Below are 72,089 nucleotides of genomic sequence, written 5' to 3' on the forward strand. Positions count from 1 at the left end.
ATGTTAACTCCAGTAACTCACTGCTAGCCTGGGAGTCTGGGCTGCATCATGCCTGCACCACTAACTCACTGCTAGCCTGTACTGGGAGTCTGGGCTGTATCATGTTAGCTCCACTAACTCACTGCTAGCCTGGGAGTCTGGGCTGCATCATGTTAGCTCCAGTAACTCACTGCTAGCCTGGGAGTCTGGGCTGCATCATGTTAGCTCCACTAACTCACTGCTAGCCTGTACTGGGAGTCTGGGCTGTATCATGTTATCTCCACTAACTACCTGCTAGCCTGGGAGTCTGGGCTGTACCATGTTAGCTCCACTAATTCACTGCTATCCTGGGAGTCTGGGCTGCATCATGCCTGCTCCACTAACTCACTGCTAGCCTGGGAGTCTGGGCTGCATCATGTTAACTCCACTAACTCACTGCTAGCCTGGGAGTCTGGGCTGCATCATGTTAGCTCCACTAACTCACTGCTAGTCTGGGAGTCTGAGCTGCATCATGCCTGCTCCACTAACTCACTGCTAGCCTGGGAGTCTGGGCTGCATCATGCCTGCACCACTAACTCACTGCTAGCCTGGGAGTCTGGGCTGCATCATGTTAGCTCCACTAACTCACTGCTAGTCTGGGAGTCTGGGCTGCATCATGCCTGCACCACTAACTCACTGCTAGCCTAGGAGTCTGGGCTGCATCATGTTAGCTCCACTAACTCACTGCTAGCCTGGGAGTCTGGGATGCATCATGTTAGCTCCACTAACTCACTGCTAGCCTGGGAGTCTGGGCTGTACCATGTTAGCTCCACTAACTCACTGCTAGCCTGTACTGGGAGTCTGGGCTGCATCATGTTAGCTCCACTAACTCACTGCTAGCCTGTACTGGGAGTCTGGGCTGCATCATGTTAGCTCCACTAACTCACTGCTAGCCTGTACTGGGAGTCTGGGCTGTACCATGTTAGCTCCACTAACTCACTGCTAGCCTGGGAGTCTGGGCTGCATCATGTTAGCTCCACTAACTCTCTGCTAGCCTGGGAGTCTGGGCTGCACCATGCCTGCTCCACTAACTCACTGCTAGCCTGGGAGTCTGGGCTGCACCATGCCTACTACAATAACTCTCTGCTAGCCTGGGAGTCTGGGCTGCACCATGCCTACTACAATAACTCACTGCTAGCCTGGGAGTCTGGGCTGCATCATGTTAACTCCAGTAACTCACTGCTAGCCTGGGAGTCTGGGCTGTATCATGTTAACTCCAGTAACTCACTGCTAGCCTGGGAGTCTGGGCTGCATCATGTTAACTCCAGTAACTCACTGCTAGCCTGGGAGTCTGGGCTGCATCATGTTAGCTCCACTAACTCACTGCTAGCCTGGGAGTCTGGGCTGCATCATGTTAGCTCCACTAACTCACTGCTAGCCTGGGAGTCTGGGCTGCATCATGTTAGCTCCACTAACTCACAGCTAGCCTGGGAGTCTGGGCTGCATCATGTTAGCTCCACTAACTCACTGCTAGCCTGGGAGTCTGGGCTGCATCATGTTAGCTCCACTAACTCACTGCTAGCCTGGGAGTCTGGGCTGCATCATGTTAGCTCCACTAACTCACTGCTAGCCTGGGAGTCTGGGCTGCATCATGTTAGATCCACTAACTCACTGCTAGCCTGGGAGTCTGGGCTGCATCATGTTAGCTCCACTAACTCACTGCTAGCCTGGGAGTCTGGGCTGCATCATGCCTGCTCCACTAACTCACTGCTAGCCTGGGAGTCTGGGCTGCATCATGTTAGCTCCACTAACTCACTGCTAGCCTGGGAGTCTGGGCTGCATCATGTTAGCTCCACTAACTCACTGCTAGCCTGGGAGTCTGGGCCGTATCATGTAAGCTCCACTAACTCACTGCTAGCCTGGGAGTCTGGGCCGTATCATGTTAGCTCCACTAACTCACTGCTAGCCTGGGAGTCTGGGCTGCACCATGTTAGCTCCACTGGAACAGAAGTCTGCTCCCCATTAGATCTATTACTGGTCTGGAACAGAAGTCTGCTCCCCCTGTAGATCTATTACTGGTCTGGAATAGAAGTCTGCTCCCCCTGTAGATCTATTACTGGTCTGGAACAGAAGTCTGCTCCCCCATTAGATCTATTACTAGTCTGGAATAGAAGTCTGCTCCCCCTGTAGATCTATTACTGGTCTGGAACAGAAGTCTGCTCCCCCTGTAGTTCTATTACTGGTCTGGAACAGAAGTCTGCTCCCCCTGTAGTTCTATTACTGGTCTGGAACAGAAGTCTGCTCCCCCTGTAGTTCTATTACTGGTCTGGAACAGAAGTCTGCTCCCCCCATTAGATCTATTACTGGTCTGGAACAGAAGTCTGCTCCCCCTGTAGTTCTATTACTGGTCTGGAACAGAAGCCTGCTCCCCCATTAGATCTATTACTGGTCTGGAACAGAAGTCTGCTCCCCATTAGTTCTATTACTGGTCTGGAACAGAAGTCTGCTCCCCATTAGATCTATTACTGGTCTGGAACAGAAGTCTGCTCCCCCTGTAGTTCTATTACTGGTCTGGAACAGAAGTCTGCTCCCCATTAGATCTATTACTGGTCTGGAACAGAAGTCTGCTCCCCATTAGATCTATTACTGGTCTAGAACAGAAGTCTGCTCCCCCATTAGATCTATTACTAGTCTGGAATAGAAGTCTGCTCCCCCTGTAGATCTATTACTGGTCTGGAACAGAAGTCTGCTCCCCCTGTAGATCTATTACTGGTCTGGAACAGAAGTCTGCTCCCCCTGTAGATCTATTACTGGTCTGGAACAGAAGTCTGCTCCCCATTAGATCTATTACTGGTCTAGAACAGAAGTCTGCTCCCCCATTAGATCTATTACTAGTCTGGAATAGAAGTCTGCTCCCCCTGTAGATCTATTACTGGTCTGGAACAGAAGTCCGCTCCCCCTGTAGATCTATTACTGGTCTGGAACAGAAGTCTGCTCCCCCTGTAGATATATTACTGGTTTGGAACAGAAGTCTGCTCCCCATTAGATCTATTACTAGTCTGGAACAGAAGTCTGCTCCCCCTGTAGATCTATTTCTGGTCTGGAATAGAAGTCTGCTCCCCCTGTAGATCTATTACTGGTCTGGAACAGAAGTCTGCTCCCCCATTAAGATCTATTACTAGTCTGGAACAGAAGTCTGCTCCCCCTGTAGTTCTATTACTGGTCTGGAACAGAAGTCTGCTCCCCCTGTAGATCTATTACTAGTCTGGAACAGAAGTCTGCTCCCCCATTAAGATCTATTACTAGTCTGGAACAGAAGTCTGCTCCCCCTGTAGTTCTATTACTGGTCTGGAACAGAAGTCTGCTCCCCCTGTAGATCTATTACTGGTCTGGAACAGAAGTCTGCTCCCCATTAGATCTATTACTGGTCTGGAACAGAAGTCTGCTCCCCCTGTAGATCTATTACTGGTCTGGAACAGAAGTCTGCTCCCCCTGTAGATCTATTACTGGTCTGGAACAGAAGTCTGCTCCCCATTAGATCTATTACTGGTCTGGAATAGAAGTCTGCTCCCCCTGTAGATCTATTACTGGTCTGGAACAGAAGTCTGCTCCCCCATTAAGATCTATTACTAGTCTGGAACAGAAGTCTGCTCCCCCTGTAGTTCTATTACTGGTCTGGAACAGAAGTCTGCTCCCTCATTAGATCTATTACTGGTCTGGAACAGAAGTCTGCTCCCCCTGTAGATATATTACTGGTCTGGAACAGAAGTCTGCTCCCCATTAGATCTATTACTGGTCTGGAATAGAAGTCTGCTCCCCCTGTAGATCTATTACTGGTCTGGAATAGAAGTCTGCTCCCCCTGTAGATCTATTACTGGTCTGGAATAGAAGTCTGCTCCCCCTGTAGATCTATTACTGGTCTGGAATAGAAGTCTGCTCCCCCTGTAGATATATTACTGGTCTGGAACAGAAGTCTGCTCCCCCAGTAGTTCTATTACTGGTCTGGAACAGAAGTCTGCTCCCCCTGTAGATCTATTACTGGTCTGGAACAGAAGTCTGCTCCCCCAGTAGTTCTATTACTGGTCTGGAACAGAAGTCTGCTCCCCCTGTAGATCTATTACTGGTCTGGAACAGAAGTCTGCTCCCCATTAGATCTATTACTGGTCTGGAATAGAAGTCTGCTCCCCAGTAGTTCTATTACTGGTCTGGAACAGAAGTCTGCTCCCCCTGTAGATCAGGGATAAGTGATTGGCCACCGCTGGTATGGAGTTTTATTTGTTCATCTGAAATGATGATGTAGTAATTACAGCCTACTCCATTATCTGTTGTTGTTTAGACAAACATATTTAAATCTTTACATACCAGTTAGCTTATTTGTACATCTTTGAAGTGTTTAAAACTTGTAATTTTTGTAGACTAATCAAAATGAACGAGTGTCAATGTTGAATAATCACATATCACAGTCTTGCAATAAAGAGAGGAAGAGATTTCATTTCCTCGTCGTCTAGTTGTAACAGCTCCAACACTCCGTCCAGAGTGTCGTCTGAGAGAGAGAGAGATACAGTACATGGCTGCTCTAGATCGGCCTATCACTGACCTGGAAAAACTATACCAGGATGGGCAACTTCAGTCTTCAGGGATCTTTATTGGTCACGCTACTACCCCCAGCTAACACATGACTTCAATAATCAACTAATCACGATCTTCAGTTTAGATTTGTAATTAGTTTAAATCAGCTGTGTTCGCTAGGAACGGGGTAAAGTGTTACGCCACCCCCAAATGAGTTAGTCAAATGAAAAATATGAATATATGGCCAGCATTGTATACAATTCCTCCCGTTGCTCCAGTTGATCTTCAAATAACAGAGAAGTGCTGTGAAAACCAGCGCAATGCAAACATTCCAAAATGTTTATTCAGCAGTGATTGTTTTGTTGACATTTAGTCCTCACTGTCGCTCCTACAGCACTAACCCGGTGAGCCATACGTAGCAAGGTATTTGATTGGTTTGACGTACTTTGAGTAGTCATTGATTTACACAGAGTTCCAACCCCTTCTTCAGCTGACTTCTGCAAGGGAACTTCCCTAGGTTTCCTCGTTTTAGGGAAGCCGGTTTCACGACGAGGCTATGACCAGACAGTGTCTCACACACACACACCTCTACCCCAGTCAGTCTGCTCTACATGCCTAGGGACGTTGCCAGACAGTGATTCAGTGTAACGTAGCTACTGTTGGGAGACAAGCTGGCATGGCAGGACTTGTTCTAACCGTGTAATGAAATAATTCATAGCTAGAACCTACTACTTCAGTCTTTCTACTGTCAGGGCTATATCAACTGATTGTGGTCTTTAGTCTGGACAACCATTAGCTGGATCAGATAAACATGACCAACTTTAACTATGACTTCATCACAGCGTTTATGGTCTGGTTAGAAACAACACTAGCTTAACCTACATCAGCCTTCTCCAACTGGTCCTGGACAACTACTAGATGTGCAGGTATTTCCTCCAGCCCGTCACTAAAACACCGGATTGAACTAGGCCTAATTGTTGTCTAACCTCGCCCCCCCCCCCCCCCCCCCCCCAGGCTAAATGCACATAAACTTGCAACGACTCAAATCTGGTCTACGGGGGTGTGAGGTAACGCCTAGTCAATAGTCAAAGGGATGGCCCGTCACGTTTGACCAAAATTTCTGTTGGGTTAACGAAGGCCACTTTTGACTTGTTGATTAACCAGACCTTCCGAGGATTTGTTAGAAGTGTCAAGGTGAGATTAGAGGATTTGTCAGAAGTGTCTGGTGAGATTAAGAGGATTTGTCAGAAGTGTCTGGTGAGATTAGAGGATTTGTCAGAAGTGTCTGGTAAGATTAAGAGGATTTGTCAGAAGTGTCTGGTGAGATTAGAGAGAGCTTGACCAGGGTGACACTCAGTGAGTCATCTGATGACGTCACACCACCGGTGCGTTCAGTTCGATTAAACGTTTGCGTGACGTTTGAACTGAACGACGTGTTGCCTTAAAATGTTCTGCAACATTCTCGAACAGACTTAAAATTTGCACTGTTTGTTGGATATGGCGTTGTGTGGCTTGAAACAATGAGTGACGTATTTTTAAAAAAAAGGGCCGTGGCCGTGGTGACAGCGGTCCCCAACCCCCTCCCCGATTTTCAACTTGTCATTCAGAACACCACTGTTCTCATTAAAATGTTGCACAACGTTTATTTCGTACTGAAGCCAGCCCAGTATAGTGATGACATCACAGCAGTATAGAGAGAGCAGAGTGATCAATAAGGATTATCAGATCTGCTGCCCATCATTCTGTCTGCTGATCAATCATTAGAATTTGTTCTTAACTGACTTGCCTAGTTAGATTAAAGGTGAACAGACAGGAGAGAATAATGAGAGGGAAAGCTGCCTTTGTTCTCAACACACCTATATTTTAAAAAATGTTGATTGTTTACCAACACTGTTTATTCCTAGTTACAACTGAGTACAACAAACATGTCAGTTAGTTACTATGTCGCAGTGTTTCAACAAAACTATAGCGGGACATTGAATCTGTAGCTTAAATAACTTCTTATCCAACAGACTACTAGATATGTATAACAAATTTCCCCGTTAATCTATGATATTACCTTGAGGGCGTATTTGTCTCCGCTCTTCTTGTGGAAGATCTCCAGTACCCTTCCATTAATGCCGTGCCCCAGTACCTGACTGGTCACTTTGTACTCTTCCGTTATTGCGTTCTTCTTGATCTGTAGGGTCGGTTTCACATGGAACTGTGGGAGGTGACCCGAAGGGAGCGGGTTAGGTTGGCCCACCGGGTTAGGTTGGCCCTGGGTCGGGGGGAACAGAGGCTGGGTCCCGGTGTTGGACAACATACTGGGTCAGTTCAACCAGACAATGACAGCACTTTCCTTCTCTCTGTCGGTCTCTCCTTCCTAGGTTACAGGTAGGTAGTTGGCCTCCGAAAGTGAAGTTGGATCCTCAACAAAAAGGGCAGCGAGTTTGAAAATAAGTCCACTAAAAACAAATAGTTTGATATGTTCACGATAACGTTATAGTCCAGGTTGAAGTGGCTAAATAAATTAGCCCGGTTAGTTAGCTGCTTTAGGCTAGGCTAACGTTAGCTAAAATACATCTCGGTGGTCCGTCCGCCTATTCCAGGTAGATTCAAACAGATTTCAAGCCGTTTCAAACTGTGTAGGTTAATAAACAACTATGGCACTAACTGCGAAATTATATTTCAACACGTTGCGGCGTAAAGTTAAAACACAAACTGACTTATAAAAAGAAAACACAAAAACTCAAGACACCAGAGTGCACACTCACAATCCCCGACTTTCCGATAATAGTCATGGTGCGTTCAAGACTACTGAGTTCTCGGGAAAAACGAGGTAACATCGTGACTTCAGTGATCTTTAGGTAGGAAAGTTGGAGCTCAATGAATGCCAGAGTTTCCGAGTTGGATGACCGTTAAAAAACTACTTTTCCCAGTCGTAACTCGTTTTTTTTTCTCCGAGTTCCCAGTTGTCATGAAAGCCGGATGTTGGGGATATCCGATTTCGAAGTTCCCAAGTTGTCATGAAAGCGGCACCACACACAGGGAGGGGCTCCTCTGATGACGTCATGGCACGAGATATGACGACGGCTGAAATTTTCTGCGTTCAAAACAACTGGGAACTCGGGAAAAAATTATGTCAAATCAAGACGTCAGTGATCTTTAGGACGGAGCTCTAGGAAGATGCCCGAGTTTCCGACTTGAAATCCCAATTTGGATGACCTTTCAAACTATTTTTCCCAGTTGGAGCTCGTTTTTTCCCCGAGTATCCAGTTGTTTTAAACGCTCTGAAATCGGAAGTGAGATTTTCGAGTTCCCAGGGGTTTTGAACGCGGCAATTCTCCTTCAAGTATGGTTAGCTGCAGCCCAATATGGCGACCGGAGTATGGCCGAGTGGGTGTGTCGAAAGGGTGGGTCTATGGAAAGCGAATCAGCTGATTGGGCAGATTTGTTGCCACTCAAGACCGTTTTGCGTGCCTGATTGGGGTGGCTTTTGTAGCGCTTCCTACTGTGTATCATCAAATCAAATTGTATTGGTCACATACACATGGTTAGCAGATGTTATTGGTCACATAGTTAGCAGATGTTATTGGTCACATGGTTAGCAGATGTTATTGGTCACATACACATGGTTAGCAGATATTATTGGTCACATACACACGGTTAGCAGATGTTATTGGTCACATACACACGGTTAGCAGATGTTATTGCAGGTGTAGCGAAATGCTTGTGTTTCTAGTTCCGATAATGCAGTAATATCTAACATGTCATCTAAAAATTACCAAACAACTACCTAATACACACAAATCTAAGTAAAGGAATGGAATAAGAATATATACATATAAATATATGGATGAGCGATGGCCGAGCGGCATAGGCAAGATGCAATAGATGGTATCAAATACAGTATATACATATGATATGAGTAATGCAAGATATGTAAACATTATTAAAGTGGCAAATGATTTCAAGTCTGTACGTAGGCAGCAGCCTCTCTGTGTTGGTGATGGCTGTTTAGCAGTCTGATGGACTTGAGATAGAAGCTGTTTTTCAGTCTCTCGGTCCCAGCTTTGATGCACCTGTACTGACCTCGCCTTCTGGATGATAGCGGGGTGAACAGGCAGTGGCTCGGGTGGTTGTTGTCCTTGATGAACTTTTTAGCCTTCCTGTGACATCGGGTGGTGTAGGTGTCCTAGGGGGCAGGTAGTTTGCCCCCGGTGATGCGTTGTGCAGACCTCACTACCCTCTGGAGAGCCTTACGGTTGTGGGCGGACCAGTTGCCGTACCAGGCGGTGATACAGCCCGACAGGATGCTCTCGATTGTGCATCTGTAGAAGTTTGTGAGTGCTTTTGGTGACAAGCCGAATTTCTTCAGCCTCCTGAGGTTGAAGAGGCGCTGCTGCGCCTTCTTCACAACGCTGTCTGTGTGGGTGGACTATTTCAGTTTGTCTGTGATGTGTACACCGAGGAACTTAAAACTTTCCACCTTCTCCACTACTGACCCATCGATGTGGATAGGGGGGTGCTCCCTCTGCTGTTTCCTGAAGTCCACAATCATCTCCTTTGTTTTGTTGACGTTGAGTGTGAGGTTATTTTCCTGACACCACACTCCGAGGGCCCTCACCTCCTCCCTGTAGGCCGTCTCGTCGTTGTTGGTAATCAAGCCACCACTGTAGTGTCATCCGCAAACTTGATGATTGAGTTGGAGGCGTGCATGGCCACGCAGTCGTGGGTGAACAGGGAGCAAAGGAGAGGGCTCAGAACGCACCCTTGTGGGGCCCCAGTGTTGAGGATCAGCGGGGTGGAGATGTTGTTTCCAGCACAACATTTCTTTTTACATTTTTTAATTTCACCTTTATTTAACCAGGTAGGCCAGTTGAGAACACCTTTATTTAACCAGGTAGGCCAGTTGAGAACACCTTTATTTAACCAGGTAACCTAGTTGAGAACACCTTTATTTAACCAGGTAACCTAGTTAAGAACACCTTTATTTAACCAGGTAGGCCAGTTCAGAACACCTTTATTTAACCAGGTAGGCTAGTTGAGAACAAGTTCTCATTTGCAACTGCGACCTGGCCAAGATAAAGCAAAGCAATTCGACACAAACAACAACACAGATTTACACATGGAACAAACAAAACATACAGTCAATAATACAGTAGAACAAAAGGTCTGTGTACAGTGTGTGCAAATGAGGTACGATAAGGAAGTTAAGGCAATAAAAAGGCCATGGTGGCAAAGTAATTACAATATAGCAATTAAACACTGGAATGGTAGATGTACAGAAGATGAATGTGCAAGTAGAGATACTGGGGTGCAAAGGAGCAAGACAAATAAATAAATACAGTATGGGGATGAGGTAGGTAGATAGATGGACTGTTTACAGATGAGCTATGTACAGGTGCAGTGATCTGTGAGCTGCTCTGACAGCTGGTGCTTAAAGTTAGTGAGGGAGATATGAGTCTCCAGCTTCAGGGATTTTTGCAGTTCGTTCCAGTCATTGGCAGCAGAGAACTGGAAGGAAAGACGACCAAAGGAAGAATTGGCTTTGGGGGTGACCAGTGAGATATACCTGCTGGAGCGCGTGCTACGAGTGGGTGCTGCTATGGTGACCAGTGAGCTGAGATAAGGCGGGGCTTTACCTAGCAAAGACTTATAGATGACCTGGAGCCAGTGGGTTTGGCTACGTATAAGTAGTGAGGGCCAGCCAACGAGAGCATACAGGTTGCAGTGGTGGGTAGTATATGGGGCTTTGATGACAAAACAGATGGCACTGTGATAGACTACATCCAGTTTGCTGAGTAGAGTGTTGGAGGCTATTTTGAAAATGACATCGCCAAAGAGGGCTTTAGAGGGCTCATAGGTGGCAGGGTTAAATAGTGAAATGGGTGGTGGGGTTATATTGTGGAATGGGTGGTAGGGTTAAATAGTGGAATGGGTGGTAGGGTTAAATAGTTGTCACGATCGTGTGGAGGATTGACGGACCAAAACGCAGCTTTAGGAAAATAAGCCATCTCCTTTTTATTTGACGAAGAAGGCAAACGAAACAAAAACACTTACACACTAACAAAACAAGAAAACGATCGTGAAGCTAAATAACGATGTGCACACACAGGCTACAAACGTATAACATAGACAACTACTCACAACAAATGAAAGCCTATGGCTACCCTAAATAAGGCTCCCAATCAGAGACAACCGAAATCAGCTGTCTCTAATTGGGAACTCATTCAGGCAACCATAGACTCTCCTAGACAACTAAACATACATAGACAACGCTAGACACATGTACTCAACACAAACCCATATACTACACCCAACAACCCCTTTACCATAGAATCACCCAAAAACAACAAAACACAAACATTCCCCATGTCACACCCTGACCTAACTAAAATAATAAAGAAAACAAAGAATACTAAGGCCAGGGCGTGACAATAGTGGAATGGGTGGTGGGGTTATATAGTGGAATGGGTGGTAGGGTTATATAGTGGAATGGGTGGTAGGGTTATATAGTGGAATGGGAGGTAGGGTTAAATAGTGGAATGGGTGGTAGGGTTAAATAGTGGAATGGGTGGTAGGGTTATATAGTGGAATGGGTGGTAGGGTTAAATAGTGGAATGGGTGGTAGGGTTAAATAGTGGAATGGGTGGTAGGGTTAAATAGTGGAATGGGTGGTAGGGTTAAATAGTGGAATGGGTGGTAGGGTTAAATGGTGGAATGGGTGGTAGGGTTATATAGTGGAATGGGTGGTAGGGTTATATAGTGGAATGGGTGGTAGGGTTAAATAGTGGAATGGGTGGTAGGGTTAAATAGTGGAATGGGTGGTAGGGTTAAATAGTGGAATGGGTGGTCGGATTATATAGTGGAATGGGTGGTATGGTCATATAGTGGAATGGGTGGTAGGGTTAAATAGTGGAATGGGTGGTAGGGTTAAATAGTGGAATGGGTGGTAGGGTTATATAGTGAAATGGGTGGTGGGTTAAATAGTGGAATGGGTGGTAGGGTTATATAGTGAAATGGGTGGTAGGGTTAAATAGTGGAATGGGTGGTAGGGTTATATAGTGGACTGGGTGGTGGGGTTATATAGTGGAATGGGTGGTAGGGTTAAATAGTGAAATGGGTGGTAGGGTTATATAGTGAAATGGATGGGAGGGTTATATAGTGGAATGGGTGGTGGGTTAAATAGTGGAATGGGTGGTAGGGTTAAATAGTGGAATGGGTGGTAGGGTTAAATAGTGGAATGGGTGGTAGGGTTAAATAGTGAAATGGGTGGTAGGGTTATATAGTGGAATGGGTGGTAGGGTTAAATAGTGGAATGGGTAGTAGGGTTAAATAGTGGAATGGGTGGTATGGTTAAATAGTGGAATGGGTGGTATGGTTATATGGTGGGATGGGTGGTGGGGTTATATAGTGGAATGGGTGGTGGGGTTATATAGTGGAATGGGTGGTAGGGTTATATAGTGGAATGGGTGGTGGGTTTTAGAGGGCTAATAGGTGGTAGGGCCATTTTATTTGTCCTTTTTCCCGATGTTGTATTATTGTATCTAAAAGTATAATGTAGGTAGGCTGTGAATGGCCTCACACACCAGTAGGCAGGGTATGTACCTAAAAGCTGGACCAACCAAATCTCAAAGAAGAAGTGAGTTTCAGAGTAGACAGAGAACAGACATTATCCACAGAAGTAATACGATTTTTAAAAAATGTATCCTGGTAAGTCAGTTAGGAACAACTTATTATTTACAATGACAGCCTACCGGGAAACAGTGGGTTAACTGCCTTGTTCAGGGGCAGAACGACAGATTTTTTCAGTCAACCGGGTACTGGAAACCCCGAGGTCGAACCTTCAGGAGACATCTTACCCTGTACGCCGGTTGGCCGTCGATGAGACGGGGGAGAAAGGTGGCCCTGGAAACAGGAGACAAAGGGCTGTGAGACGTGGGTTTACATCTAGACACATGAAAAGTAGGAAGTATACAGAGGGTGCTGGCCAACAGAGGACAAACAGTAGAGGGGCTACTGATCTTGGAGCAGGGGGGGGGGGGGAAGGTCTTGGCTTCCAGGGGTGTAACCGCGGGGCACATCAGGCTTAACATCCTTGGGTACCGGTCAGTGCTACGGAAGCGAAGTGGCATGGGCCTTACAGAACCACTCCGGAGGTCCTGGTGCTCCTGGTACTCCGCTGGAATGGCGGAGAGGGTCCAGGGCAATTTCCAAGCACCCAGGAAGATGTTCCGGGGCAGGCAGAGATGATTTCAGGCAATGAGTGTGGCAGAATGGGCTCCAGCTCTCACAATGGAACCAGTAGACCAGTCAATCGAGGGATTGTGTCACTGGAGCCAAGAGAGTCTCATTACCACAGGAACCTGCGGAGACTCAATTAGCAGGAATTGGATCGTCTCACTTTGGTTCCTCGACACTCGTAGGTTGATGGGGGTGGTATGGTGGGTGACCCGGCCTATAGAACGCCCGTCCAGCGCTCTAACATTCATGGGAATGGAGAGGGGTTGAGTGGTGATGCCCTGCTCGGACGCCAGGGTAACGTCCATCAGACTCATATCGGCACCCGAATCGATGAGTATCTGGAGAGACTTGGACTGGTCATAGCAGGGTGGCATGGAGAGGGGGGTGAGTAAGGGGAGAAGCTAAATTGTCCTTAAGACCCACCAGAGTACTCATTCCTACCAACGAGCTAGGGCTCATGAAGGGACAGGTAGACACATAATGACCGGCAGTATACAGACAACTCTGTTAAGTCTGCGTACGCGGCCGGCTGGAGACGGCCTAGCCCTGCCGAGCTGCATCAGCTCGAGAAGAGGTAAATCGGCAGTCTTCGGAAGGCTCTTGGAGGAACTCGGGTAAACTCGGATCCTCTCGGGGACGTAGACACCAGTCCATTAGATGCAAGGTGGGATCCTTGAGTGAGCGATTGGGCGCGCAATCAGACCGCTTCTCCCTCCTACGTTCCCGTAGCCGTCCATCGATCCGGATGGTCAAAGCGATGAGTGAGTCGAGATCCGTTAGTAGCTCCCAGGCTGCAAGCTCGTCCTTTACTTCCTCCGATACTGCGTGCAGGAATGTGTCGAACAGCGCTTCCGAGTTCCAGGAACCCTCCGCTGCTGGCGCACGGAAATCCACCGCATAGTCTGCCACACTGATGGAGTCCTGCCGAAGCTGGAGTAACCTCTGGGCAACCTCTCTCCCAGACACCGGAGCCTCAAACTTTTCTCACCTCATCCACGAACACCTCCAGACGGAGGCAGATGGCGGATTGTTGCTCCCACACAGCCGTGGCCCAGGCGAGTGCCCTCCCGGACATCAGCGTAATGATATACGCTATCCTCGAGCGGTCCGAGGGGAACGAAGAAGGCTGCAGCTCGAAAAAGAGTTAGCACTGGGAGAGAATGGCTCGGCAGGTTCTGGAATCTCCATCGTCGCGCTCCGGGGGAAGTAAGCAGGGTTCCCGGGAAACCGGGGTGACGCCGCTGCTACCCAGCCGGTTTACTGAGGGGCTGGGAGGTTACCTTCGTGGTAGGCTGCCTAGTAGGCAACCCACGGAATTGCTCCCGCAATGTGTCCAAAGCTAGGTCGTGACGTTCGGCCACGGCCTGGAACCCTTCCATCAGACCGCAAAGCAACTCCTCGTGCCTACCAATGGTGGCTCCTTGGGAGGAGATGGGGCAGGCAAACGACAGGTCAAGGCAGGCAGAGGTCGACCAGGAGGGCGAGAAAAAGAGAGACTGGGGAAAAGCAGGAGCTGAGACAAAACGCTGGTTGACTTGACAGACAAGACGAACTGGTAACAGACAAACAGAGAACACAGGTTTAAATACACAGGGGATAATGGGGAAGATGGGCAACACCTGGAGGTGGTGGAGAGAATCACAAGGACAGGTGAAATAGATCAGTACTGTCGCCAGGAAATGTCCCGCCATCACAGGATCCCTCTGAGCCTGTGTAGGGACCTGATTAAAATGGAAAAGCTGATTTAGTTTAATTAACATTTAGTTACTGGCAGTTTGTATGGATTTTTTAAATAACTTTTTACCCTAATTTTTCCCTTTTTGAATCATTATTATCCACCTGTACAGTAGATGACGGAATGCACATATAATTGTTGCGAAAGCCATTATACTAAAGAAGAAAAAGAAGAGTATGGAACTATTGAACATTCAGGGATGTGAGGGTAAGAGTCGAATCCTGTTGAAGGCACACTATTTTGAAAATGTTTTTTATGTGAAAGCACCAGTGGTGATTTTAGCTTGTGAATCTTGGTGGGGAAAAAAAAGTGAGATTCATGCCAGCAAATCCACAACAACACTAAACAATACATTAATTGCACTATAAAAGGTGACAAACGGTGCCCACAAACTGCCTACATAAAGCTGTCCCAACATCTTACCGCTGATACAACTGGCTATCAGCGGAGCCTTGTCTGGCAGCAAAACAGTTCATTCGGCCTCATTTACTGCCTTTAAAAAAAACATAGCTGATATGGCTGACTTGCTTAAATAAATGTGATTTCTAATGACAATTAATATGTACAAACTATTGCATTAGGGGACGACAAGCAGATAAGAGGCAATCCATAATTTCGATGAAGACATTAATGAGCGAGCTAGGACAGACATAGTCAATATAACTATTTGTTTAGCACTTTTGAAATGTACAGGGACAGAATTCGGAACATGGGCCGTTCTTACAGTGTTCTCCCTGTACACCAGGTCAGAACCGTAGGATAAATAAAGGGGACATATAAGCAGACAATGAAAGATCTTAGAATATTCAATCATTACATTTCTCTAAAACAGGTTATAGACTACATGTGCACCACCAAGTCAGAACAGTAGGTGAAGTTAAGAACAAATGATTAGGGTGAGGCACATGGGCTACTAACAGCTTACTACACAACATACACTTAGTATTACTTTCTTAGCTACAGTATACATATCTCCCTGGCATATTACACCATTTATGCAGCAGCAGACCATCTTTGGACTCACTTGAACAGGAAGGTGGCGTGGCGGTCCTTCGTGGGCAAATTTTGTCATCAAAGTCTGGCATTCTCTGGATTTATGGTGCTTTCAAAACAACTGGGAACTCTGAAAAAGTCTAATCATGATGACGTCATTGATCTTCAGGTCGTAGCTCTAGAAAGAGGCCGGATTTACAATTCTGAGTTCGATGACCATTCAAAACGTATTTTCCCAGTCGGAGCTCGTTTATTCCCGACTTCCCAGTTGTCTTGAACTCACTGTTGTCAAGTTTTTGCAGTTCCGAGTTAACAGTTGTTTTGGGCGCAGAACAAATCATGCTTCATTGACAGCATGGCCAATGTTGAATGTTTGTAATTTTAAACTTGAAAAAGAGCCCCTTAATCCCAGATTTGGGACCACACAGCCACTCCACTGAATAGCAGGCTAGTGATTGCTTTGCAATGCTTGCATTTAGCCACTGTCACTGCGTAACGGCGGTCCTCCTCCTCTTCGCCCGAAAAGGAGGAGTATTGATCGAGTATTGATCGAACCAAGGCGCAGTGGAGTTTGAACACATAATTTATTAAAGAAAACACGAACTTAACTAAACTAACAAAACAACAAACGGTGTAGACAGACCTAGACGACGAACTTACATAAAACAAGAAGAACGCACGAATAGGGAACAGACTACATAAACCGAACAAACCGTAAACAGTCCCGTATGGTGCAAACATATACACAGACACGGAAGACAATCACCCACAACAAACACTGTGACAACGCCTACCTAAATATGACTCTTAATTAGAGGAACGCCAAACACCTGCCTCTAATTAAGAGCCATACCAGGCAACCCAAAACCAACACAGAAACAGAAAACATAGAATGCCCACCCAAACTCACGTCCTGACCAACTAACACATATAACAAATTAACAGAAATAGGTCAGGAACGTGACATAACCCCCCCCATAAGGTGCGAACTCTGGGCGCACCAGCACAAAGTCTAGGGGAGGGTCTGGGTGGGCATCTGACCACGGTGGTGGCTCAGGCTCCGGGCGAGGTCCCCACCCCACCATAATCAATCCTAACCTCCCTCTCCCCCTAAAAATGTCCACCCTCAATTTACCCCCACAAAATCCTTTTAGTAACATCAATGACATGGACAGCACCGGGACAGAGAGATAAATCAACACAGAGGGATAGCACCAGACAGAGGGATAGATCAGAAAATAGAGGTAGATCAAGATAGAGAGGGAGATCACGATAGAGGGGCAACTCCGGACTGAAAGGCAGCTCCGGACAGAGAGACAGCTCTGGACTGAGGGGCAGTTCTGGGTATATAGCCGTTTCAGGCTGAAGGGCAGCTCATGGCTGACTGACGAATCTGGACGCTCATGGCAGGCTGACGGCTCTCGACGCTCATGGCTGGCTGACGGCTCTCGACGCTCATGGCTGGCTGACGGCTCTCGACGCTCATGGCTGGCTGACGGCTCTCGACGCTCATGGCTGGCTGACGGCTCTCGACGCTCATGGCTGGCTGACGGCTCTCGACGCTCATGGCTGGCTGACGGCTCTCGACGCTCATGGCTGGCTGACGGCTCTCGACGCTCATGGCTGGCTGACGGCTCTCGACGCTCATGGCTGGCTGGCGGCTCTGGCAGATCCTGTCTGGTTGGCGGCTCTGGCAGATCCTGTCTGGTTGGCGGCTCTGGCAGATCCTGTCTGGTTGGCGGCTCTGGCAGATCCTGTCTGGTTGGCGGCTCTGGCAGATCCTGTCTGACGGGCGGCTCTGGCAGATCCTGTCTGACGGGCGGCTCTGGCGGCTCCTGTCTGGCGGACGGCTCTAGCGGCTCCTGTCTGGCGGACAGCTCTAGCGGCTCCTGTCTGGCGGACGGCTCTAGCGGCTCCTGTCTGGCGGACGGCTCTAGCGGCTCCTGTCTGGCGGACGGCTCTGTAGGCTCATGGCAGACGGGCGGCTTTGCAGGCTCATGGCAGACGGGCGGCTTTGCAGGCTCATTGCAGACGGATGGCTCAGACGGCGCTGGGGAGACGGATGGCTCAGATGGCGCTGGGGAGACGGATGGCTCAGATGGCGCTGGGGAGACGGATGGCTCAGATGGCGCTGGTGAGACGGATGGCTCAGATGGCACTGGTGAGACGGATGGCTCTGGCCGGATAAGGCGCACTGTAGACCTGGTGCGTGGTGCCGGAACTGGAGGCACCGGGCTAAGGACACGCACCTTCATACTAGTGCGGGGAGCAGGGACAGGGCACACTGTACTCTCAAAGCCCACTCTATACCTGGTGCGTGGTACCGGCACTGGTGACACCGGGCTGAGGACAAGCACATCAGGATTAGTAAGGGGAGAAGAAACAGTGTGTACAGGGCTCTGGAGACGCACAGGAGGCTTAGTGCGTGGTGTAGGCACTGTAGGTACTAGGCTGGGGCGGGGAGGTGGCGCCGGAAATACCGGACCGTGGAGGCGTACTGGCACTCTTGAGCATTGAGCCTGCCCAACCTTACCTGGTTGAATGCTCCCGGTAGCCCGACCAGTGCGGGGAGGTGGAATAACCCGCACCGGCCTATGTAGGCGAACCGGGGAAACCATGCGTAAGGCAGGTGCCATGTATGCCGGCCCGAGGAGACGCACTGGAGACCAGATGGGTTGAGCCGGCCTCATGACACCTGGCTCAATACCCAATCTAGCCCTACCAGTGCGGGGAGGTGGAATAACCCGCACTGGGCTATGCACTCGTACAAGAGACACCGTGCGCTCTACTGCGTAACAAGGCGCCTGCCCGTACTCCCGCTCTCCACGGTAAGCCTGGGAAGTGGGCGCAGGTCTCCTACCTGCCCTTGGCCCACTACCTCTTAGCCCCCCCCAAGAAATTTTTGGGTGTTACTCACGAGCTTTTTGGGCTTCCGTGCAAGACGTGTTCCCTCATAACTCTGGTTCCTCTCTCCGGTAGCCTCTGCTCTCCTCAGTGCCTCCAGCTGTTCCCATGGAAGGCGATCCCTACCAGCCAGGATCTCCTCCCATTTGTAGCAACCTTTCCCGTCCAATATATCGTCCCAAGTCCATTCCTCCTTCTTTTCCTGTCCCTTACTCCGTTTACTCCACTGCTTGGTTCTGGAGATTTGGTGGGTGATTCTGTAATGGCGGTCCTCCTCCTCTTCGCCCGAAAAGGAGGAGTATTGATCGAACCAAGGCGCAGTGGAGTTTGAACACATAATTTATTAAAGAAAACACGAACTTAACTAAACTAACAAAACAACAAACGGTGTAGACAGACCTAGACGACAAACTTACATAAAACAAGAAGAACGCACGAATAGGGAACAGACTACATAAACCGAACAAACCGTAAACAGTCCCGTATGGTGCAAACATATACACAGACATGGAAGACAATCACCCACAACAAACACTGTGACAACGCCTACCTAAATATGACTCTTAATTAGAGGAACGCCAAACACCTGCCTCTAATTAAGAGCCATACCAGGCAACCCAAAACCAACACAGAAACAGAAAACATAGAATGCCCACCCAAACTCACGTCCTGACCAACTAACACATATAACAAATTAACAGAAATAGGTCAGGAACGTGACACACTGACTCCTTCCAAACCACTCATTGTTGAATTTGCGATTTCCAACTTGTTGTGTGATGTGTATGGCCAATGGCCGATGAGCACCAATATGTTTTATCTATAATTTCTCTTCATTATTTCTCTTCATATGACAAGGATTAAAAAAGATTAGCCAGTAGGTTGTCGACTTGATTCATGATGATGACTACTAGCTAAGATTTTGAAAGTATGATGTTGACATGATCAGTCCAATCAAAGCTACTGTACATATAAGGTGATTTGAAGTCATTGTATCTGTGGCCAATAACCTTGAGCCTTCTTGGATGGGCACTTCTAATGTAACTCTATGGCAGCACCCAAGGGGCTAGAATGTTCTAGGTCTAACCTTGGACTTAGCTGTGATGTAGTGTCCCCATGAGTGACAGAACACTGAGCCAATCACGGCGCAACGCTCTGTATTTTCTGCTGGCTTGCCCCACCACCACAGAAAGCACTGAGCTAGGCTGAAAGACCTGCATTTTGGAGCTGCCTTACTCAAGAAAACAAAAAAGAGACCTTGTTTGTATGCAGCTTTATTAACTCAAAATAGAACTTATATATGTGACACGTATTAATATTTTATTTATTTTTGCAAATGTGGGGCTCAAATCACCTGCCCTGAATAATGGGTCGCCACTGGAAAGCACACATTCTGGCTTGTTGTTCAAATCACTTTGAAGATTAGTCAATTTGAAGGCAAAAAGGGCAGCACGATATAAGAATCGAGCCTGGTATTCCAACTGATTATATACTATTAAAACAGTTTACCGCTGCGGAACAGTTTTGATGAAAATTACAGGGGGAAACATGAATCTTACAAGCGCTTATTGCTGACCAGCAGATGTCACTAATGTGCATTGTGAACCGCTAATGAAGCTGCGAGTAAATGAACCGTTTCCCGACACAATTTGGTGAAAGCTCGGAAGCCTTCAGAAAGCCTCGGTTTCCCATCACTACGTACACGGATCGTTATCCGTCTTCTTGTTTCATGTAGCTAGGAACTCGGATGGCCACGATATCCATGTAGACACCACTGGATAGTAACAACAATGGGACGTTGGGGGAAACACCCTGTTACTTTGAGCCAAGATGGCGCCGCTTTAACCCCGCCTCACTCTAGCCTACCACCTGTTTAATGACGCTACTCGAAACACACGGTGAAGACGCCCTTAGCAACAAACCAGACAATCACATCAAAAATAGGAGCTCCTGCTGCTGACAAGACTGGTTAAAACATAAGTCGTTTTAACGGCGCTAACGCACTGAGGACATTACATTATTACCCGAAAGAGACGCCAGCGTCTCTGAATTCAACGAGAACGGGGCTTTTGCCCAGAGTTGAGGTAACGTTAGCTAGCTAACCGACGATAACTCCTCTCAAGCGAAAACAGCTTCCCAAGCATTCCGGAAGGAGGACAAACCCTGGGCCGATCGAAGCAGAAGCTCACTAGTTATATTGCTAACTAGTCAGTCACCGCAAAGTACACTCGAGATTTTTCCTTATGGGAATGGTTCTCTGGGTGGATATAGTAATCAACCGACAGAGAAAGGCGAAGGCCACACGGGTCAGACAGCTAAGCTGTCATTTTGGGACTCAAACTATTTTGGACAGTCGGAGTAATTTAGCGTTTGCTCACTCGGACGTGTGTTTTTGTGGCTGTGCTAACGTTAGCTGACGGAAACGAGAAACGACCCCCATCGCTGGAACTTTTTCAGACTGTAGGGCTAGCGAGTTGGCAAAGCCATGGTTTTAGGACGAGAGCAAGGTCAGATTGTGTAGGTATGGAGTCCTAGCTAGAATATTAAGTTGAGCAAGTGAGGAAAGCTATATTAAACCAACTTATGTAACGTTAGCTATATTTCATCCAACAAAGTTGGCTAGCAGGGTATATTTTGGATCCCTTGAGCTAGCAACACGAGCACGAATTGCAAGTGATACAAGCTTTACTCTTAAGTATTTTATTATAACTAGCCAAGTGTTGGCTAGTTTTTTTTATACGGTTGTTTTTACTAAAGATTTTTAACTTCCACCTCGGATGCTGGCTTCAACGTTAAACTGCAATCATGATGGTATTACAGAGAAAAGCAGAAGGCCCCATAACAGCAGGTAATTAACTGATTATAACTGGCTTCGTACTGTGTTCTAATGTACTTACTGCAACGTTACATTAATGTACTCAAAGCAAATTCTATTTGTCACATGCGCCGAATACAACTGGTGTAGACTTTACCGTGAAATGCTTGCTTACGAGCCCTTTCTAACGATGCAGAGTTTAGAAATAATTATACAATAAGTTAGTAACACAAGGAAAACAATGAAATACACAAGAATGGAGTAATATACAGGGAGTACCAGATCAATGTGTAAGAGGTGGGAGGTATTTCAGATATGTACATGAAAGCAGGGTAAAGGGACTAGGCATCAGGATAGATGTGATTCTAGTATCAGTTATTGCACACAGTGGCATTTCACCAGCCATCATTTGTTAACTAGCCATTTTGTTGAATGCAAATGTAACATTTGTCCCTGAGTTATTTTGTTTCCATGGTTCAAGACAGTTGATCATCTCAAATAGCTCGGGAGTCAAGGACTGTTGCTTACTTTTGCTCACGTAGTGTATTTTCAAGAATGTGGTCACCTGCTCATCGAACAGCCCCAGACCATTATTCCTCCTCCACCAAACTTTACAGTTGGCACTATTCATTGGGGTAGGTAGTGTTCTCCTGGCATCCGCCAAACACAGATTTGTCCGTCTGACTGCCAGATGGTGAAGCTTGATTCATTACTCCAGAGAACGCGTTTCAACTGCTCCAGAGTCCAATGGCGGCGAGCTTTACAACGCTCCAGCCTAAGCTTGGTATTGCGCATGGTGATCTTAGGCTTGTGTGCGGCTGCTCGGCCATGGAAACCCATTTCATGAAGCTCCCGATAAGTTATTGTGCTGATGATGCTTCCAGAGGCAGTTTGGAACTTGGTAGTAAGTGTTGCAACCGGAGGGTAAAATATTTTTCCGCACTTCAGCACTCGGCAAAAAAAAATAAGAAACACGGTTTTGAAGTGTCCTAAATCTAGGAGACATCAATACAACTGAGGAAAGTATTCAGACCCCTTGACTTTTTCCACATTTTGTTAGGTTACAGCCTTATTCTAAAATGTATTAAATTGTGTGTCCCCCAATCTACACGCAATACCCCATAATAACAAAGAAAAAACAGGTTTTTGGAAATGTTTGCCAGTGTATTAAATCAACTGAAATATCACATTTACATAAGTATTCAGACCCTTTACTCAGTTACTTTTTTGAAGCACCCTTGGCAGCGATTACAGCCTCGAGTCTTCTTGGGTATGACGCTACAAGCTTGGCACACCTGTATTTGGGGAGTTTCTCCCGTTCTTCTCTGCAGATCCTCTCAAGTTCTGTCAAGTTGGATGGGGGTGTGTCACGGCATAGCTATTTTTTGGTTTCTCCAGAGATGTTCGATTGGGTTCAAGTCTGGGCTCTGGCTGGGACACTCAAGGTCATTCAGAGACTTGTCCCGAAGCCTCTCCTGCATTGTCTTGGCTGTGTGCTTAGGGTCATTGTCCTGTTGGAAGGTGAACCTTCGCCCCAGTCTGAGGTCCTGAGCGCTCTGGAGCAGGTTTTCATCGAGGACCTCTCTGTGCTGTTCATCTTTCCCTCGATCCTGACTGGTCTCCCAGTCCCTGCCGCTGAAAATCATCCCCACAGCATGATGCTACCACCGCCATGCTTCACTGTAGGGGTGCTTGGCATTCAGGCCAAAGAGTTCAATCTTGGTTTCAGCAGGACAGGGAATATTGTTGCTCATGGTCTGAGAGTCTTTAGGTGCCTTTTGGCAAACTCCAAGTTGGCTGTCATGTGCCTTTTACTGAGGAGTGACTTCCCTCTGGCCACTCTACTATAAAGGCCTGATTGGTGGAGTTCTGCAGAGATGGTTGTCCTTCTGGAAGGTTCTCCCATCTCCACAGAGGAACTCTGGAGCTTTGTCAGTGACCATCGGGTTCTTGGTCACCTCCCTGACCAAGGCCCTTCTCCCCTGATTGCTCAGTTTGGCTGGGCGGCCAGCTCTAGGAAGAGTCTTGGTGGTTCCAAACTTCTTCCATTTAAGAATGATGGAGCCCACTGTGTTCTGGGGACCTTCAATGCTGCAGAAATGTTTTTGGTACCCTTCCCCAGATCTGTGCCTCGACACAATTATGTCTAGGAGCTCTACAGACAATTCCTTCGACCTCATGGCTTGGTTTTTGCTCTGACATGCACTGTCAACTGTGGGACCTTTATATAGTCAGGTGTACCTTTCCAAATCATGTCCATTGAATTGACCACAGGTGGAGTCCAATCAAGTTGTAGAAACATCTCAAGGATGATCAATGGAAACAGGATGCACCTGAGCTCAATTTCGAGTCTCATAGCAAAGGGTCTGAATACTTATGTAAATAAGGTATTTCTGTTTTTAATCTTTGCAAACATTTCTAAAAACCTGTTTTCACTTTGTCATTATGGGATAATGTGGATAGGCTGATTAAAAAATATTTTTTTTTAGGATAAGGCTGTAACGTAACAAAATGTGGGAAAAAGTCAAGGGGTCTGAATACTTAACGAATGCACTATATATTAGTATTATTATTTTTTTTTTGTATCACAAAGTGTAATGGATATATACTATAGTTAAGTTGGAGGCGGTAATGCAACGTAATTATATGCCAACCGCTGTTACACTCCACCGAAGAGGAAGTGCATTAGAATTCTACGTCGTCAGGCAGAAATGAGTGTTTTGGATCAGGTAAGTTTCCTCTCATGACCTCTACAAGACAGAATGCTGAGTAAAATGATACTTCACTGGTTGTCTGTGCGGTTGGTCCTTTTGCAGGTAGGAATGTGAGACTATATATCCACAGGAAAGTATAATTGCATGAACTTTTCAAAGCGCTGGTAGTGCGTTCAGATTTGAAGACCTGAAGTATGTACACAAGAGGAAAATACATGTATGTTTGCAGAGCTCATGCATATGTGTTTACATGGTTCTCCACATGCTTCTGGTGATAGAAATATGAATTCAAATACCAGCGCTTCCTACCTGCAAAAAGACCAACCGCAAGGAACAACCGATACATAAAAAAATACAAATAAAAATGTAACATTCTGGCTTTATAGCTTGTGCGTGGAAGTTTTTCCAAGCAAATTGTATACCATTAATCTTAGACTGTGAACCAGAGGTATCGGAGTCTGATTGTCAGGCAGACCAGGGCTCTACGGTGACAAATGAAGGCGCACATTACACAAATGTTTGAGGTATTAAAGCCGCAATAAGGGCACTGGTGCTACCAAATTTAAAATTCTATGTTGCACAGCAAAATATTTAGGAGCGTATGCCCCCAAAAGGGGAGCACTGTGGTGCCCTGTAGACTGTGATGTCATAATAGCATTGATCAGTTCCACTCAGTGGAGGGAAACAAGTTGTTTTCTGACAGTTGCAACTCTGTGTCCATTGATCAGACAAACACTAGACTCTCCTGCATGTCTGTAAGTACTCTAATCCAGAGCCAGTCTACACTGGAACATGTGCTGAACTCATGTTTCTTTGCAGGTCTTTGCATCATATTAAAAAAGAAGAAAGTATTTAGCTTACTAGGCAAGTCAATAGTCTTATCAAATAAATAGTTATCTCTCAGTAGTTCTGTATGAACAGACAGGCAGTCTAGCTAGTTCTAGTTGAGTCAGCTACAGTCTAGCCAGCAGTCTGTCTACGCTGTTGGACCATTGTTATTAGTCTGGTTTATGACACGTGATCTGACACGTTTCTGGGGTGTTCCCTTCGCTCTACTCTCTGTGGTGTTTGTCCCTCCTGGACCACCACCTCCGCACACAAACACAGGCGTTGTGTTTGCTAAATAGCTACGTTTTTTCCATAACAACAGTGCCATTCACATGAAATTGACGCCAACCCTTTTGGTTTGAGTTATGTTATGGGGAGGTTTCAGTAGTAATGTTTGGGGCCAGAGTGAATGTGCATACTGTGTGTAAAGTGCTGAACACACAGTCTTTACCCCGCTTTCATGCAGGCCGTGTGTATTGTACCCCCCCAACACAGTAACACAGTGTCTGTTGACACTGCAACACCCCACAGCATGGGGTGTTACATCTCTCTATGGTTATCACTAGCTAACATGGCTCTCTTAGGGCTAACTTAGGGCTAACTCTAATTTAACTGATAGCAATACACTGATTGATGTCCGTTTCACTGACGCTAACTTAGCGACACAGTTATCTATGGGGCTAACGATAGCTAGCTACACAGCTTTCTATGGGGCTAACGCTAACTTAGCGACACAGTTATCTATGGGGCTAACGATAGCTAGCTACACAGCTTTCTATGGGGCTAACGCTAACTTAGCGACACAGTTATCAATGGGGCTAACGATAGCTAGCTACACAGCTTTCTATGGGGCTAACGCTAACTTAGCGACACAGTTATCTATGGGGCTAACGATAGCTAGCTACACAGCTTTCTATGGGGCTAACGCTAACTTAGCGACGCAGTTATCTATGGGGCTAACGATAGCTAGCTACACAGCTTTCTATGGGGCTAACGCTAACTTAGCGACACAGTTATCTATGGGGCTAACGCTAACTTAGCGACACAGTTATCTATGGGGCTAACGATAGCTAGCTACACAGCTTTCTATGGGGCTAACGCTAACTTAGCGACACAGTTATCTATGGGGTTAACGATAGCTAGCTACACAGCTTTCTATGGGGCTAACGCTAACTTAGTGACGCAGTTATCTATGGGGCTAACGATAGCTAGCTACACAGCTTTCTATGGGGCTAACGCTAACTTAGCGACACAGTTATCTATGGGGCTAACGCTAACTTAGCGACACAGTTATCTATGGGGCTAACGATAGCTAGCTGCACAGCTTTCTATGGGGCTAACGCTAACTTAGCGACACAGTTATCTATGGGGCTAACGCTAACTTAGCGACACAGTTATCTATGGGGCTAACGATAGCTAGCTGCACAGCTTTCTATGGGGCTAACGCTAACTTAGCGACACGGTTATCTATGGGGCTAACGATAGCTAGCTGCACAGCTTTCTATGGGGCTAACGATAGCTAGCTGCACAGCTTTCTATGGGGCTAACGCTAGCTAAGATTGCTCTCTTAGAGCTAACGCTAACTAAACTGTTAAAACCGAAGTCAGTTTTATTTTTCTTGGTTTGGGATTTTCTGTTTACTCTCAATATTACAATTATTCCCTAGAGAAACAATAAATGAATGTTCTGAGTCCATGTCAAAGCTTAAATCACATCAGAAGACCTTTTTTTTAAAGGAGAGAAACTAACATGGACTCAGAAGGAGAGAAACGAACATTTAGTTTTGAGTGTAATTCCCTGTAATTGCGCATCTAGGAGGAGAGGAATGTGTCAGTCTAGCGATGTTTCTGCTGATGTTTAGGCCTACTGCTGCAGCAAATGCCATGGCAATAGTTTGCAAAACAATTGAGTTAGGTTTTCGGGGGAAATGATTAGCATCGCTAACTGGCTACATACAGAGTAAAAGACAAACGCGTGCAACAGACAGACGGGCAATATTGCTGGAAATTAATTGGCAGATATTGTTACGTTTTGACTTTTTACGCCAATAGTGGCTAAGCAGGGGTGGGATAATGTCGATGTGGTTTTGATTGGAAAATAGCCGGGATCTTTGAGACGGCTTGTGATGTAAAAATGCATGTACTCTCAGAAATGATTGGCGAGCTACTTATAGGTGGGCTGCGGACTACTGGTAGCTCCTGATCTACCTGTTGGAGACCCCTGGTCTATGGGTTAATGCTAGCAGGTGAATTCCACGGATCCCTATTAGCTAATGCTAACTAGCCCCATAGCTCTCTATGGGATAGTGCTAGCACCACAGCTCCCTATTGGCAAATGCTAACTAACCCCACAGCTCTCTATGGGTTAACGCTATTACTAGCATGAACCGGCCAACCCCAATCACAGCCCAGACTGGCTTAGCCAGGTGCTTAATAAGGTTGCTGAAAGTGGTAGGCCTATTATTGGCCTATTAATGGGGCTAGCAGATGCTACTGTGACGGCAGCATCTTTCCGCTTGTCTGTCTGTCTCCGCCGTTTTGTTCTGTGCATCCACGTTGAAGCGATGGAACACAGACACAGGTGTGATCAGAAATAGAATCCTTAATACGGAAGGGATCTGATAACCGGAAAGGGTCTGATTTATGATACGCCACAGTGTGCGTGACTATGTGTGTCACCTTAGACCTGCACACAGCTGAGGTGTTATTGGGGGGGGGGGGGGGGGGGGACTACAGGCCTGAAATCTTGTTATTATAAGTGGCTCTGCGGAAATCAATTAACATAATGCAAAAATCCCCATCTGTTTAATCTACAGATCTTTTTTTTTTGTTGCATGGGCTGCTTCTCAATCCACCACATGCGCAGGTATGGCCCCTTCCGTATCTGTGGTGAAAGATGGCAGAGGTAGAGCGATGTTTGTCAGACTGAGACATCCTGAAAATCGGTCTTCTCACGAAAACGTCTGTAGTCTCCAACTGGTTTGGCCTGCAAACTAGCACTCTGTAGAAAGATGAGACTCTCAGTTTTGCTCTACACCCCCCCACACACACACACACACACAATCATCACAGGACTCGTCTGAAGTTGGTACAGACTCTTTGTACAACTTCTGTCTGTAGCGTCCAAACAGTTTGTTCTACACACTAATATGACACCTCAGTGGAAAGTTGAGACTCCCACGGACACTTACATGTCGGTTGTTTTGCTCTAGGTACCAGTTAAGTGCCCGATCTGCCAGGGCACCAGGGCCTTCTGCCAGAGCCTTCTGCCAGGGCCTTCTGCCAGGGCCTTCTGCCAGGGCCTTCTGCCAGGGCCTTCTGCCAGGGCCTTCTGCCAGGGCCTTCTGCCAGGGCTGCAAGGCCATTAACTAAAATTGCTAAGTAAATTGTTTTTAAAAATGAAAAACAATAGGTATTCTGTGAAGAAAAACAAAATTGTATGTAAATGTACATAAGTAATTAGCCTTTACGTCGATGTGTAGGTGATAGCCTATGCCTATTGGCTACAGCCTGTCATGTCCAGACCAATGCTGACATAAAGGAGGAGCCTGAAAATGTAGCCAAACTTTCTTGAGACTGATTCCATATGTGTTATTTTATAGTTTTGATGTCTTCACTATTATTCTACAATGTAGAAAATACAGAAATCAGTAGGTGTGCCCAAACTTTTGACTGGTACTGTATATTGTATACATGTGGTTAGCATGTTCAATTAATACATTCTACTTTCTAATAATGTAATGGATGTTTTTTTTGTTTTCATTAAGATGTAAAACAGTTTTATGTTAATTAACAAATGAAGTTGATGTAATATAGACTGAAATACTTTACTTTAAAAGCATTGTAAATGATCTAGACCCATGTTGGCATATTAACACACAAAAAAAAACCACATGTGTTTCAATTTTGGGATTGGTTCAAGTTAAGTTTGGGACAGTTGATATTGCGGTACCGGGACGCTTTCGACACCTTGTGGAGTCCATGCCCCAACGATTTGAGGCTGTTCCGAGGGCGAAAGGTGTACTCCAGTGTATGTCTGTTAGGTTACTGTTTCAATATGAGGGCTCCTGTTAGACCAATTTATTTATTACAAATGTCTCTGATTACATTGTTAATGAAGTTGATCCAGAGCGTGACCTCTGACCTGTGTTGTTGTGTCCACCAGCGCGGCATGGTGACGGCCTCTATAACTCCTACATGAGAACTGACCACCTACTGAAGGAAGAAGCAGACACACACAGTCCCGCTGGCCTGCCCCCGATACCCAAACACACTGTGAGTACACACACACACACACCGCCCCGCAGGCTTGCCCCCAACACCCCAAAACACTACACACACACACACACCACACACCACACACCACACACCACACACCACACACACACCGCCCCGCAGGCCTGCCCCCAACACCCCAAAACACTACACACACACACACACACACACACACCACACACACCACACACCACACACCACACACACCACACACACACACACACCGCCCCACAGGCTTGCCCCCAACACCCCAAAACACTACACACACACACACACACACACACACACACACACACACACACACACACACACACACACACACACACACACACACACACACACACACACACACAACGCCCCGCAGGCCTGCCCCCAACACCCCAAAACACTACACACACACACACACACACACACACACACACACACACACACACACACACACACACACACACACACACACACACACACACACACACACACACACACACACACACACACACACCGCCCCGCAGGCCTGCCCCCAACACCCCAAAACACTACACACACACACCACACACCACACACCACACACACCACACACACACACACACCGCCCCACAGGCTTGCCCCCAACACCCCAAAACACTACATACACACACACACACACACACAACGCCCCAAAACACTACACACACACACACACACACACACACACACACACACACACACACACACACACACACACACACACAGCCCCGCAGGCCTGCCCCCAACACCCCAAAACACTACACACACACACACACACACACACACACACACACACACACACAGCCCCGCACGCCTGCCACCAACACCCCAAAACACACACACACACACACACACACACACACACACACACACACACACACACACACACACACACACACACACACACACACACACACACACACACCGCCTGCACCCAATACCCCAAAACTCTGTGTTAGACACACTAGGGTTGGGCAGTATACTGTATACCCGGATATTTGGAAATAGCCACGGGATGGTTTTTCAATACCGTTGAAATGTACTAATTTGAAGTTTTTTAATATATTTTTATATTTGGAGCTACTCTTTAAGTAAATACCTGCAGTCAACTCCACGTGTGCAATACTTTAGGATATAAAGCAGATCGCATTCTTAATTTCACCTGTCACGTTCTTTTAATCAACCGGTCCAGCTGTATTTAGTCTGTTCCACACCTTTTAATCAACCGGTCCAGCTGTATTTAGTCTGTTCCACACCTTTTAATCAACCGGTCCAGCTGTATTTAGTCTGTTCCACACCTTTTAATCAACCGGTCCAGCTGTATTTAGTCTGTTCCACACCTTTTAATCAACCGGTCCAGCTGTATTTAGTCTGTTCCACACCTTTTAATCAACCGGTCCAGCTGTATTTAGTCTGTTCCACACCTTTTAATCAACCGGTCCAGCTGTATTTAGTCTGTTCCACACCTTTTAATCAACCGGTCCAGCTGTATTTAGTTTGTTCCACACCTTTTATTCAACCGGTCCAGCTGTATTTAGTCTGTTCCACACCTTTTAATCAACCGGTCCAGCTGTATTTAGTCTGTTCCACACCTTTTAATCAACCGGTCCAGCTATATTCAGTCTTTTCCACACCTTTTAATCAACCGGTCCAGCTGTATTTAGTCTGTTCCACACCTTTTAATCAACCGGTCCAGCTTTTATTCAGTCTGTTCCACACCTTTTAATCAACCGGTCCAGCTTTTATTCAGTCTGTTCCACACCTTTTAATCAACCGGACCAGCTGCATTCAGTCTGTTCCACACCTTTTAATCAACCGGTCCAGCTGTATTTAGTCTGTTCCACACCTTTTAATCAACCGGTCCAGCTTTTATTCAGTCTGTTCCACACCTTTTAATCAACCGGTCCAGCTATATTTAGTCTGTTCCACACCTTTTAATCAACCGGTCCAGCTATATTTAGTCTGTTCCACACCTTTTATTCAACCGGTCCAGCTGTATTTAGTCTGTTCCACACCTTTTAATCAACCGGTCCAGCTGTATTTAGTCTGTTCCACACCTTTTAATCAACCGGTCCAGCTATATTTAGTCTGTTCCACACCTTTTAATCAACCGGTCCAGCTATATTTAGTCTGTTCCACACCTTTTAATCAACCGGTCCAGCTATATTTAGTCTGTTCCACACCTTTTATTCAACCGGTCCAGCTGTATTTAGTCTGTTCCACACCTTTTAATCAACCGGTCCAGCTTTTATTCAGTCTGTTCCACACCTTTTAATCAACCGGTCCAGCTGTATTTAGTCTGTTCCACACCTTTTATTCAACCGGTCCAGCTGTATTCAGTCTGTTCCACACCTTTTAATCAACCGGTCCAGCTGTATTTAGTCTGTTCCACACCTTTTATTCAACCGGTCCAGCTTTTATTCAGTCTGTTCCACACCTTTTAATCAACCAGTCCAGCTGTATTCAGTCTGTTCCACACCTTTTAATCAACCGGTCCAGCTTTTATTCAGTCTGTTCCACACCTTTTAATCAACCGGTCCAGCTTTTATTCAGTCTGTTCCACACCTTTTAATCAACCGGTCCAGCTATATTCAGTCTGTTCCACACCTTTTAATCAACCGGTCCAGCTTTTATTCAGTCTGTTCCACACCTTTTAATCAACCGGACCAGCTGCATTCAGTCTGTTCCACACCTTTTAATCAACCGGTCCAGCTTTATTCAGTCTGTTCCACACCTTTTAATCAACCGGTCCAGCTTTTATTCAGTCTGTTCCACACCTTTTAATCAACCGGTCCAGCTTTCTGTCTGTCAAAACACAGTAAATAGCCTATGCGCTACCACTCGCTGGCTGCATATGAAGCACGGAAAATACCAAGACGTTGAAGGATCATCCATGTTCTCTGCCTCTGTGTAAAAACACGTGACTGTAACCACAGTGTACACCACACACACACACACACACACACACACACACACACACACACACACACACACACACACACACACACACACACACACACACACACACACACACACACCCACACACACACCCAGGTACCGGGAGGCGGGACATACGGCAGACTGTCAAACCAGCCGTGTTTTCCTGTCATCGCTCACTTTGTGACTGCGCCTGTCCTATCAATAGATCAATAGAAGATACATATCGTTCATTCTAGCGGGAGAGGGCTGGCAGCATAGATAATGACCCTACTTGTCTACTAGTAATAGGCAAGTTGCTTGTGTAGCACCTATAGGTTATCCCTTATCATAATCCATGATTATTTAGCAAGTGGGCTGGCTAGCTATCACATCACTTTTCACTATGTCCACCTTTATTTAACCAGGTAGGCCAGTTGAGAACAAGTTCTCTGGAGCGCATGCTACGAGTGGGTGCTACTATGGTGAACAGTGAGCTGAGATAAGGCGGGGCTTTACCTAGCAAAGACTTATAGATGACCTGGAGCCAGTGGGTTTGGCGACAAATATGAAGCGAGGGCCAGCCAACGAGAGTGTACAGGTAGTGGTGGGTAGTATATGGGGCTTTGGTGACAAAACAGATGGCACTGTGATAGACTGCATCCAGTTTGCTGAGTAGAGTGTTGGAGGCTATTTTGTAAATGACATCGCCGAAGTCAAGGATCAGTAGGATAGTCAGTTTTACGAGGGTATGTTTGGCAGCATGAGTGAAGAATGCTTTGTTGCGAAATAGGAAGCCAATTCTAGATTTAATTTTGGATTTGAGATGCTTAATAATGTGAGTCTGGAAGGAGAGTTTACAGTCTAACCAGACACCTAGGTATTTGTAGTTGTCCACATATTCAAAGTCAGAACCGTCCAGAGTAGTAATGCTAGGCGGGCGGGTGTGGGCAGAGACCGGTTGAAGAGCATGCATTTAGTTTTGCTTGCATTTAAGAGCAGTTGGAGGTCACGGAAGGAGAGTTGTATGGCATTGAAGCTCATCTGGGGGATTTGTTAACCTGTCTGGGAATGAGGTTCTGCTAGCGGAACCCCTCGCCAACAGCCAATGAAATTGCAGGGCGCCAAATTCAATCAACAGAAATCTCATAATTCAAATTTCTCAAGCATACAAGTATTAGACACCATTTTAAAGATAAAATTCTCATTAATCCAACCACAGTGTCCGATTTCAAAAAGGCAACTAGTCACAGAAAGCATACAGTGATTTTCCAACCAAAGAGAGGAGTCACAAAAAGCAGAAATAGAGATAAAATTAATCACTAACCTTTGATATTCTTCATCAGATGACACTCCCGGGACAACATGTTATACAATACATGTATGTTTTGTTCGATCAAGTTCATATTTATATCCAAAAACCTCTGTTTACATTTGGTTTTGCCTCAAAACATCCCGTGAATTTGCACAGAGCCACATCAATTTACAGAAATACTCATAATAAACATTGATAAAAGATACAAGTATTATGCATGGAATTATAGCTAAACGTCTCCTTAATGCAACCGCTTTGTCAGATTTCAAAAAAGCTTTACGGAAAAAGCAAACCATGCAATAATCTGAGTACGGCGCTCAGAGACCAAAACAAGCCAAACATATACCCGCCATGTTGGAGTCAACAGAAGACAGAAATAGCATTATAAATATTCACCTTTGATGATCTTCATTAGAATGCACTCCCAGGAATCCCAGTTCCATAGTAAATGTTGGTTTAGTTCGATAAAGTCCATAATTTATGTCCAAATGCCTCCTTGTTGTTCGCGCCTTGAGTTCACAAATCCAAATTCATGACGCGCGATCGTTAGGTCCAGACAAAGTCAAAAAGTTCCGTTACAGTCCGTAGAAACATGTCAAACGATGTATTAATTCAATCTTTAGGGTGTTTTTAACATAAATCTTCAATAATGTTCCAACCGAGGAATTCCTTTGTCTTTAGAATTGCAATGGAACGCAGGTCGCTCTCACGTGAACGCTCGTGGTCAGCTCATGCCACTCTGGCAGGCCTCTGACTCATTCAGCTCCCATTCCCCCTCCTTTACAGTAGAAGCATCAAACAAGGTTCTAAAGACTGTTGACATCTGGTGGAAGCCTTAGGAAGTGCAATATGACCCCATAGACACTGTATATTCGATAGGCGATGAGTTGAAAAACTACAAACCTCAGATTTCCCATTTATTGTTGGATTTTTGTCAGGTTTTCGCCTGCCATATGAGTTCTGTTATACTCACAGACCTCATTCAAACAGATTTAGAAACTTCAGAGTGAAAGCTATCCTAATCTACTAAAAATATGCATATATTAGCAACTGGGCCTGAGTAGCAGGCAGTTTACTCTGGGCACGCTTTTCATCCAAACGTGAAAATGCTGCCCCCTATCCCAAAGAAGTTAACACAGTGTCCAAAGATGGGCCAGAAGTATACAGAATGGTATCGTCTGCGTAGAGGTGGATCAGAGAATCACCAGCAGCAAGAGCAACATCATTGATGTAAACAGAGAAAAGAGTCTGCCCGAGAATTGAACCCTGTGGCACCCCCGTAGAGACTGCCAGAGGTCTGGACTACAGGCCCTCCGATTTGACACACTGAACTCTATCTGAGAAGTAGTTGGTGAACCAGGCAAGGCAGTCATTTGAGAAACCAAGGCTATTGAGTCTGCCGATAAGAATGTGGTGATTGACAGAGTCGAAAGCCTTGGCCAGGTCGATGGAGACGGCTGCACAGTAATGTCTTTTATCGATGGCGGTTATGATATCGTTTAGGACCTTGAGCGTGGCTGAGGTGCACCCATGACCAGTTCTGAAACAAGATTACATAGCAGAGAAGGTACGGGGGGGATTTGAAATGGTCGGTGATCTGTTTGTTGACTTGGCTTTCGAATACTTTAGAAAGGCAGGGCAGGATAGATATAGGTCTGTAGCAGTTTGGGTCTAGAGTGTCTAGAGTGACCACGGCAGCTTTCCAATCTTTGGGGATCTCAGACGATATGAAAGAGAGGTTGAACAGGCTAGTAATAGAGGTTGCAACAATTTTGGCAGATAATTTTAGAAAGAGAGGGTCCAGATTGTCTAGCCCGGCTGATTTTGTAGGGGTCCAGATTTTGCAGCTCTTTCAGAACATCAGCTATCTGGATTTGGGTGAAGGAGAAATGGGGGAGGTTTGGGCGAGTTGCTGTGGGGGGTGGAGGGCAGTTGACCGGGGTATGGGTTGCAAGGTGGAAAGCATGGCCAGCTGTAGAAAAAAATGCTTATTGAAATTCATGATTATCGTAGATTTATCGGTGGTGACAGTGTTTCCTAGCCTCAGTGCAGTGGGCAGCTGGGAGGAGGTGCTCTTATTCTCCATGGACTTTACAGTATCCCAAAACTTTTTGGAGTTTGTTCTACAGGATGCAAATTTTTGTTTGATAAAGCTAGCCTTTGTTTTCCTAACTGCCTGTGTATATTGGTTCCTAACTTCCCTGAAAAGTTGCATATCGCAGGGGCTATTCGATGCTGATGCAGAACGCCACAGGATGTTTTTGTGCTGGTCAAGGGCAGTCAGGTCTGGAGTGAGCTACGGGCTGTATCTGTTCCCGGTAAATATTTTTTTTGAATGGGGCATTATTATTTAAGATGGTGAAGAAAGCACTGTTAAAGAATAACCAGGCGTCTTCTACTGATGGAATGAGGTCAATATCCTTCCAGGATACCCGGGCCAAGTCGATTAGGAAGGCCTGCTCGCTGAAGTGTTTCAGGAAGCGTTTGACAGTGATGAGGGGTGGTGGTTTGGACTAATTTGTGAGATTGAGGGCATCTAGCTTAGATTGTAGGACAGCTGGGGTGTTAAGCATATCCCAGTTTAGGTCACCTAACAGTACAAACTCTGAAGATAAATGGGGGGCAATTAATTCACATATGGTGTCCAGGGCACAGCTGGGGGCTGAGGGGGTCTATAACAAGCGGCAGCAGTGAGAGACTTATATCTCGAAAGGTGGATTTTTAAAAGTAGAAGCTTAAACTGTTTGGGCACAGACCTGGATAGTAAGACAGAACTCTGCAGACTGTCTCTGCAGTAGATTGCAACTCCACCCCATTTGGCAGTTCCTTCTTGTCGGAAAATGTTGTGGATGGAAATGTCAGAATTGTCTGGATCCTAAGCCAGGATTCAGACAAGGCTAGGACATCAGAGTTGGTAGAGTGAGCTAAAACAGTGAATAAAACAAACTTAGGCTTTTACGGTTACAGAAGTCAACAAATGATAGCGCCTGGGGAATGGGAGTGGAACTGGGCTACTGGGTTAACCTCTACATCACCAGAGGAACAGAGGAGGAGTAGGATAGGGGTTTGGCTAAAGGTTATAAGAACTGGTCGTCTAGTGCGTTGGGGACAGATAATAAAACAAGCAGATTTCTGGGCGTGGTAGAATAGATTCAGGGCATAATGTACAGACAAAGGTATGGTAGGATGTGAGTACAGTGGAGGTAAATCTAGGCGTTGAGTGATGATGGAGGTTTCGTCTCTGGAGGGACAAGTTAAGCCAGGTGAGGTCTCCGCATGTGTGTGGGGTGGGACGAAAGAGCTATCTAAGGCATTTTGAGCGTGACTGAGGGCTCTACAGTGAAAGAAAACAATAAAAACTAGCCAAGACCGCAGTAGACGAGGCATATTGAGAGGCATAAAGCAATCACAGGTGTTGATCAGGAGAGCTAAGACAACAACGGGTAATTAATGATGATGATTGGGCAGAGCGGGTCAGTTAGGGACATACAGGACCTGAGTTCGAGGCTGGGGCCGACAGGTAAACAAAATGTGTTACCGTGTAATTGAAACAGTCCAGGGGGCATCCGCTGAGTGATCATAGGGTCAGAAGAGCAGCAATAGGTGAGTCAGGGTGCTGTTTGGTAGTCACTACTACACTAGGCGAGCAGGGGACACAGCGTTCAGAAAAGCTAGCGGGCCGGGGCTAGCAGCTGGTTCTTTGGCGACATCGTAACAGAATAGCCTGTTGAGACCACATCGGGCGATCACGTCGGCAGTCCAGTCGTGATGGATCGGCGGGGCTCCGCTTCGACAATAAAGGGTCCAGGCCAAGTGGCAAAAGAGGTATTGTAGCCCTAGAATTAGCTGGTATATGGGCCTAGCTCGAGGCTAGTTCAAGGCTAGCTGGTGCTTGCTTCGGGACAGAGGCGTTAGCTAACAGTAGCCACACGTTTGCAGCTAGCTAGCTGCGATGATCCGGTGAGAGTGGCAGGAATCCGGTGATGTGGTAGAGAGAAGCAGTCCGATATGCTCTGGGTTGATATCGCGCTGTGCAGACTGGCAGGTGTTGTCCGATCTAAGGCTGGCTGATGACTGGGGGGAAAATAGGCGAGGACCGCTAGCCGTGGCTAACAAAGACTAGTAGCTAGTTAGCTGGCTAGCTCCTGATGGAAGTTCCAGTTATAAGGAATAAAAATAGCAGATCCGTACCACATTGGGTGAGGCGGATTGCAGGAAAGTTTATTTAGTTCGTAGAGAGAAAGTGAGATGAAGATATATACGAGAAAGACCGGCTATTTACACGGGATAAGATATAGACAGATACACGCGTCCTACTGCTGCGCCATCTTGGATTTTTTTATACATTTTTTTTGTCCATCACCTAAGCCCCTTTTTGATCTAGGAAAAACCCAGATAAACACACGGTCCCCCTGGCCTGCCTCCCATACCCAAACACACTGTTGGTACGCACACACTCTCACTGTCCTGGCCTAAAATACTGTTACAGAGACGTTTTGTTGCCATACAGGACGACCATTTCTCAGGGCCTTGTTACAAAACGATACAAATACATGTTCCTTCCTCTCTCTTCGTCTCTCTCTCCTCGGTCTCTCCTTCCTTATCCTCTCTCCCCCTTCCTCTCTCTCCTTATCCTCTCTCTCCTTTGTCTCCACTTCATCTCTCCCTCCTTATCCTCTCTCCCCTTCTTCTCCCTCTCCCTCCTTATCCTCTCTCCCCTTCGTCTCCCTCTCCCTCCTTATCCTCTCTCCCCTTCGTCTCCCTCTCCCTCCTTATCCTCTCTCCCCTTCGTCTCCCTCTCCCTCCTTATCCTCTCTCTCCTTATCCTCTCTCCCTCCTTATCCTCTCTCTCCCTTATCCCCCTTCTCCCTCCTTATCCTCTCTCCCCCTTCCTCTCTCTCCTTATCCTCTCTCCCTCCTTATCCTCTCTCCCTCCTTATCCTCTCTCCCTCCTTATCTTCTCTCTCCCTTATCCCCCTTCTCCCTCCGTATCCTCTTAGTCCTTCGTCTCTTTCTCCCTCCTTATCCTCTCCCCATTCGTCTCTCTCTCCCTCATCTTAATTTGAACCATAAGGAAGGATGTGAAGGAGGGAGGGAGGCGCGAAGGAGGGAGGGAGGCGCGAAGGAGGGAGGGAGGCGCGAAGGAGGGAGGGGCGCGTGTAGGAGGGATGCGTTAGTGTTGGAACCAGAGCCAGTAGGTCCTCTTGAACGATGCTCTCTGATTGGCTTACTGCCAGAGGGGCTGTTTACATCCAGACCCATTAGGCAGGGCACACACCACACGCAGGCAGGAAACAAGGTCTGATAGATTGTAAAGATTTACCAGGCTTGAAAATCTGACCTAACACATTCACCATTACCCCTCTCTTCTCCTCTCTCCCCTTCTCTTCTGACAGGGTATAATCCACGAGCACAGAGAATAGTGTCCCGCTGTCCTAGTCTTCTGCTAGACATGGCACTCACTCACTCACTCACTCTCTCACTCACTCACTCACTCACTCACTCACTCACTCACTCACTCACTCACTCACTCACTCACTCACTCAATTCCTATTCCTCTGTTCCTCCCATGCAGGCCAGTGTGTTTGTACACTCTTTCTTGTCTTGCACACGAGAAGGTGGAGAAGGATATGGAAAATAGAGAGGGGGAAGAGAGAGAGAGGACATCCAATGATCAATGTCTGTCTTTCTGTGTCTCTGTCTGTGTCTCTGTCACTCTGTCTGTGTCTCTCTGTCTGTCTCTGTGTCTCTGTCTCTCTGTCTCTGTCTGTGTCTCTCTGTCTGTCTGTGTCTCTCTGTCTGTCTGTGTCTCTGTCTCTCTGTCTGTGTCTCTGTCTCTGTCTGTGTCTCTCTGTCTGTCTCTGTGTCTGTCTGTGTGTTCAAACAGCTGATGTAGGAGGAAGGTCTGCTCCCACTGGAATGCCTGCTGCTGCAAACCCACAGCTATTCAGGGCTCACGCCTGACAAACACACACATGCCTGCCACACACACACACATGCCTGCACGCCTCACACACACACACACACGCACACGCACACGCCTGCCACACACACACACACACACATGCCTGCACTCCACACACACACACACACACACACACACACACGCACACGCACACACACACGCCTGCCCCACGCACACACACACATGTCATAAGGTGAATGCACCAATTTGTAAGTCGCTCTGGATAAGAGCGTCTGCTAAATGACTTAAATGTAAATGTAATGCCTCACACACACGCACACGCACACACACACACACAAGCCTGCCCCACGCACACATGCCTGCCACACACACTCACTTCTCAGCTGGGGGGAAGGATTGCGTACCTCAGGAGTGTGTTTCCATCTCATAACAAACGTTCCCTCTAAGCCGTGCCCCTCCCCCTGTTCCCTCTAAGCCGCGCCCCTCCCCCTGTTCCCTCTAAGCCGCGCCCCTCCCCCTGTTCCCTCTAAGCCGCGCCCCTCCCCCTGTTCCCTCTAAGCCGCGCCCCTCCCCCTGTTCCCTCTAAGCCGCGCCCCTCCCCCTGTTCCCTCTAAGCCGCGCCCCTCCCCCTGTTCCCTCTAAGCCGCGCCCCTCCCCCTGTTCCCTCTAAGCCGCGCCCCTCCCCCTGTTTCCTCTAAGCCGTGCCCCTCCCCCTGTTCCCTCTAAGCCGCGCCCCTCCCCCTGTTCCCTCTAAGCCGCGCCCCTCCCCCTGTTCCCTCTAAGCCGCGCCCCTCCCCCTGTTCGCGCCCCTCCCCCTATATTACCGGACAACATCGTCTGGCAGGAATTCTTGTTCCACTGGTTCTCCCCCTTCCCCCCTCTCTCTTTCTCTGTCACTTTCTCTCTAACTCGGTCTCTCTTATCCCTCCCCCAGGTGAATAAGCCAGGTGTGATGCGGGACCAGATCGGTGTTAGCGGGGGTCAGCTGAAGGCCAAGTACCCGTACGAAGACTCCACCTACAACCGCAAGGTCAATGCTGTTACCACGACAACACACAACGGCAACAGCACCGCAGGACAGACCACCGGTAAACCCGCCCCGGTGACTGGGCTGTCTAAAGAACGCACCGCCGGACAGATCACCGGTAAACCCGCCTCGGTGCCTGGACTGTCTAAAGAACGCAGCGCAGACAGTACGGGCTCCAGTAAGGGGTCGTCAGAGAGCACCGGACCCTGGGGGGGCAAACTGGTGGGCCCCCTGATTCCTGAACAGGCCCTCAGACAGTACCGCTCACAACTTACTATCCTGGAACAGACTGAGATACACTCCTACCCAGAGGTACACGCACGCACGCACGCACACACACACACACACACACACACATTACAAAATGTAAAACTTATTTACGTGAGTATGCAGATCCTTTGCTATGAGACTCGAAGTTGAGCTCAGGAGTGTCCTGTTTCCATTGATCATCCTTGAGATTTTTCTAGAACTTGATTGGTTGGACATGATTTGGAAAGGCTGGTCCCGCATCACACCTGGCACCTGTCTATATAAGGTCCCACAGTTGACAGTGCATGTCAGAGCAAAAACGAAAGCCATGAGTTCGAAGAAATTGCCTGTAGAGCTCCATGACAGGATTGTGTCGAGGCACAGATTTGGGGAAGGGTACTAAAACATTTCTGCAGCATTGAAGGTCCCCAAGAACACAGTGGCCTCCATCATTCTTAAATGGAAGAAGTTTGGAACCACCAAGACTTTTCCTGGAGCTCAATTTCTGGCTAAACTGAACAATCAGGGGAGAAGGGCCTTGGTTAGGGAGGTGACCAAGAACCCGATGGTCATTCTGACAGAACTCTAGAGTTCCTCTGTAGAGATGGGAGAACCTTCCAGAAGGACAACCATCTCTGGAGCACTCCACAGTGGCCAGACGGAAGCCACTCCTCAGTAAAAAGCACATGACAGCCCACTGAGTTTGTCAAAAGGCACCTAAAGGACTCTCAGACCATGAGAAACAAGATTCTTTGGCCTGATGAAACCAAGATTGAACTCTTTGCCCTGAATGCCAAGTGTCACATCTGGAGGAAACCTGGCACCATCCCTACGATGAAGCATGGTGATTGCAGCATCATGCTGTGGGGATGTTTTTCAGCGGCAGGGACTGGGAGAGAATAGTCAGGATCGAGGGAAAGATGAACGGAGCAAGTACAGAGCGATCCTTGATTAAAACCTGCTCCAGAGCACTCAGGACCTCAGACTGAGGTGAAGGTTCACCTTCCAACAGGACAATGACCCTAAGCACACAGCCAAGACAATGCAGGAGAGGCTTCGGAGAAAGTCTCTGAATGCCAGAGCCCGGACTTGAACCCGATCTAACATCTCTAGAGAGTCTTGAAAATAGCTGTGCAGCGACGCTCCCCATCCAACCTGACAGAGCTTGAGAGGATCTGCAGAGAAGAATGGGAGAAACTCCACAAATACAGGTGTGCCAAGCTTGTTGGGTCAAACCCAAGAAGATTCGAGGCTGTAATCGCTGCCAAAGGTGCATTAACAAAGTACTGAGTAAAAGGTCTGATTACTTATGTAAATATGATATTTCAGTTTTTAATTTGAATGTCCTTGCATCATTACTACCACGAAAATGTCTTGTTACCTGAAATATTTTTCATTGTGGTCCTAAGTTTCTAAACTTAGGTGCCAGCATGCTACCTGTAAAAAAAGGGTCAGCGTAGAGACCTGCACTAGTGGTTCACGTCAGCTGTTTGTTCACCTGATTTAAAAACCCGTAACCGTCGACTATGATAAAGTGAAAATCGGAGGCCCGCAACCGACCGTGAAAATGCATTGTAGGCTTCAGTCAGAATTTTGACATGGGGTTTTTGCCTGATTTTAGATACAGTATGTGGACTCCTGCTTGTCGAACATCTCATTCCAAAACCATTGACATTAATATGGAGTTTGCTGCTGTAACAGCCTCCACTCTTCTGGGAAGGCTTTCCACTAGATGTTGGAACATTGCTGCTATAACAGCCTCCACTCTTCTGGGAAGGCTTTCCACTAGATGTTGGAACATTGCTGCTATAACAGCCTCCACTCTTCTGGGGAGGCTTTCCACTAGATGTTGGAACATTGCTGCGGGGACTTGCTTCCATTCAGCCACGAGAGCATTAGTGAGGTCGGGCACTGATGTTGGGCGATTAGGCCTGACTCGCAGTCGGCATACCAATTCATCCCAAAGGTGTTCGATGGGGTTGAGGTCAGGGCTCTGTGCAGGTCAGTCAAGTTCTTCCATATCAATCTCGACAAACCATTTCTGTATGGACCTCGTATTGTGCACGGGGGCGTTGTCATGCTGAAACAGGAAAGAGCCTTCCCCCAAACTGTTGCCACAAAGTTGGAAGCACAGAATATTCTAGAATGACATTGTATGCTGTAGCGTTAAGATTTCCCTTCACTGGAACTAAGGGGCCCGAACCATGAAAAACAGCTCCAGACCATTATTCCTCCTCCACCAAACTTTACAGTTCCAAAAAAAATTGGAGGTCACATACACGTTTAGCAGATCTTATTACGGGTGTAGCAAAATGCTTGTTTCTAGCTCCAACAGTGCAGTAATGTTGAACAATTAATATCGAAAAATTTCACAACAATACACACATCTAAAGTAAAGGAATGGAATTAAGAAAATATAAATATTTGGATGAGCAATGTCAGAGCGGCATAGAATAAGATACAGTAGAATAGTATAGAATACAGTATATACATATGAGATGAGTCATGCAAAATATGTAAACATTATTAAAGTGACTAGTGTAACATTGTTAAAGTAGCCAATGATTTCAAGTCTATGTATATAGGGCCACCACTAAGGTGTTAGTGGTGGCTATTTAACAGTCTGATGTCCTTGAGATAGAAGCTGTTTTTCAGTCTCTCGGTCCCAGCTTTGATGCACCTGTACTGTTCTCGCCTTCTGGATGATAGCGGGGTGAACAGGCAGTGGCTCGGGTGGTTGTTGTCCTTGATGATCTTTATGGCCTTCATGTGACATCGGGTGGTGTAGGTGTCCTGGAGGGCAGGTAGTTTGCCCCCGGTGATGCGTTGTGCAGACCTCACTACCCTCTGGAGAGCCTTACGGTTGTGAGCGGAGCAGTTGCCGTACCAGGCGGTGATACAGCCTGACAGGATTCTCTCAATTGTGCATTTGTAAAAGTTTTAGGTGCCAAGCCAAATTTCTTCAGCCTCCTGAGACACTCACGCATGAGCACACACACACTGAGACACAGACACACACACAAAAATGTGTTTTGCTACATTATGACATTCTGTGATTCATTTGTTAATAATATTATGGTTCCACCAGGTATATTTCCTGGGTCCCAACGCTAAGAAGCGTCCTGCAGTTGCTGGGGGCAACAACAATGGGGGTTTTGATGACGAGCAGGGGGGTTACATCCATGTACCCCACGATCACCTGGCCTTCAGATACGAGTTCCTCAAAGTCATCGGCAAGGGTAGCTTCGGACAGGTAACACTTTAACCTCTGACCCCTGGTCCCGGTTAATTTCTCCCTCATCTTTTCTCTTATAGTTTCCTTAACTTTAGTTAGTTGCACAAAACATTTTAAGGCAAATTTCCCCCTTTAAATTAAGTGAAATGTTTTTTTATTATTTAACCTTTATTTAACTAGGCAATTCAGTTAAGATCAAATTGTTATTTACAATGACGGCCTATCAAGAGGCAAAAGGCTCATGAGGTCCCTTAACGGCTTCATTCAGCATGGATATCAATGTAAACTGAACATTGTGGAGGTGAATGTTGCTTTCATCTGCTCTGGTTACAAAAGGAAAATGGCTAGCTAGCTACTTAGCTAAACAATGAAAGGTGCACAATCAATGCGGGCTAGTTAGCGACAGCTACTCTGTGAGCTAGCTGGCTAGTTAGCAATAGCTACTCTGTGAGCCAGCTGGCTAGTTAGCTATAGCTCCTCTGTGAGCCAGCTGGCTAGTTAGCTATAGCTCCTCTGTGAGCTAGCTGGCTAGTTAGCTATAGCTCCTCTGTGAGCTAGCTGGCTAGTTAGCTATAGCTCCTCTGTGAGCTAGCTGGCTAGTTAGCTATAGCTCCTCTGTGAGCTAGCTGGCTAGTTAGCTATAGCTCCTCTGTGAGCTAGCTGGCTAGTTAGCTATAGCTCCTCTGTGAGCTAGCTGGCTAGTTAGCTATAGCTCCTCTGTGAGCTAGCTGGCTAGTTAGCTATAGCTCCTCTGTGAGCTAGCTGGCTAGTTAGCTATAGCTCCTCTGTGAGCTAGCTGGCTAGTTAGCTATAGCTCCTCTGTGAGCTAGCTGGCTAGTTAGCTATAGCTCCTCTGTGAGCTAGCTGGCTAGTTAGCTCCTCTGTGAGCTAGCTGGCTAGTTAGCTCCTCTGTGAGCTAGCTGGCTAGTTAGCTCCTCTGTGAGCTAGCTGGCTAGTTAGCTCCTCTGTGAACTAGCTGGCTAGTTAGCTCCTCTGTGAGCTAGCTGGCTAGTTAGCTCCTCTGTGAGCTAGCTGGCTAGTTAGCTCCTCTGTGAGCTAGCTGGCTAGTTAGCTATAGCTCCTCTGTGAGCTAGCTGTCTAGTTAGCTACCCTGTGAGCTAGCTGGCTAGTTAGCTATAGCTACTCTGGGAGCTAGCTTCATGTGCTAGAAAGGAATAAAAACAAGTTGAGAAAAAGCATCTGCAAGAAAAGTGTTTTTTAATCTTCTGAATCGATTTGTTTCTCCTGTCTTGAATGTAGCAGTTATGTTTTGCGATCTCCCAAAATAAAGGCACTCTCTTTGGGGAGACTTGAGACGACCATGGTAACCAGAGACACTTTCTGCCGTACTTGCCTTCAAACTACCGTAAAACCCTTAAATTGTGCCCTTACCTAGGGAAATGTTAGCAACACCCTTAAACAATTGGGGGAATGATTCCTTACAGGTGTCAAACTCATTCCATGGAGGGCCTAGTGTCTGCTGTTTCTTTTGTTTTTCCTGTCCATTAAGACCTAGACGACCAGGTGAGGGGAGTTCCTTACTGAGACCTAGACAACCAGGTGAGGGGAGTTCCTTACTGAGACCTAGACAACCAGGTGAGGGGAGGTCCTTACTGAGACCTAGACAACCAGGTGAGGGGAGTTCCTTACTGAGACCTAGACAACCAGGTGAGGGGAGTTCCTTACTGAGACCTAGACAACCAGGTGAGGAGAGTTCCTTACTGAGACCTAGACTACCAGGTGAGGGGAGGACCTAGACAACCAGGTGAGGGGAGGACCTAGACAACCAGGTGAGGGGAGGACCTAGACAACCAGGTGAGGGGAGGACCTAGACAACCAGGTGAGGGGAGGACCTAGACAACCAGGTGAGGGGAGGACCTAGACAACCAGGTGAGGGGAGGACCTAGACAACCAGGTGAGGGGAGGACCTAGACAACCAGGTGAGGGGAGGACCTAGACAACCAGGTGAGGGGAGGACCTAGACAACCAGGTGAGGGGAGGACCTAGACAACCAGGTGAGGGGAGGACCTAGACAACCAGGTGAGGGAAGGACCTAGACAACCAGGTGAGGGAAGGACCTAGACAACCAGGTGAGGGGAGGACCTAGACAACCAGGTGAGGGGAGGACCTAGACAACCAGGTGAGGGGAGGACCTAGACAACCAGGTGAGGGGAGGACCTAGACAACCAGGTGAGGGGAGGACCTAGATAACCAGGTGAGGGGAGTTCCTTACTAATCAGTGATCTCCTTGGATTGAGTTTGATACAAGTGAAACACTTGTTTTATGCAACCTGACCTGTAACCCATGACCCTTAACCCTGACCCTAACCCTGACCCTAACCCTAGTCCCCTCAAGGTGCTACAATAGCCTATTGGTTGGTTTTTAATTGATTAACTGATTGATGTAGTGATGGGAATAACTGACGTATTGACAAATATATATTGATCTGATGACCAGGTGGCGAAGGTGTACGACCACAAGCTGCAGCAGCACCTGGCGCTGAAGATGGTCCGTAACGAGAAGCGTTTCCACCGCCAGGCCCAGGAAGAAATCCGTATCCTCGAGCACCTCCGTAAGCAGGACCGCTCCGGTACCATGAACGCCGTCCACATGCTAGAACACTTCACCTTCAGGAACCACATCTGCATGACCTTTGAACTGCTCAGCATGAACCTGTATGAGCTGATCAAGAGGAATAAGTTCCAGGGCTTCAGCCTGCCGCTGGTCAGGAAGTTTGCCCACAGCATCCTGCAGTGTCTGGAGGCGTTGAACCGACACCGGATCATCCACTGTGACCTGAAGCCGGAGAATATACTGCTGAAACAGCAGGGACGGAGTGGGATCAAGGTAAGGAGGGACGAACACACACACACACACAGGAACACACACACACACAGGAACACACACAGGAACACACACAGGAACACAGACACACACACAGGAACACACACACACACACACACACACACACACACACACACACACACACACACACACACACACACACACACACACACACACACACACACACACAGGAACACACACACACACACAGGATTTGCTCCTTGCCTCGCTATTTCTGTGTCTGGCTCGCTCTCCGTCCAGGTGATAGACTTTGGTTCATCATGTTTCCACCACCAGATCCCTAACACTCTGTCTCTCTCTGTCTCTCTCTGTCTCTCTCTCTCTCTCTCTCTCTCTCTCTGTCTCTCTCTCTCTCTCTCTGTCTCTCTCTCTGTCTCTCTCTGTCTCTCTCTGTCTCTCTCTGTCTCTCTCTGTCTCTCTCTGTCTCTCTCTGTCTCTCTCTCTCTCTCTCTCTCTCTCTCTCTCTCTCTCTCTCTCTCTGTCTCTCTCTGTCTCTCTCTGTCTCTCTCTCTCGCTCTTTCTCGCTCTTTCTCGCTCTGTCTCTCTGTCTCTCTGTCTCTCTGTCTCTCTGTCTCTCTGTCTCTCTGTCTCTTTCTCTCTTTCTCTCTCTCTCTCTCTCTCTCTCTCTCTCTCTCTCTCTCTCTCTCTCTCTCTCTCTCTCTCTCTCTCTCTCTCTCTCTCTCTCTCTCCTCTCTCTCTCTCTCTCTCTCTGTCTCTCTCTCTCTCTCTCTCTCTCTCTCTGTCTCTCTCTCTCTCTCTCTCTGTCTCTCTCTCTCTCTCTCTGTCTCTCTCTCTCTCTCTCTGTCTCTCTCTGTCTCTCTCTCTCTCTCTATTTCTCTCGCTCTTTCTCTCTCTGTCTCTCTCTCTGTCTCTCTCTCTGTCTCTGTCTCTTTCTCTCTCTTTCTCTCTCTCTCTCTGTTTCCAGGTGATAGACTTCGGTTCGTCATGTTTCCATCACCAGCGTGTCTACACGTACATCCAGTCTCGCTTCTACCGTGCCCCTGAGGTCATCCTGGGGTCACGCTACGGTCTCCCCATTGACATGTGGTCATTTGGCTGTATCCTGGCTGAGTTGCTGACAGGGTATCCCATGTTCCCAGGGGAGGACGAGGGGGATCAGCTGGCCTGTGTCATGGAGCTCCTGGGCATGCCCCCTACCAAGCTGCTGGAGCAAGCCAAGAGAGCTAAGAACTTCATCTCCTCCAAGGGTCACCCGCGCTACTGCGGGGCGAACACCTTACCCAGTGGGGCCACGGTGTTCACAGGCTCCCGCTCGCGCAGGGGGAAGCTCCGGGGTCCTCCGGCCAGTAAAGAGTGGAGCGCGGCCCTGAAGGGATGTGAAGATCTCACTTTCACAGACTTTATTAAGAGGTGTCTAGACTGGGACCCTTCCAGCAGACTGACCCCTAGTCAGGCCCTCAGACACCCCTGGCTGTACCGACGCCTGCCTAAGCCCCTGGTCTCCGCCGTCGGGGAGAAGAAAGGAGCGACGGAACACCACTCTACCTCCTTACCGTCCATCCTGCCGGCTAAAGGAGTGAGCGGCACGGCGGCAAATCCCAACAAACTGAGAGCCAACATGATGGGAGACTCGGCAGGGTCCATACCCCTCCGTACCGTGTTGCCCAAACTGGTCTCATAGACAGATGGCAGAGAACCGGGAGGGTTTAAATTAGTTGGCTTCTTTTCTCTTTTTTTGGGTTTCTGTGTTTTTAATTATTTTGAAACGTGTGGACACTCCAGGTGTTGATTTAGAATTGTATCTGAAGGTGCGTTGATGAACCCGACCGTTGGACAGACCATTATAAAGGTTTTTTACAGCAGGTTTGACTGACTCTGTGATTACTACATAGACACCTTAGAGCAGCTCTGACCCTGCTGCTCTCCTACCTGATCAGTCTTTACAGGTCTAGATTAGGCCCTGATGAGGGGAATCATCCACCTGGTTTCCCAGGTCTAAATCAGGCCCTGATGAGGGGAATTATCCACCTGGTTGTCCCAGGTCTAGATCAGGCCCTGATGAGGGGAATTATCCACCTGGTGTCCCAGGTCTAGATCAGGCCCTGATGAGGGGAATCATCCACCTGGTGTCCCAGGTCTAGATCAGGCCCTGATGAGGGGAATTATCCACCTGGTGTCCCAGGTCTAGATCAGGCCCTGATGAGGGGAATTATCCACCTGGTTGTCACAGGTCTAAATCAGTCCCTGATGAGGGGAATTATCCACCTGGTGTCCCGGGTCTAAATCAGGCCCTGATGAGGGGAATTATCCACCTGGTGTCCCAGGTCTAGATCAGGCCCTGATGAGGGGAATCACACACCTGGTGTCCCAGGTCTAGATCAGGCCCTGATGAGGGGAATCACACACCTGGTGTCCCAGGTCTAGATCAGGCCCTGATGAGGGGAATCACACACCTGGTGTCCCAGGTCTAGATCAGGCCCTGATGAGGGGAATCATCCACCTGGTTGTCCCAGGTCTAGATCAGGCCCTGATGAGGGGAATCATCCACCTGGTTGTCCCAGGTCTAGATTAGGCCCTGATGAGGGGAATCATCCACCTGGTTGTCCCAGGTCTAGATCAGGCCCTGATGAGGTGAATCACCCACCTGGTGTCCCAGGTCTAGATCAGGCCCTGATGAGGTGAATCACCCACCTGGTGTCCCAGGTCTAGATCAGTCCCTGATGAGGGGAATTATCCACCTGGTGTCCCAGGTCTAAATCAGTCCCTGATGAGAGGAATCACACACCTGGTGTCCCAGGTCTAGATCAGTCCCTGATGAGGGGAATCACCCACCTGGTGTCCCAGGTCTAAATCAGTCCCTGATGAGGGGAATCACCCACATGTTGTCCCAGGCCTAGATCAGTCCCTGATGAGGGGAATCACCCACCTGGTGTCCCAGGTCTAGATCAGGCCCTGATGAGGTGAATCACCCACCTCGTGTCCCAGGTCTAAATCAGTCCCTGATGAGAGGTGAATCACCCACCTGGTGTCCCAGGTCTAAATCAGTCCCTGATGAGGTGAATCACCCACCTGGTGTCCCAGGTCTAAATCAGTCCCTGATGAGGTGAATCCCCCACCTGGTGTCCCAGGTCTAAATCAGTCCCTGATGAGGTGAATCCCCCACCTGGTGTCCCAGGTCTAAATCAGTCCCTGATGAGGTGAATCACCCACCTGGTGTCCCAGGTCTAAATCAGTCCCTGATGAGGGGAATCCCCCACCTGGTGTCCCAGGTCTAAATCAGTCCCTGATGAGGTGAATCCCCCACCTGGTGTCCCAGGTCTAAATCAGGCCCTGATGAGGTGAACAGTGGTGCTGGCTTGGAGCTCCAGGGTCCTAGAGGTCATAGCTGTTCAACATTATATTCTATGTGTTTAATCAGCCAGGATCAGCTGTTCTACATGATATTCTATGGGTTTAATCAGCCAGGATCAGCTGTTCTACATGTTATTCTATGGGTTTAATCAGCCAGGATCAGCTGTTCTACATGATATTCTATGGGTTTAATCAGCCAGGATCAGCTGTTCTACATGTTATTCTATGGGTTTAATCAGCCAGGATCAGCTGTTCTACATGTTATTCTATGGGTTTAATCAGCCAGGATCAGCTGTTCTACATGATATTCTATGGGTTTAATCAGCCAGGATCAGCTGTTCTACATGATATTCTATGGGTTTAATCAGCCAGGATCAGCTGTTCTACATGATATTCTATGGGTTTAATCAGCCAGGATCAGCTGTTCTCATCTCCACTGTGTTTTGCGGTACAGCCGGTTTCTCAAACTCGGTCCCGGGGCCCCTCTTGGGTACACGCTTCGGTTGTTGTCCCAGCACGACACAGCTGACTCAAATAATCAAAGCTTGACGATGAGTTGGTTATTTGAATCAGCTGTGTCGTGCTAGGACAACAACTAAAACATGTACACACACACACACACACACACACACACACACACACACACGTGTCTGCCCTTGTCTGAGCGGTGTAGTGTCTATATATATAAGGGCTAAAGGAGATCTGTTTGATCACGTAGCAACAACCAGCTTATAAAATCAATGAATCGTGTTGATGTTACAAGTCCTTGTGAAGAGACGCGAACCTCTCTGCATCTCCGGCACAGAACCATAGCTTTCATCACAGATCACCTCGTTAGATCATTGAGCTGAGCCAGAGACTGGGCTCATCTCTCTGCTAAATCACAATGTTTATTAAATCAATGTTTACAGAGTTGTTTATCTCTCGTTATCGCTCCCTGTTGGTATGTGGTGGGGGGGAGGAGAAGAGAGGGAGGGGGAGCTCTTTAACACTAATGTGGGTATGTCTCTGTCGTTTACAGCAGCCTGGGGAGGGAGGGAGGGATATTACATGGTGGGAGCAGCCTGAGGAGGGAGGGAGGGATGTTACATGGTGGAAGCAGCCTGGGGAGGGAGGGAGGGATGTTACATGGTGGGAGCAGCCTGGGGAGGGAGGGAGGGATGTTACATGGTGGGAGCAGCCTGAGGAGGGAGGGAGGGATGTTACATGGTGGGAGCAGCCTGAGGAGGGAGGGAGGGATGTTACATGGTGGGAGCAGCCTGGGGAGGGAGGGAGGGATATTACATGGTGGGAGCAGCCTGAGGAGGGAGGGAGGGATGTTACATGGTGGGAGCAGCCTGGGGAGGGAGGGAGGGATGTTACATGTTGGGAGCAGCCTGAGGAGGGAGGGAGGGATGTTACATGGTGGAAGCAGCCTGGGGAGGGAGGGAGGGATGTTACATGGTGGGAGCAGCCTGGGGAGGGAGGGAGGGATGTTACATGGTGGGAGCAGCCTGGGGAGGGAGGGAGGGATGTTACATGGTGGGAGCAGCCTGGGGAGGGAGGGAGGGATGTTACATGGTGGGAGCAGCCTGGGGAGGGAGGGAGGGATGTTACATGGTGGGAGCAGCCTGGGGAGGGAGGGAGGGATGTTACATGGTGGGAGCAGCCTGGGGAGGGAGGGAGGGATGTTACATGGTGGAAGCAGCCTGGGGAGCGAGAGAGTAGCACATGCCACATCTCCCTGTCACTCAGCGGTCGCTATGGAGCCTGCCGTGGTTGCCATGGTGTTGTCGGGGAGGGGCAGTAGGAGAGGTTAAAAGAGACAGTGACATCGTACTCTCTGTCAGCTCCAGGGCTTTATCGTTGATGTTCAGAACGTTGCAGATAGAAATAGATTAACTAGAGCTGGAACGATTCCCTGTTCTACGTAACAGACCTCCATGTTTGTTCTACACAATACATTTCTACATCTGGAGATGGTGGAGGTTGATGCTACACATTCTCTCTCTCGCTCTCTCTCAAGGGGCTTTATTGGCACGGGAAACATGTTTACAAGTGAGAAATAATAAACATAAGTGAGAAGGCAAAACATCAACAACAAACAATTAGAATTTAACAGTAAACATGGCACTCAAAAAGGTTTTTACAAAAATATCAACATTTCAAACAGAATTTTTAATTCAAATTCTTTGTGGTTCTGTGTGAAATATGTATCTGTAATGTGGTTATACATTTAGCAGGAGGTCAGGAAAGTACAGCTCAGTCTCTCACTCTCAGGACTCTGGCAGACAAAGATCACGAACACCGCTGAGACTCTTAGACACACACATTGTGTTAATGGTGCTGTCACTACACACACACACACACACACACACACACACACACACACACACACACACACACACACACACACACACACACACACACACAGAGACAACGTGTATGCATCAGGTGCATGTTGTATGGACCAGGTCACAGAGGTCACAGTTCAGGGTTCGAACTCCTTTCTGTTTCTCCTTCACTCAATGACACTGTCAGATTTTTGTTTTTTTACTTATCCTGTATTTCTTGTTTTTATATAGAAATGGGTTTTTATAGCTTTTTGCTACTCAAGACGAGAGGTTTTTAAAAGCATAAATGAAGCTGACGATGTGTATAACGTAACGGTAGTAATGTGTGTGTGTGTGTATAGCGTAACGGTAGTGATGTGGTGATGTGTGTGTGTATAACGTAACGGTGGTGATGTGTGTGTGTATAGCGTAACGGTGGTGATGTGTGTTTGTAGGCTGTTTCAGCACGATGGAATCACATGAAACTGTTTCAACACTCGAGATGAAGACCGACTGTTAAACCGATGTAATAAAATATAAACTGAACGGTCATGTTCCTCACATTTCTGTCCTGGTGTGTCGGCGCACACTGTTACACACCACATTCCCTCTCCCCAGCAGTGTGTGTGTTTTTATGGCATGTGGTATGGTGGGTTGGCAACTGACCCTCACCGCCCCTCCTTATAACGCAGCTGCTCTGCCCATGTAGGCACGTACTCAGCTGTGTGCATCTTGAGATCCTGTTAAGTTTCTCTATGGTCAGCAGGATAACGCTTATTACAGAGTTCAGAGCACGGACATGTCTTCACTACCGAGCCCCTTGTAGAATGTTAGTCTTAACTACCGAGCCCCTTGTGGAACGTTAGTCTTAACTACCGAGCCCCTTGTAGAATGTTAGTCTTAACTACCGAGCCCCTTGTAGAATGTTAGTCTTAACTACCGAACCCCTTGTAGAATGTTAGTCTTAACTACCGAGCCCCTTGTAGAATGTTAGTCTTCACTACCGAGCCCCTTGTAGAATGTTAGTCTTCACTACCGAGCCCCTTGTAGAATGTTAGTCTTAACTACCGAGCCCCTTGTAGAACGTTAGTCTTAACTACCGAGCCCCTTGTAGAACGTCAGTCTTAACTACCGAGCCCCTTGTAGAATGTTAGTCTTAACTACCGAGCCCCTTGTAGAATGTTAGTCTTAACTACCGAGCCCCTTGTAGAATGTTAGTCTTAACTACCGAGCCCCTTGTAGAACGTTAGTCTTAACTACCGAGCCCCTTGTAGAACGTTAGTCTTAACTAACGAGCGTCTTGTAGAACGTTAGTCTTAACTAACGAGCCCCTTGTAGAATGTTAGTCTTAACTACCGAGCCCCTTGTAGAACGTTAGTCTTAACTACCGAGCCCCTTGTAGAACGTCAGTCTTAACTACCGAGCCCCTTGTAGAATGTTAGTCTTAACTACCGAGCCCCTTGTAGAATGTTAGTCTTAACTACCGAGCCCCTTGTAGAATGTTAGTCTTAACTACCGAGCCCCTTGTAGAACGTTAGTCTTAACTACCGAGCCCCTTGTAGAACGTTAGTCTTAACTAACGAGCGTCTTGTAGAACGTTAGTCTTAACTAACGAGCCCCTTGTAGAGCGTTAGTTTTAACTACCGAGCCCCTTGTAGAGCGTTAGTCTTAACTACCGAGCCCCTTGTAGAATGTTAGTCTTAACTACCGAGCCCCTTGTAGAATGTTAGTCTTAACTACCGAGCCCCTTGTAGAATGTTAGTCTTCACTACCGAGCCCCTTGTAGAATGTTAGTCTTCACTACCGAGCCCCTTGTAGAATGTTAGTCTTCACTACCGAGCCCCTTGTAGAATGTTAGTCTTCACTACCGAGCCCCTTGTAGAATGTTAGTCTTAACTACCGAGCCCCTTGTAGAATGTTAGTCTTAACTACCGAGCCCCTTGTAGAATGTTAGTCTTAACTACTGAGCCTCTTGTAGTTAGTCTTAACTAACGAGCGTCTTGTAGAATGTTAGTCTTAACTACCGAGCCCCTTGTAGTTAGTCTTAACTAACGAGCGTCTTGTAGAATGTTAGTCTTAACTACCGAGCCCCTTGTAGTTAGTCTTAACTACCGAGCCCCTTGTAGAATGTTAGTCTTAACTACCGAGCCCCTTGTAGAACGTTAGTCTTAACTACCGAGCCCCTTGTAGAACGTTAGTCTTAACTACCGAGCCCCTTGTAGAACGTTAGTCTTCACTACCGAGCCCCTTGTAGAACGTTAGTCTTAACTACCGAGCCCCTTGTAGAATGTTAGTCTTCACTACCGAGCCCCTTGTAGAATGTTAGTCTTCACTACCGAGCCCCTTGTAGAATGTTAGTCTTAACTACCGAGCCCCTTGTAGAATGTTAGTCTTCACTACCGAGCCCCTTGTAGAATGTTAGTCTTAACTACCGAGCCCCTTGTAGAATGTTAGTCTTCACTACCGAGCCCCTTGTAGAATGTTAGTCTTCACTACCGAGCCCCTTGTAGAACGTTAGTCTTAACTACCGAGCCCCTTGTAGAACGTTAGTCTTAACTACCGAGCCCCTTGTAGAACGTTAGTCTTAACTACAGATCCCCTTGTAGAATGTTAGTCTTAACTAACGAGCCCCTTGTAGAATGTTAGTCTTAACTAACGAGCCCCTTGTAGAACGTTAGTCTTAACTACCGAGCCCCTTGTAGAACGTTAGTCTTAACTACCGAGCCCCTTGTAGAACGTTAGTCTTAACTACCGAGCCCCTTGTAGAACGTTAGTCTTAACTACAGATCCCCTTGTAGAACGTTAGTCTTAACTACCGAGCCCCTTGTAGAACGTTAGTCTTAACTACAGATCCCCTTGTAGAACGTTAGTCTTAACTACCGAGCCCCTTGTAGAACGTTAGTCTTAACTACCGAGCCCCTTGTAGAACGTTAGTCTTCACTACCGAGCCCCTTGTAGAACGTTAGTCTTCACTACCGAGCCCCTTGTAGAATGTTAGTCTTCACTACCGAGCCCCTTGTAGAACGTTAGTCTTCACTACCGAGCGTCTTGTAGAACGTTAGTCTTAACTACCGAGCGCCTTGTAGAACGTTAGTCTTAACTACCGAGCCCCTTGTAGAACGTTAGTCTTCACTACCGAGCCCCTTGTAGAATGTTAGTCTTCACTACCGAGCCCCTTGTAGAACGTTAGTCTTCACTACCGAGCGTCTTGTAGAACGTTAGTCTTAACTACCGAGCGTCTTGTAGAACGTTAGTCTTAACTACCGAGCGTCTTGTAGAACGTTAGTCTTAACTACCGAGCGTCTTGTAGAACGTTAGTCTTAACTACCGAGCGTCTTGTAGAACGTTAGTCTTAACTACCGAGCGTCTTGTAGAACGTTAGTCTTAACTACCGAGCGTCTTGTAGAACGTTAGTCTTAACTACCGAGCGTCTTGTAGAACGTTAGTCTTAACTACCGAGCGTCTTGTAGAACGTTAGTCTTAACTACCGAGCGTCTTGTAGAATGTTAGTCTTCAATACCGAGCGTCTTGTAGAATGTTTTTCTTCACTACCAAGCGCCTTGTAGAACCTTACGGTGGTCAGAGGTAGGGCAGTTATGGTGACTGTATAAACGCCACACCGGTGGTCACGTGTCACAAAGGCAGTAAAATTCTACGTGACTATTTAGTCACGGTAATTAGTCTTTTTCAAGCTCTGATGCTGCTGATGGTCATTAATAGCCTACCAAACTTGCTACCTGCCTGGTACTCAGCACTTTATTGTCCCTCTAATCACTCTGACATCAATGCAAATGTAATGGAACATCCAATCAAACACTTCATGAGAGCTCATGAGCTCGTGTTGCACAACATTTCTATAGGCTATGCAATTATGGAGAAAACAGAGCGATGGCCTCTACTAAAAAGAGGAGGATCCCATCAGATTTCTATAGGCTAGGCCTACTATATTTATTTCCTAATTTGTAAACTTTCCTAATATTAAGCATTTTGCTTCCCTTTACAACAGGAGTATAGCCTACCTGGCTGGCATGAAAAGCGTCCTCCAGTCAATATTTATGTGCATAGATTACATGTATTTTCCCCGTTTTGATACAGCTGTATGATAATGGTCCATTCTAACACACATATTACTTAGTATATGTAAAGACAAGATTAAATCAAAAATAGTCTGTGGGTGACAATATTAGCCTAGGACCTGTGAACAATGATCCCTCTAGACTGAGCGTGTACGGGCACACGTGCAGTAGCCCCAAGACTACAGCTCAGCTCCCAAATATCAGCCCACAGAGAGAAGCAGGAGACTGAACCTCACTCCACTTTCTAGTGCAGTTGTCACCAACCGGTCGATCACCATCCACTGGTCCATCTCCAAGGCATTCCTAGTCGATCACCATCCACTGGTCCATCTCCAAGGCATTGCTAGTCGATCACCATCCACTGGTCCATCTCCAAGGCATTCCTAGGCGATCACCATCCACTGGTCCATCTCCAAGGCATTCCTAGTCGATCACCATCCACTGGTCCATCTCCAAGGCATTCCTAGGCGATCACCATCCACTGGTCCATCTCCAAGGCATTCCTAGTCGATCACCATCCACTGGTCCGTCTCCAAGGCATTCCTAGTCGATCACCATCCACTGGTCCATCTCCAAGGCATTCCTAGTCGATCACCATCCACTGGTCCATCTCCAAGGCATTCCTAGGCGATCACCATCCACTGGTCCATCTCCAAGGCATTCCTAGTCAATCACGATCCACTGGTCCGTCTCCAAGGCATTCCTAGTCGATCACCATCCACTGGTCTATCTCCAAGGCATTCCTAGTCGGTCACCATCCACTGGTCCATCTCCAAGGCATTCCTAGGCGATCACCATCCACTGGTCCATCTCCAAGGCATTCCTAGTCAATCACGATCCACTGGTCCATCTCCAAGGCATTCCTAGTCGATCACCATCCACTGGTCCATCTCCAAGACATTCCTAGTCGATCAGGATCCACTGGTCCATCTCCAAGGCATTCCTAGTCGATCGCCAAACATTTCTGTAAAAAACACAACGATAAAGCCTTGTCTTGCTATATATATTTTTTGTATTACTCATGGGCTGTTGGCAGTAGGTGCACCCGATTCAGCCATCCTGCGTGCCGGGTAGTCAACTGTTGTCATTTTGAACCATTTCATGTGACTGAAGGTACAAACTCTGCCTTCCCGGCGGGCCCAGAGAGTAAATCAAGTGCACTATAGGCCTACCGCTGGCTATTCTAATGGCTCAGATGACCTTGTCTGCAGGAACGTAGCAGGTGTAAAAGAAAGCTACAGCAAAGTTGATACTGTGAGATTTCAAAACGTTTAAAACCACGACTAGAGAGAGACTGTCAACGAATACAGCAAAGAGATGCTGTTTTTATGAGTGACTTTATGTTTAAGTTCTTACTCGGCTCTGTCAACACGTTGTGCATTTTATGGCTTATTAAAGTGTTCAACGTTCTTCCTATTTCCACTCAGCGCTACAACCAGCACTGCAGCAGTAATGAATGAGGAGAGAAGGCTTGTGTTATTATTGACGGCTTGGGTCTTTATTAATATCGAGGAATATTTCACTTGTTCATAGGAGTATCAACTACAATTTGTGGGGCGGCAGGTAGCCTAGTGGCTAGAGTGTTGGGCCAGTAACTGAAAGGTTGCAAGATCGAATCCCCGAGCTGACAAGGTAAAAATCTGTCATTCTGCCCCTGAACAAGGCAGTTAACCCACTGTTCATAGGCCCTCATTGTAAATAAGAATTTGTTCTTAACTGACTTGCCTAGTTAAATAAAAGTTAAATAAAAAAATGAGGCAGAAATAATGCAGTGCGACTTGAGTTTCGCAAATCAGCTGGAAGACGGTGTCCCTTTTTGGTCAGTGTCAGTGGAGGAAAGGGAGAGCGGAGGGAAGTTGAGAAACGGACCAGTTTGTTCAGTAATCCACAAGCTCCCAGTCACAACATGCAGACGAAAAGTCCAAATAGTATCCGTAAAGTAGAAACATGTCAAATTATGTTTATATTCAAACCTCAGGTTGTTTTTAGCCTAAATAATCGATAATATTTCAACCGGACAATAACGTCGTCAATATAAAAGGTAAACAAGAAAGGCGTGCTCTCGGTCTCGCACATGAGACATCTCTAGGCCACTGTAACTTCTTTGGGGTAGGGGGCAGTATTTTGTAGTATCCACTCATTCAGACTGGTCTTACTCCCTCATTTTATACTCACAGACATTATTTTTAACGGTTTTGGAAACTGTAGAGTGTTTTCTATCCAAATCTACCAATTATATGCATATCCTAGCTTCTGGGCCTGAGTAACAGGCAGTTTACTTTGGGCACGCTTTTCATCCGGATGTCAAAATACTGCCCCCTACCCCAAAGAAGTTAATGGCCATGTACTCTTATCTCCATCGGGCACAGCCAGAAGAGGACTGGTCACCCCTCAGAGCCTGGTTCCTCTCTACCCAGTACAGCCAGTAGAGGACTGGTCACCCCTCAGAGCCTGGTTCCTCTCTACCCAGTACAGCCAGAAGAGGACTGGTCACCCCTCAGAGCCTGGTTCCTCTCTACCCAGTACAGCCAGTAGAGGACTGGTCACCCCTCAGAGCCTGGTTCCTCTCTACCCAGTACAGCCAGTAGAGGACTGGCCACCCCTCAGAGCCTGGTTCCTCTCTACCCAGTACAGCCAGAAGTGGACTGGTCACCCCTCAGAGCCTGGTTCCTCTCTACCCAGTACAGCCAGTAGAGGACTGGTCACCCCTCAGAGCCTGGTTCCTCTCTACCCAGTACAGCCAGTAGAGGACTGGCCACCCTTCAGAGCCTGGTTCCTCTCTACCCAGTACAGCCAGAAGTGGACTGGTCACCCCTCAGAGCCTGGTTCCTCTCTACCCAGTACAGCCAGTAGAGGACTGGTCACCCCTCAGAGCCTGGTTCCTCTCTACCCAGTACAGCCAGTAGAGGACTGGTCACCCCTCAGAGCCTGGTTCCTCTCTACCCAGTACAGCCAGTAGAGGACTGGCCACCCTTCAGAGCCTGGTTCCTCTCTACCCAGTACAGCCAGAAGAGGACTGGCCACCCTTCAGAGCCTGGTTCCTCTCTACCCAGTACAGCCAGTAGAGGACTGGTCACCCCTCAGAGCCTGGTTCCTCTCTACCCAGTACAGCCAGAAGAGGACTGGCCACCCTTCAGAGCCTGGTTCCTCTCTACCCAGTACAGCCAGAAGAGGACTGGCCACCCCTCAGAGCCTGGTTCCTCTCTACCCAGTACAGCCAGTAGAGGACTGGTCACCCCTCAGAGCCTGGTTCCTCTCTACCCAGTACAGCCAGTAGAGGACTGGTCACCCCTCAGAGCCTGGTTCCTCTCTACCCAGTACAGCCAGTAGAGGACTGGCCACCCTTCAGAGCCTGGTTCCTCTCTACCCAGTACAGCCAGAAGTGGACTGGTCACCCCTCAGAGCCTGGTTCCTCTGGTCTACCCAGTACAGCCAGTAGAGGACTGGCCACCCCTCAGAGCCTGGTTCCTCTAGGTTTTTTCATAGGTTCCTGCCTTTCTAGCATAATAAAAACATCTCATAAAAATAAAAATAAATCAGTTTAAGCTAGAGATGTGCATTGGATGCGTCTCAATCCACTGCATCCGCCGATGTCGCACTTCCGCATCTGCGGTAAAAAGTGAGAGAGCTAGAGAGGTGTTTTTCACACCATGAGACATCCTGAAAATCTGTCTTCTCACAAAATCGTCTGTAGCGTCCGAACGGTTTGGCCTAGAAAAAACTATTATGACCCCTCTAAAAGATGAGACGCTCACAAACACGTACATGTCAGTTGTGTTTTACACAAGACTCGTCTGAAGATTCCCCGGTGACTTGTATGAAGATTCCCCGGTGTCACGTCTGAAGATTCCCCGGTGTCACGTCTGAAGATTCCCCGGTGACTCGTCTGTAGATTCCCCGGTGTCACGTCTGAAGATTCCCCGGTGTCACGTCTGAAGATTCCCCGGTGACTCGTCTGTAGATTCCCCGGTGTCACGTCTGTAGATTCCCCGGTGACTCGTCTGTAGATTCCCCGGTGTCACGTCTGTAGATTCCCCGGTGTCACGTCTGAAGATTCCCCGTTGACTCGTCTGAAGATTCCCCGGTGTCACGTCTGAAGATTCCCCGGTGTCACGTCTGAAGATTCCCCGTTGACTCGTCTGAAGATTCCCCGGTGTCACGTCTGTAGATTCCCCGGTGTCACGTCTGTAGATTCCCCGGTGTCACGTCTGTAGATTCCCCGGTGTCACGTCTGTAGATTCCCCGGTGTCACGTCTGTAGATTCCCCGGTGTCACGTCTGAAGATTCCCCGGTGTCACGTTTGAAGATTCCCCGTTGACTCGTCTGAAGATTCCCCGGTGTCACGTCTGTAGATTCCCCGGTGACTCGTCTGAAGATTCCCCGGTGTCACGTCTGAAGATTCCCCGGTGTCACGTCTGTAGATTCCCCGGTGTCACGTCTGTAGATTCCCCGGTGTCACGTCTGTAGATTCCCCGGTGTCACGTCTGAAGATTCCCCGGTGTCACGTTTGAAGATTCCCCGTTGACTCGTCTGAAGATTCCCCGGTGTCACGTCTGTAGATTCCCCGGTGTCTCGTCTGAAGATTCCCCGGTGTCACGTCTGAAGATTCCCCGGTGTCACGTCTGTAGATTCCCCGTTGACTCGTCTGAAGATTCCCCGGTGTCACGTCTGAAGATTCCCCGTTGTCACGTCTGAAGATTCCCCGGTGTCACGTCTAGATTCCCCGGTGTCACGTCTGTAGATTCCCCGGTGACTCGTATGAAGATTCCCCGGTGTCACGTCTGTAGATTCCCCGGTGACTCGTCTGTAGATTCCCCGGTGACTCGTATGAAGATTCCCCGGTGTCTCGTCTGTAGATTCCCCGGTGACTCGTCTGTAGATTCCCCGGTGACTCGTCTGAAGATTCCCCGGTGACTCGTCTGAAGATTCCCCGGTGACTCGTCTGAAGATTCCCCGGTGACTCGTCTGAAGATTCCCCGGTGACTCGTCTGAAGATTCCCCGGTGTCACGTCTGAAGATTCCCCGTTGACTCGTCTGAAGATTCACCAGTGTCACGTGTGATCCCTCTCCGGCCTCTAGGTCACCAGGCTGCTCGTTTATGACACACACCTGTCTCCATCGTTACGCGCATAATGACACTCACCTGGACTCCATCACCTCCTTGATTACCTGCCCTTTATATATCACTCCTCTTTGGTTTCTTCCCCAGTCCTCATTATTTCTGTTCCTGTTTCCTGTCAGTGTGCTGTTTTCTGTTAATCGTTTATTTATTACATGTGTTCCACTCCCTGGACTTGCTTCCCGACTCGGACATCGTTACACCCGGTACCAGTTGAAAAAAATGATTGGAAGCATAGATGGAGTTTGTTCAGTTCCAAAGATTCAGCTCTCTCTTCTTATCTCAGATATAGACCAGACACTTCAGAACAAACTTCCAATAGATTATTTTTTGGGTACTATCTGTTGTTCTATGTAATGAATCTGTTATTCACTGTGTTTCTATTGGCTAATAGCAGTAAGGACTATCTGTTATTCAATGTGTTTCTATTGGCTAATAGCAGTAATGACTATCTGTTGTTCAATGTGTTTCTATTGGCTAATAGCAGTAAGGACTGTCTGTTATTCAATGTGTTTCTATTGGCTAATAGCAGTAAGGACTATCTGTTGTTCAATGTGTTTCTATTGGCTAATAGCAGTAAGGACTGTTGTTCAATGTGTTTCTATTGGCTAATAGCAGTAAGGACTGTTATTCAATGTGTTTCTATTGGCTAATAGCAGTAAGGACTGTTATTCAATGTGTTTCTATTGGCTAATAGCAGTAAGGACTGTTATTCAATGTGTTTCTATTGGCTAATAGCAGTAAGGACTGTTATTCAATGTGTTTCTATTGGCTAATAGCAGTAAGGACTGTTATTCAATGTGTTTCTATTGGCTAATAGCAGTAAGGACTATCTGTTATTCAATGTGTTTCTATTGGCTAATAGCAGTAAGGACTATCTGTTATTCAATGTGTTTCTATTGGCTAATAGCAGTAAGGACTATCTGATATTCAATGTGTTTCTATTGGCTAATAGCAGTAAGGACTATCTGTTATTCAATGTGTTTCTATTGGCTAATAGCAGTAAGGACTATCTGTTGTTCAATGTGTTTCTATTGGCTAATAGCAGTAAGGACTGTCTGTTATTCATTGTGTTTCTATTGGCTAATAGCAGGAAGGACTGTCTGTTATTCAATGTGTTTCTATAAAAAAAAAATGATACTTCAAGGGGTCTTACAATTCAAAATCAAGTATCAAAAGTAAAACAATTCTATAGACGGGGCTAAGACTGTTAGACGGGGCTAAGACTGTTAGACGGGGCTAAGACTGTTAGACGGGGCTAAGACTGTTAGACGGGGCTAAGACTGTTAGACGGGGCTAAGACTGTTAGACGGGGCTAAGACTGTTAGACGGGGCTAAGACTGTTAGACGGGGCTAAGACTGTTAGACGGGGCTAAGACTGTTAGACGGGGCTAAGACTGTTAGACGGGGCTCGGACTGTTAGACGGGGCTCGGACTGTTAGACTGTTAGACGAGGCTCGGACTGTTAGACTGTTAGACGGGGCTCGGACTGTTAGACGAGGCTCGGACTGTAAGGGCCAGGTGGGTCACGTCTCAGTAGCTCCTGTTGTGTCGTTGACTATCGTTAAATTTGAAGACTGTATCTTATCAAATCAATTCTCTGTCATTTAATTACCTCGATTAAACTAATCATGTAACTTTAATTACCTAGGAAGCCGGGGCACCTCGGGAATATGTTGTTTATAGAGTTTCAATTGCTGAATATAACTCTACAGATGTTTTCATATCTTATTGAGGACAGTCTTGTATTAATGTATTGTTATTACCTCATCAGTCATATTCTTGAACGTCGCAAACCATTGGATATCTGCGAACCCTAGCCTAAATCATGAATCAGGGATATACAAATTGGTTCAATTATTTATTTACTAACTAACTTAATCACTCTCACAGAATTACCTAATCACGCACACAATTAGTTATACATTGGGTGTTATATGATACAAAGAAAAAGTCCCTAGCGGACGAAACTGAAATGACGTCTTGGTAGACAAAGGAAAGGGGTTTGGGACCGCTCAAGAGCGGGAAACACATAGCTGATACCTACACTCATAGAAATCGCTAAACCGTTGGATTTCAATAACCGCTCATTTAAAAAATAAAAAAAAGCATTTTCCATATTTATGAGCGTATGTCTTGTTGTGTCTCTCTGTGGTCGCTGGTCCATTCGCCGGAGAGAGTCGGCAGAAATGTCTCTGGTTCCCCAGAAGTCACAGTCTGTCGTAGTTAGAATAAATACATCAGAGTTCCATTCGGAACTGTTCTTAGAACCGGACTGAAGTATTTAAACAGCTGCAGTCGGAATAATTATTCTTTAGTTTGTAGATTCCTTATTCCTTAGCCTTTTCCTTAGATTCCTTTCCTTAGCTGATTCCTTAGCCGATGATCTCCACGTTTTCTGGTCTTGTTCTTTGGTAGAGTTGTAGTTCTTAATCATTTCAACAAGCTACCGCTCCTTTCCGTCGCCTTTCCGGTCAAACGGCCTACAGAATTGTAACCAGACTCCGTCCCTGCGTTCTCTGACTTAATGTACGTTTTGTAGGAAGTGAGTTTTATACTCTGGAAGAAGGAGGCGTTCCATGACGCCGACCAAGTCTATGCTCACGTGGGCCACTGACTACTTAAAACTTTACATCTTAACAAGTATCTCGTTTAGAAGGCCCACATTACATCCTCTCACCAATAGTTTCATATTTCCTCATTCATTTTATCCAACATCTAGATGTGAATCTGATCAGTGAAAAGTGTACACAAACAGAGATACAGTAATGTGGGTCTCCTGTCTTTCACGAGGTCACCAAGTGCAACAACTTTGACAGGATTGTTCTGTAAATACCCACGTTCTCAAAAATACTTTTGATTGTCCTAGTTTCTCTCTGTGTTCCACAGTTTACATTCCAATCTCGAACACTACAGCGCATAGAGGCAGCGTATTTTACGACCGCCATAAAAACAGCCGACAACCCCCCCCCCCCCCCCCTCCTCTACGAGAGAGAGCACGGCGTAGAACGGACCCACTGTAACCTGATCCTTCAGATCGTCACAGGAGAGTAATGACACTCCACATATACATAGAGATGTCTCAATACCCTGACTAAGGACCAGGTGGGTCCCGTCTCAGCAGCTCCACTCCATAGAGATGTCTCAATACCCTGACTAAGGACCAGGTGGGTCCCGTCTCAGCAGCTCCACTCCATAGAGATGTCTCAATACCCTGACTAAGGGCCAGGTGGGTCCCGTCTCAGCAGCTCCACTCCATAGAGATGTCTCAATACCCTGACTAAGGGCCAGGTGGGTCCCGTCTCAGCAGCTCCACTCCATAGAGATGTCTCAATACCCTGACTAAGGGCCAGGTGGGTCCCGTCTCAGCAGCTCCACTCCATAGAGATGTCTCAATACCCTGACTAAGGGCCAGGTGGGTCCCGTCTCAGCAGCTCCACTCCATAGAGATGTCTCAATACCCTGACTAAGGGCCAGGTGGGTCCAGTCTCAGCAGCTCCACTCCATAGAGATGTCTCAATACCCTGACTAAGGGCCAGGTGGGTCCCGTCTCAGCAACTCCACTCACATCATGATAATATCAATTGTAGACAGATCGACTGTGTATTTACATGAGTCACCCTGACTGAGTGAAACTCTGATACACACACATGATAACACCCATGCACACCTACGCAAACATCTATGCACGTGTGCACACACACACACACACACACACAGAGTTGAGTGATGTGACCAAACTGGTTGATCCTCTCTCTCCCTCTTCCTTCTCATCTGTCGCTCGTTCTCTCTCTCTCCCACTCTCCTCTCACTCCTCTTTTGCTCTCTCTCCCTCTTCTCTCTCCTCTGTCGCTCTCTCTTTCTCTCTCCTACTCTCACCCCCTCCTCTCTTGCTCACTCTCCTCTATCTCTCACTCCCCTCACTCTCCTCTCTCTCACACTCCTTTCTCTCTCTCTCGCTTTTTCTCTCCTCTCTCTCATCCCTTTCTCTGTGTGAGGGTGGCAGCCTGTAGTCAACCGTTATGTTGTGGTCAGAATATATCAACTCTCACTGCTCTGTAGTTATGTTGTGGTCAGAATATCAACTCTCACTGATCTGTAGTTATGTTGTGGTCAGAATATCAACCCTCACTGATCTGTAGTTATGTTGTGGTCAGAATATCAACTCTCACTGATCTGTAGTTATGTTGTGGTCAGAATATATCAACCCTCACTGATCTGTAGTTATGTTGTGGTCAGAATATCAACCCTCACTGATCTGTAGTTATGTTGTGGTCAGAATATCAACTCTCACTGATCTGTAGTTATGTTGTGGTCAGAATATCAACTCTCACTGATCTGTAGTTATGTTGTGGTCAGAATATCAACCCTCACTGATCTGTAGTTATGTTGTGGTCAGAATATATCAACCCTCACTGATCTGTAGTTATGTTGTGGTCAGAATATATCAACCCTCACTGATCTGTAGTTATGTTGTGGTCAGAATATCAACTCTCACTGATCTGTAGTTATGTTGTGGTCAGAATATCAACCCTCACTGATCTGTAGTTATGTTGTGTGAATGTTTTACCTCTGGTCAGTATTGACACTCCCACTGCTCTCCCCTCTCATTCCTTCTCCTCCCCATCCTGTGCTCTCTCTCCTCACTTCCCCTCACCTCTCCTCCACCCTCCTCCTCCCCTCTCCTCCCCTTTCCTCTCCTCCACCCTCTTGCTCCCCTCTTCTCTCCTCCCCTCTCCTCTCTCTCCACCCCTCTCTCTCCTCTTCTCCCCCCTCTCCTTCCTAGCAGCAGCTGTGTGTTTTTGTCCTGAGTGGTCACCCAGAAAGGCTCTGAGAGTCTGAAGGAGTGCTAGGATCCATCTGCTGCTGACAGCAGCCAGGAACACACACACACACACACACACACACACACACACACACACAGTTACTACCTAATATTGATATTCAAGATCATTTACTGATTAATTGATATGATTGATGTGCTGAATTTGTTTATCCAGATTAAGAGGGGCACCATTAAGGGTTGGATATAGAGAATCATTATGAATCGCTAATATTATATTATCAACAGTCAGGTACTACGTTCTCTTTCTGAATAGGTTCTGGAATGGCTCAAACCCAGTCACTTCAATACCACAAACTCTTAATTCAAGGTTTTATTTACATGATTAAATAAGTTGGAAAATGTGGTTATTAAAATATACGATAACAAGACCGGGTACAATGAGATGCAACCCAGTTATTGAGAATCTCCACAGATCAATAGGAATCTCCACAGATCGATAGGAATCTCCACAGATCGATAGGAATCTCCACAGATCGATAGGAATCTCCACAGATCGATAGGAATCTCCACAGATCGATAGGAATCTCCACAGATCGATAGGAATCTCCACAGATCTATAGGAATCTCCACAGACCAATAGGAATCTCCACAGATCTATAGGAATCTCCACAGATCTATAGGAATCTCCACAGATCAATAGGAATCTCCACAGATCTATAGGAATCTCCACAGATCTATAGGAATCTCCACAGATCAATAGGCTGCAAATACAACAGCACATTATAGCAGGACTTCTGAGAACGATATGATGTTGTTCATTGAAAGAGAACAGTTGAGAGGGCTACGTCGACATCGGCTTTCACAACCGTGAAACTACAGAGAGGTCTCCAACCAGGAGTAGACATGGTATTGATCATTGATTTGTACATTAGACCTGCTGTCTTACATATATCTTCCACCACTTTACACTCACAAGTGAAGAATGCAAAAAGGGTAACTCTCGCTCTCATGTGATGAGGCCAGCGGGTTGAAGTAGCTCACAGCCGAATGAATAATACCCTCTGTCTCTCTCTCTGTCTCTGTCACTCTCTCTCTCTCTCTCTCTCTCTCTCTCTCTCTCTCTCTCTCTGTCTCTCTCTCTATCGCTCTCTCTGTCTCTGTCTCTGTCTCTGTCTGTCTGTCTGTCTGTCTCTCTCTCTGTCTCTCTCTCTGTCTCTCTGTCTCTCTCTCTGTCTCTCTCTCTGTCTCTCTCTCTGCTATGGAGTGTTTTTTTTGTTGCACTGAGCAATTTGGTATGCCACCTTATGATGCTAACAGTGCTCGCTGGTTTACTGAAGTAGCATTCACAAAGCGGGACGATTGTTGGCAATATTCGCTGAAAAAACTCAAGCGGCTTATCAGCGTGATTGGGGTGTAATGTCTTTAAGTGACGCCTTAATTTATTTGGCTTCATGCTGTCTGCTGCCAACATTTTTAGACACAGTAAACATACCGGTCTTTCCTCATCTCCCACCGTAGTCACAGTGAAGCCAAGCGCTACATACGCGTCGTCTTAGCTTTCGGGAGACTTACGTTTGTCTCATTATCTCCGTCTCTCTCCGCCTTTCTTTTCATCCCTGTTAAATATTTTTCCATGATGTCTCTTAAGGGCTTGTTATCTGCACTTCATATCTCCTGCTGTGTGCTCTTGTTCGGTGCAAAAAACTACTCCCTGCAGCAAAAAAAAGCATGTTCCCCAGGGTCACACGCGCCCCCCCTGGCATCGCTCCGAGCCCCCCCAGGGGGGCGCGCCCCACTATTTGATAAGGACTGGGTTAATGTTAGATCCCTCACTTCCAAGGCAGTCATAGTCAATGAACTAATCACTGATCATAACAATCACATTGGTCGAGCTGGCTTCCGGCGAAGCTTAATGGAAAATAGCTAATGGGGATCCATAGTAATAAAATACAGCCCACTGGGAGTTTGCCAAAAGGCACCTAAAGACTCTGACCATGAGAAACAACATTCTCTGGTCTGATGAAACCAAAATTGAACTCTTTGGCCTGAATGCCAAATGTCACATCTGAAGGAAACCTGGCACCATCTCTACGGTGAAGCATGGTGGTGGCAGCATCACGCTGTTGGGGATGTTTTTCAGCGGCAAGGACTGGGAGACTAGTCAGGATAGAGGGAAAGATGAACGGAGCAAAGTACAGAGATCCTTGATGAAAACCTGCTCAGAACAACAGGACCTCAGATTGAGCCGAAGGTTCACCTTCCAACAGGACAACGACCCTAAGCACACAGCCAAGATAACTCAGGAGGGGCTTCGGGACAAGTCTCTAAACTGAATGTCCATGAGGGGCCCAGCCAGAGTCCGTACTTGAACCCGATCTAACATCTCTGGAGAGACCTGAAAATGGCTATGCAGCGACGCTCCCCATTCAACCTGACAGAGCTTGAGAGGATCTGCAGAGAAGAATGGGAGAAACTCCCCAAATATAGGTCTGCCAAGCTTGTAGCGTCATACCCAAAAAGACACGAGGCTGTAATCACTGCCAAAGGTGCTTCAACAAAGTACCGAGTAAAGGGTCTGAATACTTATGTAAATGTCATATTTCCGTTTTTATTTGTACAATATTTGCTTTGTCATTATGTGGTATTGTGATGTCATTACGGGGTATTGTGATGTCATTACGGGGTATTGTGATGTCATTACGGAGTATTGTGATGTCATTACGGGGTATTGTGATGTCATTACGGGGTATTGTGATGTCATTACGGGGTATTGTGTGTAGATTGATGAGGAAAAAAACAATTTCATCCATTTTAGAATAAGTCTGTAATGTAACAAAATGTGGAAAAAGTCAAGGGGTCTGAATACTTTCCGAAGGCTCTGTATATGGAGTACTCTCTGTACATTTCATGTTACAGCAAATACACATTATACCCCTTTTTTAATGACATAGAAGCATCAGAAGAAAAATATCACAGTATTCTTCAAGATGTACCAACATGTTATGAGTCCTTCAGCTTGTTCAAAATGTCACTGGCGCAATTGGCGATACTTTCCCCTCTTGTTACAAGGAATATCATAACCTGATCCCCCCCCTTTTCTTGGAATCCACATCGAAGGTGCCCGCAAGTCTAGTTGGTAAACCCCTGTAACACATGTCGCAACCTCTATTACTAGCCTGTTCAACCTCTCTTTTTCGTATCGTCTGAGATCCCCAAAGATTGGAAAGCTGCCGCGCAGTCATCCCCCTCTTCAAAAGGGGGAGACACTCTAGACCCAAACTGCTACAGACCCATATCTATCTATCTATCCTACCCTGTCTGCTGACCTGCAGAAAGTGTCTGGTCGTTGTCTCTTTGACCTCCTTCAGGGGACACATTGTGGAAAAAGAGATGTTGTTGAGATAGGGGCGTCTTGTAAACTGACCGCCCTTCACCCCATTGATGTGTAAACAGGGAACGTTTGCTCCTTCCTCATTCATAGCAAATAAATAAATATTATAAATATAATGTAAATATCAGAACACTTACATTACCCTGGCCTGGAATACCCAGCTAATAATTACTACACACTGGCAAGAAGTTAAGCTGTACTAAAGCTACCCGTAAGAAAAATATCGTTTTACATCCAAACCACGTTGGAGAACAATATTATATGTAAATCTAAAACGTCATAGACTATAAATTGCAAGAACAGATCACTCTGGAATCAGATGTTTAGCATAATGTGTAAATTAGCCTATTAAACAAAAAACAAAAACATGTTTCACGTGAGAATTAGACAGGTCTGATGCCAGAAAATTTAGAAAATTATTGCTAATTCGCCCATATTTATTTTTTTGCTAAAATAATAGTGTTTAGTTCCAGTAGTTATCTACACCGCTACATGGTAAAACAGTAGTGTGTATTTCCAGTAGTTAGCTACACCGCTACATGGCTAAACAGTAGTGTGTATTTCCAGTAGTTAGCTACACCGCTACATGGCTAAACAGTAGTGTGTATTTCCAGTAGTTAGCTACACCGCTACATGGCAAAACAGTAGTGTGTATTTCCAGTAGTTAACTACACCGCTACATGGTAAAACAGTAGTGTGTATTTCCAGTAGTTAGCTACACCGCTACATGGCTAAACAGTAGTGTGTATTTCCAGTAGTTAGCTACACCGCTACATGGTAAAACAGTAGTGTGTAGTTCCAGTAGTTAACTACACTGCTACATGGTAAAACAGTAGTGTATAGTCCCAGTTGTTAGCTACCCCGCTACATGGTAAAACAGTAGTGTGTATTTCCAGTAGTTAACTACACCGCTACATGGTAAAACAGTAGTGTGTAGTTCCAGTAGTTAGCTACACCGCTACATGGTAAAACAGTAGTGTGTATTTCCAGTAGTTAGCTACACTGCTACATGGTAAAATAGTAGTGTGTATTTCCAGTAGTTAGCTACACTGCTACATGGTAAAACAGTAGTGTGTATTTCCAGTAGTTAGCTACACCGCTACATGGCTAAACAGTAGTGTGTATTTCCAGTAGTTAGCTACACCGCTACATGGTAAAACAGTAGTGTGTATTTCCAGTAGTTAGCTACACCGCTACATGGCTAAACAGTAGTGTGTATTTCCAGTAGTTAACTACACCGCTACATGGTAAAACAGTAGTGTGTATTTCCAGTAGTTAGCTACACCGCTACATGGCTAAACAGTAGTGTGTATTTCCAGTAGTTAACTACACTGCTACATGGTAAAACAGTAGTGTGTATTTCCAGTAGTTAGCTACACCGCTACATGGCTAAACAGTAGTGTGTATTTCCAGTAGTTAGCTACACCGCTACATGGCTAAACAGTAGTGTGTATTTCCAGTAGTTAACTACACTGCTACATGGTAAAACAGTAGTGTATAGTCCCAGTAGTTAGCTACACCGCTACATGGTAAAACAGTAGTGTGTATTTCCAGTAGTTAGCTACACTGCTACATGGCTAAACAGTAGTGTGTATTTCCAGTAGTTAACTACACTGCTACATGGTAAAACAGTAGTGTATAGTCCCAGTAGTTAGCTACACCGCTACATGGCTAAACAGTAGTGTGTATTTCCAGTAGTTAGCTACACCGCTACATGGTAAAACAGTAGTGTGTATTTCCAGTAGTTAGCTACACCGCTACATGGCTAAACAGTAGTGTGTATTTCCAGTAGTTAGCTACACCGCTACATGGCTAAACAGTAGTGTGTATTTCCAGTAGTTAGGTACACCGCTACATGGCAACTAAAAAAATGAACTAGTGAAAACACAACCTTGATTTACATTTAGTTCAACTACCACCAAGCTACTGCAGAATGTAGTTACATTACTACTCCTCAACACTGATTAGGATCTGTAGAGTGGTGTGTGTGTGTGTGTTAGTGTGTGAGTGTGTGTGTGTGTGTGTGTGTGTTAGTTTGTGTGTGTGTGTTAGTGTCTGTGTGTGTGTGTGTGTGTTAGTGTCTGTGTGAGTGTTAGTGTCTGTGTGTGTGTGTGTGTTAGTGTCTGTGTGTGTGTGTGTGTCTGTGTGTGTGTGTGTGTTAGTGTGTGTGTGTGTGTGTGTCAGTAACCATAGAGGTTCGTGTTGATGCATAAGAAACAGAGTCGAGGAGAAAATGTATTATGTCTTCCAGATTAGCGTCCAATGATAAACCCTCCATTAGTCTCTAGTTAACGTGCTGCCGCCTGCACTGAGTCAAGGACAGGGGAGAGAGGTGCACAAATACACTCTCCCTCGATCTCACACACACACACACACACACACACACACACATACACACACACACACACACACATTGCTGTTATGTGTCCCTGCCACTGTGTAGTGTGGGCCCTGTGTGAGTGAGTCTCCTCAAACCCCTTAACCCCTGGAGAAAGATTAGTCCTGTTAACAGGAGACTGGACCTGGACCTGGAG

General features: G+C 46.9%; 2 protein-coding genes across 5 annotated transcripts in view; one reads left to right on the top strand and one right to left on the bottom strand.

Annotated features, from left to right (window-relative positions):
- The window catches only part of LOC129815833 (MAP kinase-activated protein kinase 2-like), a gene marked incomplete in the record, with an annotated part of 41,584 nt that extends 33,704 nt beyond the window's left edge, over nt 1-7,880 (bottom strand). Inside the window, 1 exon segment of the mRNA XM_055869984.1 lies at nt 6,587-7,880. Within this exon segment, the coding sequence (XP_055725959.1) occupies nt 6,587-6,832 (246 nt within the window).
- Nucleotides 7,881-20,009: 12,129 nt separating this feature from the next.
- dyrk3 (dual specificity tyrosine phosphorylation regulated kinase 3) lies at nt 20,010-50,783 on the top strand. 4 transcript variants are annotated; one of them, XR_008753491.1, is made up of 7 exons: nt 27,471-28,774; nt 28,910-29,019; nt 40,117-40,521; nt 43,547-43,711; nt 46,152-46,541; nt 47,485-49,480; nt 49,530-50,783. XR_008753491.1 is itself a non-coding variant. In XM_055869987.1 (6 exons), exons 1-6 carry the CDS (start codon nt 21,194-21,196, stop codon nt 48,199-48,201), a joined length of 1,830 nt encoding a protein of 609 aa, XP_055725962.1. In that variant the 5' UTR covers nt 20,011-21,193; the 3' UTR covers nt 48,202-50,783. The 4 variants fall into 4 exon arrangements, 3 of the variants coding, with proteins under 3 accessions (XP_055725963.1, XP_055725962.1, XP_055725960.1); XM_055869987.1 differs by lacking the exon at nt 27,471-28,774 and adding an exon at nt 20,011-21,236 and having other exon boundaries at nt 47,485-50,783; XM_055869985.1 differs by having other exon boundaries at nt 47,485-50,783.
- The last annotated feature ends 21,306 nt before the right edge of the window (nt 50,784-72,089 follow it).

Source organism: Salvelinus fontinalis, chromosome 18, assembly GCF_029448725.1.
Source record: "Salvelinus fontinalis isolate EN_2023a chromosome 18, ASM2944872v1, whole genome shotgun sequence".
NCBI lineage: Eukaryota > Metazoa > Chordata > Actinopteri > Salmoniformes > Salmonidae > Salvelinus > Salvelinus fontinalis.

What these genes read in the sequence shown, in the direction of transcription:
- dyrk3 (XM_055869985.1), top strand. Translation starts at nt 28,726, where the DNA reads ATGCCCCAACGATTTGAGGCTGTTCCGAGGGCGAAAGGTGTACTCCAG. An exon ending in GGCGAAAGGTGTACTCCAGT is followed by an intron (nt 28,775 to 28,909) that starts GTATGTCTGTTA and finishes TGTGTCCACCAG; the next exon opens with CGCGGCATGGTGACGGCCTC. An exon ending in AGATACACTCCTACCCAGAG is followed by an intron (nt 40,522 to 43,546) that starts GTACACGCACGC and finishes TGGTTCCACCAG; the next exon opens with GTATATTTCCTGGGTCCCAA.